The sequence below is a fragment of the Bos indicus x Bos taurus genome, chromosome 4 (genome assembly GCF_003369695.1).
Source record: "Bos indicus x Bos taurus breed Angus x Brahman F1 hybrid chromosome 4, Bos_hybrid_MaternalHap_v2.0, whole genome shotgun sequence".
Taxonomy (NCBI): Eukaryota; Metazoa; Chordata; class Mammalia; order Artiodactyla; family Bovidae; genus Bos; species Bos indicus x Bos taurus.
This window is the reverse complement of record NC_040079.1, coordinates 27318700-27390596: the sequence shown is the minus strand read 5'-3', so window position 1 is coordinate 27390596 and position 71897 is coordinate 27318700. Positions and strand designations below refer to the sequence as shown.

General features: G+C 47.7%; 1 long non-coding RNA gene across 1 annotated transcript; it reads left to right on the top strand.

Annotated features, from left to right (window-relative positions):
* The first annotated feature begins 25625 nt into the window (after positions 1-25625).
* Positions 25626-58122, top strand: LOC113891252. The gene is made up of 3 exons (XR_003510705.1): positions 25626-25905; positions 57034-57176; positions 57292-58122. It is a non-coding gene; the product is annotated as an uncharacterized LOC113891252 (long non-coding RNA).
* The last annotated feature ends 13775 nt before the right edge of the window (positions 58123-71897 follow it).

Below are 71897 nucleotides of genomic sequence, written 5' to 3'. Positions count from 1 at the left end.
CTTGCAGTCTAAGGGCCTCTCAAGAGTCTTCTCCAACACCACAGTTCAAAAGCATCAATTCTTTGGCGCTCAGCCTTCTTCACAGTCCAACTCTCACATCCATACATGACCACAGGAAAAACCATAGCCTTGACTAGACAAACCTTTGTTGGCAAAGTAATGTCTCTGCGTTTGAATATGCTATCTAGTTTGGTCATAACTTTCCTTCCAAGGAGTAAGCGCCTTTTAATTTCATGGCTGCAGTCCTCTTAGGCTGCTAGAATACATTACCATAGACTGAATAGACATTTATTTCTCACAGTTCTGGGCCCATTTGGAAGTCTGAGATCAGGGTGCCAGAATGGTTAGGTAAGGGCTCTCTTCTAGATCACAAAACTTATCATATACTCATATGGTGAAAGAGGCAAGAGACCTCTGAAGTGTCTAAGTCCCTAAGAGTCCTCCTGCCACTGCAGGAGAGATGGGTTCCATCTTTGGGTCAGGAAGATCCCCTGGAGAAGGAAATGGCAACCCATTCCAGTATTCCTGCCTGGGAAACCCCATGGACAGAGGAGCCTGGTAGGCTACGGTCCATGGGGTCGCAAAGAGTCAAACACAACTTAGCAACTAAACAACAGCAATCCCATTCATGAGGGCTCCAACCTCATGACATAAATACCTCCCCAAGACCCAACTTTCAAATACCATCACCTTTGTGGGTTAGAATTTTAATATACGACTTGCAACATTCCGACCACAGCAGCTATTATGAAGAAAAGATAAAATACACATAAAGGCATGTCCATTAGACTGTCAGCTGGCTTCCCATCAATAGCAGTGTCTGCCAGAAGACAATGGACATGAATTCTTTAACGCTGAGTTTACATGCAGCTACATTATCATGCAGGAACAAAGACAAAATAAAGATATTTCCAGACACACAAAGTTAAAGAGAGTTCACCTCCTACAGCTGTTCAGCAAGAAAAGAAATGAACCTAGAAGGAAGACATGGGATGTGATAGACAATGGTGAGCACAGACATCAGTAAAACGTATTAGTCAAGTTAGTGAACTTTAAAAAGAAAATTTGGGGGACTTAAAAAGAGTGAAACAAACTTTATAAAACAATAAAGTCATAGCGAAGAGTGGTGTTCAGTGGTGATTAAAATAAACTAATGGGCTTGTGTTTAGGAGATTAGAAATACCCAATTTTTGACATTGCTAGAATAATTTATAATTTAAAATGCATATTAAAATGTAAAGATAATGATTAAAAGAAAACAAATACAAATTTTATTGTGTTAGTCTGCTCAGGCTGCTGTAACAAAATACCATAAACTAAGTGTCTGAAACAGTAGAAATTTATTTTCTGACAGTTCTGGAAGTTGAGAGCATGGTTGGGTTCTGCTGAGACCTTCCTCCTCTGCTTTCAGACAACTGTTTCCTTGCTGCATCCTCATGTGACCTTTCCTCTGCGTTAAGACAAAGAGAGAAAATAGAAAACATGGAAGTCAAAAAGTAAGCCCACGTTCAAGGGGAGAGGACTTAGCCTTTTGAAGGGTGAAGTGTTGAAGAATGCATGGATGCTCCCTCCACCACATTAGGAGTGTCTTTTTTTCCTTTTAATGCACCCTGCTCAGGAAAAATAAAGATTGATGTCTTTCATCAGTTTTAGAAAATTCTCAGCTATTATCTCTTCTGTTCTCCTCTATTCTCTCTATTTTCTTCTCTTGAACTCTTGTCAGATATAAACCAAATTCTTTCATATCTCTTAATCTTTTCCATAGTTTCTATGTTCTAGTCTGTGCTGAATTATTGGGTAATATCTTCATATTTCTCTTCCAGCTCACTAATTTTCTCTTCAACTAAGCCTTCAACTGGGTCTAATCGGCTATTCACCCCACTCTAACTTTTTAATTTTAAAATCATATTTTTCATTTCTAAAAGTGCTATGTGCTTATCAGTACTTGCAACTCTTCCCAATTTTGATAGTCTTTCAATGCTGGCCTGTTTTCATGACTCGGTCTCTCATTTCCTTATATACTTGCTACATAGTTACAGTATCTAGTGATTCCAATACCCAGTGTCCTTAAGGACCTAACTCAATTGTTGGTTTTTCTCTTGACTTTCACTAATGGGAGTTCTTCCTTGTTCTCTGGAGATCTTCCTTGTTCTCTGGAGATCTTTTACCATGAGTTCACATTGAGAGACACTAATCTGTGGAAATCTTCGGGTCTTAATTGACAATGACTTTCTCTAAGGAAGATTTGCATTTGCTTTTTCTGGATGCCAAGGCATGTACCAACCCAGGGCCGTGGCCACTTTAGTCATCTTCCAAAGGTCGAGCTTATTGCAGGGGGTTTGGGTCCGGCTCCTCCTGATACTAGCTGAAAGTTTAGTCTTAAAAAGTTGATCTTGTTGCACAAGATACGTGGACATTGGCACTCAAGGCCATCCCATCTTCCCGTGTGCTTATAATTTCACACTTTGGTTTCAGCCTATTTGGTCCCCTAAAGGTTTCCTTTGCTTCTTGCAGTCCCAGCTGTGCAATAAGAACCATTTTGAGCAAGATAATTATGACTGTGGCCACAAGCCGCAGCATCTAGGCTGCCTCTTCTAGAAGTCTCAGAAATTTAAAAAAACGAACAACTTTTTATTTATTTTGGCTGTGCCAGGTCTTGGTTGCCGCGTGTGAGATCTTTAGTCGTGGTATGCGAGATCTAGTTCCCTCATCAGGGATCGAACCTGGATCCCCTGCACTGGGACACAGTCTTAGCCAGTGGACCACCAGCGAAGTCCTCCAGAAATTCTTTACCATGAAAATATCCTGAAAAATAAATAGAATTAATAAAAGCACTCAGAAATGCTGAAAGAGGTCAACTTAGAAAAATTCATACTATTTCTATACATATGTAATAACCAATTAGAAAATACAAGAAAAAAGTAATTCACAATGCAATAAACTTTGAGATACCTAGGAATAAATCTAACAAGACATGCAAGACCTTTATGGAGAAAAATGACAAATTATTGTTGAAGGATATAAAAGAAGATTTGAATAAATGGAGATTTTTTTTAATGTTCATGGATAATATTCGTAGGTTGGAAGATACTATCATAAAGATGTCATCTCTTCTGAATTTAATCTATAAATCCAATGAAGTACAAATGAAATTTCCTCTGAATTTTTTTTGTTTTTTGGAACTTGACAAGCCTATTCTAATATTAATGTGGAAGACCTCCCCTGCCTAAAAAAAAAAAAAAAAAAAAAAAACCCAGAAGAAGAAGAAGAGCTAAAACAATTGTGAAGAGGCATAACAAGGGGCAAGGGGTGGTGGGGACTTTTCATAGAAGATATGAAGATTTACTATAAAGTTATAGTAAGACAGTGAGGCATTAGCCCAGAGACAGAAAAGTAACTCCATAGCTTAGAATAGGCTAGAGTCCAGAAAATAAACCCTCTCATGTTTGGAAACTTGATAAATGAGCAAGGTTTCCCACATTAGTGGGAAAAAGAAGAACTATTTAATAAATGATGCTGGGACAAATTATTATCTTTATGGGATAATCAATCTGCACAGATTCCATACAAAAATTTTATGTTGACTTCAATGTGAAAAGCAAAACTTCATTATTCTTAGAAGAAAATATAGTGAAGTATCTTTGATCTTCAGTTAGGAGGGGAAGGATTTCATTTTTTTAAGGAGGGTGTTTTAAACAAGACACAAAACCTCCCATTTACAAAAAATGATAAATTCAGCCTCATTAAAATTTAGAACTTTTGTACAACAAAAGATACTATGAACACAATTAGAGACAAGACAGATTTTTTTTTGCAATGCAAATAACCAACAATGAGTTAGCATCTAGAATATATTTTAAAAGTCCTACAAATCAATTTCTTAAAAAGATAGAATTTAAAAATGGCACATGATGCAAATAGGCATTTCACAGACGTGGAGGCCCAAGAGGTCGCTATGCACTCTGAAAAATGGCTTGATGTCAAAATTAATCAGGAAATTGCACATTAAATGCACATCTTAACCTTGTCAGATATTAAACATTTAATATTACTGCATGTTTACACTTTTAGGTATGTAAACTGATATAATCTCTTTTCAAGAGCAATTTGGCAAAATCTAGCAGAGCTTAGGGGTAAATCCTTAGAGCCAACAATTCTATTCACAGGCATATTCCCTAGGGTAATCATTATGCATATGCATAAAAGACTGTAAACAGGAATGCTCACCCCAGCACTGTTTGTAACAATGAAAAAAAACGGAATCACAAGAGAATGGATAAATCGTGATGTATCCTTATAACCAAGTACAGTGCAGCAGTTAAAGTAAACGAACAAGAGCTACATATATCAATGCAGATGCCCCTAACACAGTGTCTAAATCATGCAAATTGCAGAAGGATGCATGCTGTCTGATGCCTTTTATGAAAATTTCAAAATATGCAAAGTGATTCTCTATATTGTGTATGGTTATGGTTACGCCATAAATCTGTAGGAAAAGTATACAAACATAGATGAAAAGTAAGTACAACAAAATGTTAAAAATGGAAAAAGTGAGTATTTGATGAAGTGGGCACATGGCTGTCTTATTATTCTCTTGTCTCATTTTTTAAAATACTTGGTTTTGTTTTTTTTTTTAAAAAGCACTCCTCCACTGTGTGTGGGATGGACCAGAAGGGTTCAAAACCCATTGGTGGCTCTTGCAGTGAGAGGTGGTGGGTGACTACAGGAGAAGGTGTGGAAAGAAGATGGTTTCAGATTTATCCTTGAGGATATGGGCTCCTGGTTGCTTGTCTTGTTTTGTCTTATCCGGAACAACTCTGTGGCTAAGTAAAAAATTGAAAAGTCTGACAAGTTCAGGAGTTGTCAGTGAAGTGAGGAAATAGCACCCTAGCGCAGTGCTGGCCTGGGTCAGTGGCTCTTTTGTCACACTGGTGGTGCTCCACTGAGGTCAAACATATGTGGAGGGAGGCTTGTGCAAGGTCATTCAGTGTGGCAGCAATCCCAGTGTCCAACCAAAGGATGGATAAGTAGGCTGTGGTAAAGATAATGTCTGGGAATCCTATGATACTTGCCTGAGGTCTTTGCCAAACTGACGCTTAAAATTTTGAGAAGCTTTCTTGCACAGCAAAGGAAAGCATCAACAAAATGAAAAGATAATCACAGAATGGGAGAAAAATATTTGCAAATCATAATTGATAAGGGTTTTATATCCAAAATATATAAAGAACTCCTACAACTCAATAGCCAAAAATTTCCAATGAAAAAATGGCCAGGTAACTGAATATATGTTTTTCCAAAGAAGACATACACATGGCCAACGGATACATGGAAAGATGCTCAACATCAGCAGGGAAATGCAAATCAAAACCACAATAAGATATCACCCCACATCTGTTAGAATGGCTGTCATCAAAAAAGTCAAGAGATAAGTGTTGGAGGATATGGAGAAAAATGCATTGTGCCGTGTTGATGAGAATGTAAATTAACGGAGCCACTATGGAAAACAGTACAGAGCTTCCTCAAAAATTAAAAATAGGACAGCCATATGATCAAGCAAACCCACTTCTGGGTATATATCCAAAAGAAATGAAAACAGAATTTCAAAGAGACATCTGCACTCCCGTGTTCATTGCAGCATTATTCACAATAACCAAGACACAGAGACAGCCTAAATGTCTGAGTATGTGATTTAGTCACTAAGTCGTATCCGACTCTTGTGACCCCATAGACTATAGCCTGCCAGACTCCTCTGTCCAAGGGATTCTCCAGGCAAGAATACTGAAGTGGGTTGCCATTGCCTTCTCCAGGGGGAGTATATATCGGAGTCTTTTCCAGCCATTTGGGACAAGATGAATATACCTTGAGGGCATTTGCCAAGTGAAATGTCAGAAAGAGAAAGACGAACACTGAATGGTATCTCTTATATGTGGAATTAAAAAAAAAAAAAAAGTCAGGGGCTTTCCTAGTGGCCAAGTGGTAAAGAATCCATCTGCCCATTCAGGAGACACGAGTTAGATGCCTGGTTAGGGAAGATCCCACATGCCGCAGAGCAAGTAAGCCCATGCGCCACAACCATCTAGCCTGGGTTCCAGAGCCCAAAAGCCACAACTACTGAAGCCCATGTGCCCTAGAGCCTGTACTCCACAACAGTGAGAAGCCCGAGCACCGCCAACTGAAGAGTAGCCCCTGCTCGCCACAACTAGAGAAAAGCCCGAGCAGCCACAAGGACCCCGCACAGCCAATGAATAAATAAAATTACTTAAGAAAAAAAGTCCAACTCATAGAAACAAAGGATAGAAAAAGTGGTTGCCAGGGGCTGGTAGGTGGGGGAAGTAGGGAGAGGTTGATAACAGGGTGCAAACTTTCAGCTCTAAGATGAACCAAGTCTGCGATATAATGTATAACACAGGACTGTAGTTGATAACACTGTACTGTATACTTGAAATTTGCTGAGAGTAGAAATTAAATGTTCTTGCCAAATAAAAAGGATAAATGTGTGAGGTGATGGATGTGTTCATTAACTAGATGGGGGGAATCCTTTCACAATATACACATATATCAAACCATCATGACATGTACTTTAAATATCTTACAATTTTATTTGTCAATTATACCTCAATAGAGCTGGAAAAAAAGAGGAAAATGATCCATTTTCCTATGGCTTGAAATGCAAATACATGTGTATAGTCATTTGTCATCTGACTCTTCTTATGATAGCTTTGGTCGTACAGGCATTTTTTTTTAATTTCTACATAGCTGAATTTACCAATCTTTTTCTCTTATGGCAGCTAGGTTTTGTTCTGTGCTTTAAAAGACCTTCTTTACTTTGAGATTACAAAAACTCCTTCTATGGTTTAACAAAAAGAAGAAAGAAGTTAGATCAATATGTAGCAACACGGTCATGCTTTTGCTCACTTGCTAAGTAGTGTCTGACTCTTTGCGACCCCATGGACTATACCCCGCTTGGCGCCTCTGTCCATCGGATTTTCCAGGCAAGAATACTGGAGTGGGTTGCCATTTTCTCCTCCAGGGAATCTTCCTGCATCTCCTGCACTGGTAGGCAGATCCTTTATCACTGAGCCACCTGGGAAGCCATCAACATGGTAAATCTCGAATAATAATATTGAGTGAAAAAAGCAAGATGTTGAATGAAATGTGCAATATAACACTGATTTATGTAAATGAAAACTGTTATATATTTTCTCTGGATACAATTATGTACATAAATTGCATTTTTAACAACTGGAAGGAAATTACCAAATTCAAAATAGTGTTTCTCCTGGTGGTGGAAGGGGATTAGGATGTTATGGTGGTGGAGGTCAAGGGAGACATTAGCTTTATTATTTTTTTTAATATAATTTATTTATTTATTTGTGACTGTGCTGAGTCTTCAATGCTGCACACGGGCTTTCTCTAGTTGCAGAGAGCTGGAATTACTCTCTAGTTGCCCTGCGGCATGTGGAATCTTCCCGATTGTTGTTCAGTTGCTCAATCGTGTCTGACTCTTTGCGACCTCATGGGCTGCAGCACACCAGGGAAGGCCCCATGCTTACTCTTGGGTGAATTCGGGTGCTGGCAGCTTGGCAGGATGAAGATAGTGTTGACTGCTGCCAGGAGCCCAAACTTTTGAGTAAGGTCACTTGGGTCCAATTTTTTACTCTGCCTCCAAGTAGTTATTTCAGTCATATCAGTGAAGTTGCCTGAACCTCAGTCTTCTTATCTGTAAAATGGGGATAATGGTGCTTACCTTGCAGAGGTTCTCGTGAACACTGACCTAGTTCTGCAGATCTTGAACTGGTTCCGTTTGATCCTCCAAATACCCCTCCCTACCTCTACCCCTTTCAAGAACCCACGCCCCTTTTCTGGGGCTTGAGGAGTGTGGAAAGTTTGGAGAGGAGGCTGTGTTTCCACACATGGAAAGCCAAGGGTAGATTGGGCGAAGCATTGCCTCTGCTGGCAGTCACCAGCCAGGCTGAGTGCTGGCAAAAAGAGCAGTGAAGGGAAGTCTGAGTGTAGGTGGAGGCACCTCCACCTACAGAGAGTGAATGGGAGGCACTCTAGGACAATGACTTAGCCTCCACCAGGTGCTGGGGTTTCAGATAATCCTCCTTGCAGTGTCGTTGGCCAAGTCTGCCCCCTGAGCTCTTTTCAGGCAAGGGCCCTCCTTTTCTTAGGAAACTGCCCTCCCAGGAAACCCTTTCTCCCTCCTCAATTATTTCATAAAAATACTTGATGGCTCATCAGCATAGAGTATGAGTCCATCCCTCTCTGGGAGGACTGACACCACCTGGCAAAGAACTGGAAGGCAAAAAGAAGATGATGACCTGAATCTGCGGCCACAGGAACTGAGACCTTACCTCGCCTGGCACAACGCAGGTGCTGGTAGACGATACCAAACATGGTTCCCCCTCCCCGACACACTGGATAAGCAAGTGATATTAATAGGTAGTCTCCAGTAGCTAAGACTCCAAGCTCCCCATGCAGGGGGCCCAGATTCAATCCCTGGTCTGGGAACTAGATTCCACATGCCACAACTAAGACCCAGTGCAGCCAAATAAATAAATAAAAATAAATATTAAAAAATAGGCAGCTAACAAATTGGGGAATTGCTGACTTAAAGTTAAGCAAGTCTGTTGTGGGAATTATCTGAGCCTTGAAAGTCTGTTGCTCCTTGTGACTTTCCAGGGAGAAATTTACACAGGAGGCCTGTTCACAGTTCCTTAAACTTCCTGCACTGTGGAGCTCTTGTTCAAGGTCCTGTGAAACCAGATCTGAGAACACTGTTTCAGAAATAGATTGCATAATTGGATTACAGTAATTCTGAATAATTCATTATCAAAAGAATGATAATTCTTTTGCCTTATGAAGCCTTGGCTTTTAGACTATGGCTGCAAGTGTGAGGGTCTCCCGAGCCCAAAGCACCTGAGTGTTCATTGGAAGGATTGTTGAAGCTGAAACTCCAATACTTTGGCCACCTCATTCGAAGAGCTGACTCATTGGAAAAGACCCTGATGCTGAGAAAGATTGAAAGCAGGAAGAGAAGGGGATGACAGAGGATGAGATGGTTGGATGGCATCATCAACTCAATGGACATGAGTTTGGGTAAACTCCGGGAGCTGGTGGTGGACAGGGAGGCCTGGCGTGCTGCAGTCCATGGGGTTGCAAAGAATCTGACACGACTGAGTGGCTGAACTGAACTGAACTGAGGATGGATGTACTTTGGGCTTCCCTGGTGGCTCAGATAGTAGAGAACCTGCCTGCAATGCAGGAGGCCCTGGTTCAATCCTAGGGAAGATCCTCTGGAGAAGGGAATGGCAATCCACTCCAGTATTCCTACCTGGAGAATTCCATGGACAGAGGAGCCTGGTGGGCTACAGTCCATGGGGTTGCAAAGAGCTGGACGTGACTGAATATGCTCACACACACAGGAGAGATGAGTGATGGTCAACCACGGGAGAAGGGAGCAGGGTGCCCATATTTTAGTCACCTGGGAAACTGCAGCCCGTATAACCTTTCTCCCCACTTGTCTTAGGTCTGTGTTCTCCATACATGCTCCCCTGAATTCTAACTTGTGCTCTCAAGTCTTGGTGCTCAATACACATGTGGTATTTCAACCACAATACAACTTCTCACTTGGGCATATTTTTTTTTAAAGCATTTGTTATTTCTAGGGTGAGGTAGATTAAACTTCATCAGATTTGAAAAGGGTGATTGTGCTTAGCTAGTGAGGGGATATATTCAGATACAGATAAAAGATAAAATTGTTTCATGAACCCCATGAGGGGATTTTACTCAAAAGCTTAACTTCTAACTTGTTGATTATGATTGCAAACCGGGATTTTTAAAATTAAACTTTTTTTTTTTTTTGCAGCTTTTATAGCTTTGACTACTTTTTTTTTTAATTTATTTTTTTTGGCATTCTCTTATATTTTTATTTTTAAACTTTACAATATTGTATTAGTTTTGCCAAATATAGAAATGAATCCACCACAGGTATATATGTGTTCCCCATCCTGAACCGTCCTCCCTCCTCCCTCCCCATACCATCCCTCTGGGCCTTTTGAGATAACTGTAGATTGAAAGGCACTTGTAAGAAATGACACAGAGAGATCCAGCGTGCCCTTTATCTTGTGGCACAAAATCACAACCAGGAACACGACATCGATACAGTCTACCGATCTTATTGTGATTTCCCCACTTCACATGTCCTCCTGTGTGTGCACGTATTTCTACACAGTTTCATCACTTGTGTATGTTTGTGTATCCACCCCCACCATCAAGATACGGAGCAGTTCTAACATCCCAAGGATGCCCTTCTTCTACAACTGCAATCAGTGGGGCTTCAAGTGTGAAATGTGAGAGACTAAAGACAGGGTGAGTGCAGGGAAAGGAAAAAAATAGAGGTAAGACCCTGGGTGACAAAATACAAAATACGTATTTGCTCTCTGCCCCGTTTCCTGAAGCAGAGCTCCAAAACCCCTTAAATTTCCTGTGAAAGTTTTTCTTTTTTTTTTGTCTAAGGAGGCAACTCCTGGTGGGTTCTTGGGTGGGGGCTTGTTGTAAGAAAAACCAAGCCAGGATTAGTAGCTTAGATCTGTCAGCCCTGCCTCCCCTACTCCCAGGAGAGAAGTGGGGCAGAGATTGAATTAATAGCTGATCAAACCTGTATGATGAAAACTCCATAAAAATTCCTACAGTGTGGGGTACAGAGAGCTTCCAGGTTGGTGAGCACATCCATATTCTAGGAGGAGGAGGATGCACCCCAAATCTATGGGGACAGAAGCTCTTTTGTTTGAGAACCTTCTACATGTCTTCCTATGGACTCCTTCATCTAGCCATCCCTCTGTATTGCTTGTGATAAACCAGTAAACATTAAGTGTTTCCCTGGAGATCTAAAAGCCATCATAATAAAGTATGGAACTTGAAGAAGGGGCATGAGGACCCTCTATTGATGTAAGATATAGATACACTCCAGGTTAGACATTTACAACTGGCCTCCTGTTTACATTTCACGGGGCACAAAGAAGTGGGCTTCAGGCTGCATCCTTACAACTGTTAGCATTTTCTGAGACAAGAGATAGGTGTGCTCCAGTTAAGGCACTTTACAATCAGCCTCCTGTTTGCCCTCTGAAATGGAAGTAACAACAGAAACAGGGTAAATAGCCAGTGTTTGTCTCCCATAAACACGTCAAGTTAATGGGCACGGCGAGGACAAAGAGGGGCAAAACTCTGTTTGAGTAAAGGATTAAGGAATCTCCATGCTCCCCTCTTTGGGGATGAGGGAGACATTACACATACGCAGAAAGGTGCCATGTGGGTCAAAAGTCAGGGAATAACACCAGGCCATAATGAGTCTTGCCCCTCCCAGAAGCCTTCACTTCAAGATCTATCTTGGCTGATGGGTTTGTATGCACCCAGGGGAGGGTCTCAGGGTAGGTCAAGTGTAGAAAAAAGAAATCAGATAATTGGCTAACGGTAAACAAAGACCCAGAGGAACTGACCTATCTATATAAATGGCTTAACCCCCTCTCTTCTAGCTCCTCCTCACCAAGGGGGACGCCCTCGCCCTTTCTCTCTGGGTGTGCCTCTCCGCCTTGCTTCTATCTTAACTAAACAAACCATCTCTCCGTGTGCTCTCCCACTTGTTGTTATTGCTCTGTCTCTAATAATAAACTGTACCTGCCTTTATTGCTTCTGCCTCCACGATAAATGCATTTTTCACTGACAGCAAAGATCCAGGGGCAAATAACTTCTAGCCGCTAGCCCTTGCTGGTCTGGTGGCTGAGACCCCTGTTTTCAGACACCCCTGGTGTGAAAGCTGTGCCAAGTGCAGGCAGGCAGTGTCAGGAGTGAATGGTAGAGAACTCGGTCAGCGTCCAGAGAGCTGGAGAACTGGTCGTTGTTGGGGGGAGACCAATACATCTGGTGTTAGAAGTGTTCCATGGCAAGAAGAAACAGTGGTTTTCTTCATCCTAGAAGACTCAGGCAGCTGCAATGGGAGAGGGACTTCATGGAAAGAATAGAGGAGCTTAAAGGGAATTTTCAGAAATCTCTGACATGCAGTGAGTGATTCAACTTTCCATTCGCACCCTCCTCCCCCCTCAAAAAAAAAAAAAATCACTGAAGAATCTCCCATTGATTCCTTCAGAGTTGGATATGGTCGGGAAGGGAGTGTTGAGATGCTGGATCAAGTAGGAATCTGATCAGGGTCACATGAAATCTCTTCTGATTCTCACCACCACCTAGACAGGGATGGGCACAAGATACTATCTCCATATTTGAGAGAAGAAGAAAAGCCTGGACTTCCCTGGTAGCCCAGTGGTTAAGAATCTGCAATGCAGGGGATGTGCGTTTGAGCCCTGGTCAGGGAACTAAGATCCCACATGACTCAGCGCAATTGAGCCTGTGTGCTCTGGAGCCCAAGCACCACAACTAGAGAATTCGTGTGTTACCACAAAAGATCTCGCATGACACGATGAAGACCCGATGCAGCCAAATATATAAATTAACTAGTTAATTTTTTAAAAGTTTGAACAGAAGTGACTTCCCAGGGTCACACAGCTTATAAGCTGCAGACTCTGGGAAAGTCTAGGTGTGGAGAGGCCCTACTTCCTGGGTTCCAAATCGCATCTGGTGAGTGTATCAAGACTTAAACTTGCAGATTCCTATGGTCCAGTGGTTAGGACTTGTCACTTTCACCACTAAGGGCTCGGGTTCAATCCCTGGTCAGGAAACTAGTAATAAGATCCCACAAGCCTCCACTTGCCCCAGATCTGCTCCTTCCCTGTGGTCCTCAGGGAATTCCAGTCATCTGTGACCCCTCTCCTTCTCACCCCACATCTCACTCATCAGCACGTCCTGGGCCTCTATCCCCAGCATGCATCTCACCCCAGCATCCTTAACATCTCCACTGCAACCACCCAAGTCAAGCCTTCTTCACCTCCTGATGAAATATTTTGCAAAAGCCTCCATAACAGTTTTTCTGCTTCCATAGCCGTCCAGCTTGAGTGATGTAAATCAAGCTTTGGCCAACAATAGCCTGCAGGCCAAATCTGGTTTGTGAGCTAAAAATGATTTTTACATTATTAAATGGTCAGGGAAAAACCCCAAAGAATAATATTTTGTGACACGTGAAAATATGGAATTCAGATTTTATGCCCCATACGTAAAGTTTTATTGGCATACAGCCACGCTCATTCCTTTATGTACTGACTGGCTCTGCACAGAAATCACATGGTCTACACAGGCCAAAACCTTCACGGAAAAGGTGTTCTGATGTCACCTCTTTCCCAGCCTCCTCTGTGGGCTTCCTCCCCTCCTCGGAGTGAAACTTGAAGTCCCAGAGTCCCCTGCCCACGGCTCTGAGTCCGTTTCTTTCTCTTGTGTCCACCATTTTCACACTCCGGTCACGTTGGCTTCGGGCGGGCCCTCACCCGGGCACCCACCCCTGCCCCCACCAGCACTGCTGCCCATTTACTGCCTTTGCTAAGGTCTTTCCCCCTCAGGCCTCTGAATTGCTGTTTCTCTGTCTGGAATGTTCTTCCACTCTCTGCGTGACTGACTCCTTTTCTCCAGATCTCTGCCCAAGTGTCATCTCTTCCAAGAGGCCTTTCTTGTCTACTGCTTCACCCATTACTCCATTTCATCACGTGTCTATTTCCTTCTTTGCACGTTTGTCTACTTATTTCCTGTCACCCCCACCATGACATAAATTTCATCTGGGCAGAGAACATATTAGATGCTCAATGATTATCTGCAAATGAATGAATGAATGAGTAGCTTTTGTTGGCTCAAGAGCTGTGTGTCCATTTCCCTAGCAGGGTGACAGCCATCTCAGAATTGAGATAATTCCCATAAACTTCTCCCCAGCATTTTGTTCTCCTCTTGGATCCATTGCTGTTGTTAACCATTATGAGTTTATTTTCCTAAAATGTTATCCTTAGGTCTTTCTGCAAGAAACTAAGGAGACACCTGGTACTTAGCCAGTTTAGAGAAGAACTTCGTGCCCTTCTCAGCAGGTAAAGGAAGTCTTTCTTCTACTATCAAGAGATCCAACCCATAAAAAAGATTTATCTGTAAACATCCAAGTCTGGTCACTGGCACACTTATAAAAAGTTTCAATTCACTTCTTTTTCTCTGTAACAGGAAACAACCTCAGCTCAACAACCTTGGTAACAGGAAACAACCTCAGGAATACAACAGATTGCTGGGGGATGTGAATACATGAAAGGTACAGGGACTGAGCAGGATTGCCTAGGTTACAAATAAATAAATAAAATCTCCAAGTCTTAGTGTCTGAAGACAAAATGTTTATTTCCTGCTCGCCTCCATCATGGTTGGCAGGGACCATTGGATGTAGTCACTTAGTAATTCAGGTCGGTGGGTCGCTTTGCTACCAGCCAGGGTTGGTCTCAGGGGCTTAGTCCCCAAACACAAGGGACAGGAAGGGCAGTCTATCCTGTGCCTGAAAGGGGTGGTGGTGATTGATGAACAACTGTAAGGACAACCACAGGCTTCCCAGGTGGCTCAGATGGTAAAGAATCTGCCTGCAATGTGGGAGACTCGGATTTGATCTCTGGGCCAGGAAGATCCCCTGGGGAAGAGAATGGCAACCCACTCCAATATTCTTGCTTGGGAAATCCCGTGGACAAGAGAAACCTGGTGGGCTACACTCCATGTCTCAAAAAAAGTCAGACACGACTGAGCAAATAACACACAATGACAACCACAGAAGGATGAAGAGAACATATTCTCTTTAAAGGCAAAATGAGACCAGGGAAGAGGGCAAGAAAGATAGAAGCTGAGAAAGAAGGGCTTCAGAGGCTCCTAAAGGCATATCAGCGAGACTAACAACTCTGGTCACGCTCCTGTATTCACCTGAGCTGTAAATTTCTGTGTCATCTATTGTCATGGTGTTTGAAAAGCTGATTATGCACTCTTATGGAGCTCTTCAACAACTCTTTGCTCTTAAACATTTATAGCACCCTTCCAAATGAGTGAGTTACAGCAATCCTCTTCAGGTGAAAGTATTCTCCAAGCTCTTGCTTCTGTAAGCAGAGGCATGTAATCCTCAGGGACACACAAAGGCATGAACTCTGGCCAGGCTCAATTACTCACAGAATCACACACACACCTCGAAGTAAGGACTGAATCAATACAAGATGACTCATCTTTCTCTTTAGGGCTGACCCTAAAATGTGATTTTCATTTATAGCCAACCCTTCCCGTGGAGCGGTGTTGTCCAACAGAAACTTCTTCGATGATAGAGATGTTCCACCTGCCAATGCAGGAGACATAAGAGACACAGGTTCGATCCCTGGGTCAGGAAGATCCCCTGGAGGAGGGCATGGCAACCCACTCCAGTATTCTTGCCCAGAGAATTCCACAGACAGAGGAATCTGGTGGACTACAGTCCACAGGGTCGCAAAGAGTCAGACACGACTGAAGCGACTTGGGACGTTCTATGTCTGTGCTGTCCAATGTGGGAGGTAGGCACTGGCCGAATGTGGCTCTTGAGCATTTGAAATGTGGTTAATGTGACTAATGTGTGTGTGCTCAGTTGCTCAGTCATGTCCGACTCTTTGTGACCCCACGGACTATAGCCCACCAGGTCCTCTTTCCATGGAACTTTCCAGGCAAGAATACTGGAGGGGGGGGGGGGTGCTATTTTCCACTCCAGGGTATCTTCCTGACCCAGGGATCAAAACTGTATCTCCTGTATTAGCAGACGGATTCTTTACCATTAGCGCCATGCAGTAGTGCTTTATGGGAAGCACAGTGTGACTAAGGTGCTGAATTTTAAATTGTATTTAGTTTTAGTTTTTTTGAATTTGAAAAGCCACATAGCCACACATGGCTAGTGGCTGCTGTATTGAATAGCATAGCTTTGGAGTAAAAAGGAGAACTGTTGCTTTCTATTCAGCTCCCATCTTGGCTATGCCAAGAAAAAGACAGCTATGCTGTGAAAAACCAATATAAATGCTAGTCATGATGCGTTCGATTCTATTATCTCCTTCTGACTCATACTGTCTTACACACGGTCTCCTATTCAGGGAAGATGTCTAGACTGTTCCTTGTACAAAAGTGGCCTCTAACTGGAAGGGGTGGGTGGTGGTGGACCATTGACCAAAGGCTACCCACAGGCTGCCCAGAGCCCTGGAAGGTGGCCTGTTTGGAGTCTCTGAAGGAGCAGCAGTGATTGACTCAGCCTATCAGGGTGCCTCCCTTGGAATTTTAAAAGGTTTGGCCAATCAGCAGAGAGAAGGGGCGGGAGCAAGCAAACCAGGAGAGACAAAGACACTAAGGTTCAGAGAGCTGGGTTCTCCAACAGCCATTCTGTTCTAACCCCAGTTGCCAGTCATATATATCCTTAAACAAGCAAGCAAAAAATCACCCTTTCCTTTCCTTTAAGGTGGACTGAGTGACTGTTTTTTCTTTACTTAAAAGAAATTCAGTAACTAAAAATTCCTCTAATGAGGAGTTTCTCGACCTGGGTACCATTGACATTTGAGGCCAGAGAATTCTTTGTTCAGGGGTGCTGTCTTGTGTGTTGTAGGATGTTTTAGAGCATCCCTGGCTCAGATTCACTAGATCCCAGGAGCATGGCCCACCCACCCCCACCAGTCATCATTACCAAAAATGTCTCCAGACGTAGCCAAATGTCTCCTGGTGGGTGGGGGCATGGGGCGGGGGCAAGAATCTCCATTCTTCACCCCCTTGAGAATCACCTCTCCAAATGTATCCCAAGTCCACCTCCTCTGGCCTCCTTGAGGACAAAAAGATAAAAACGGCAGTTTATTCCTAGCAACTCCCAGCTCTCCCTCCCTCTCTTCTCCAGGCTAAATAAAGATAGCTTTTTTAGTCTTTTTCCTAGAGTCTGTTTCACAGATATTGATGGCGACATCTAAAGATGAGACTGAGACCATTTGGTCGAGAGGAACTCTGTTCCCTTAGCTCTCCCTATTTATAGAGGCAGTGGGCAGACGCAGCTGTGCAACCCTGGGACAGTGACAGCTCCCTGGTCAAGGAAGGGACACCTCCAAGCTCAGCGCTCAGTCCAGCCCTTTCTGCCCACGAGCTGATTAAGATCTGCTGAGCCAACAAGCTGCTGATTTATGAAAAAAGAGGAAACGCTCTTTTAAGGCCCTCAGCTTTTGTCTCTTCACATTCCTTTGAATATTCCAGCCCTTTGGTGGGAGTCTCTCCCCTTGGTATTCTCATAGACACCTCAAACTCAGTCAAATGAAACTTTTTGTCTTCCTCCAGTGTTTTCTGTTGTGTCCATCTAGTTTCCTGAGTCAGAAGCCTGAGAGTATTCCTCTGAAATCATGTGAAAGGAAGAGAGTGCTAGAGGAATCTGGAGAGGGAGACAGTAGCTAACTCAGGGAGGATTTTTTTGCGCTGTGCTAAGGCTTTTCAGTGTTGATGGCTGCCTCCCCTTTCTCATTAGCCAGTTCCTCATTTACCTCTCACAGTGTGACTTGGTTTTTTGCTTTTGGCCTCGTGTGCAGCATGTGGGATCTTAGCTTCCTGACCAGGAATCGAACCTGCATCCCCTGCAGTGGAAGTGTGGAGTCTTAACCACTGGACCACCAGGGAAATCCCTAGATGCCTCTTGAAAGCTTCCATCATATTCACAAGTCCCATCCACGGGCAGGGGTTTATACAGAGTGTACAGACCAGCAGGGTCAGAAACCTTGGGGCCACCTTAGAATCCTGCCTACCACAGACAATAAGTCTGTACTCTTCTAATCCATTTCAAAAATATTAAAAAAAATTTTTTTTTCTCCAATTGAGTCCATTTTCAACTTCACCATTTAAGAAAATGAGGTAATGGCAGAAATGGTTAGCTCTTTCCCAGTGCCCAAATTCCTCTTCTTTCATAGAAACAAAGCGGGTATCACAGGGGGTATCACTAGCTGGGTACAAGGCTACTTAGAAAATAAAGACCACTCTCCTTAGCTTCCCTTGCAAGTAGGTGTGGCCACAGACCACTTTCCAGATAACGGAATATAAATAGAAGTGATGAGTGGAGCTACAAGAAACCTCCCTCACGGAGCCTCTGGCTCTTGCCTTTTGCCCGTTTTTCATTCCTTTCTCCATGTGAATGCTAGAACCCAAGTGGCTCCACCTCGTACCATGAGAATAAAGACCATGCCCCAGGATGGTAGATGAGTGAGCTGTCAGGAGCCTGGTGCTCCAAGGCCTTTGTGAAACAGAGCTGCCTTCCCAGATTTGAAGTGCACTCCACTGGGCTTTCAAATGGTAGAGAAATAAACTCCCATTTTGTTTAAGCCATTGTTGATTTGAGTTGTCTGGTACTCAGAGTTAAATATAATCCTAACCAACACAGGGGGTTATTTCCTTAGTCCCGCTAGACTTGACAACTTAAATTTATTTTTTCTTCCTTTGATCCCTTTAAACTCTTATGTCCACTAAGGTCCTAACTCCTGTTGATTCTTCCTTTGCGCTTCACCTCACACTCATCCCTTCTTTTCAATGTCTACTGACTGTGGTGATCCCAGACTGTTCTCTAGGCTCCATCTCCCTCCCTCCCATTAAGGCTGCACAAGTCCCAGACTCCTGAGATATCACATTCATCATGTCAGTCCTCAAACTCAAACCCTCAAACCTAGGCTCCTCTTGTGCTTATTAGGATAAGGTCCCAAAGCATCTTGAAACCCTTTCAACATGGACCTCCTATCATTTTTATTTTTTATCATTTTTACTTTCTGGCTGCACCGCATGGCATTCGGGATCTTAGTTCCAGGGAAGTGCAGAATCTTAACACGCTGGACCGCTAGGGAAGTCTCCTCCAACCATTTTAGTTTCTCCTCCCTCTGATTCAGATCTTCCTCAACAACCAGGAGAGTCCCCAGAACAACCCAGTTTGTCTTTGTTTTGTGCTGGAGATCTTCAGCCCTGGCTGTATTAAATCATCTGGAGCCACTGAAAACAACCACCTTCGTGTGTCAGCGTTGCTCAACGCACGGAAGCATTAACGCATGTGAGCCACAAAGCAGCCTCATGAGATGTAGGCCCTGGCACTGTCACCATCCTACTGACGAGGAAACAAGAAACTTAGGAACTTCAGGACATCATTTGTAGTCAGGTGGCCAGTGAGTATAGAGGCAGGACTCCAACAGAGAGGACTGCCCTCTAAACCACTCCTGGGTGGTCCCTAGAACTACAATACAGAGTATTACAGATGAAAAGTACTTTCTGATGGCATGACATATAATTGATGGCCAGTAAATCACAAAGTACAAATGAAAATTTAAAAAAATACAAATGCCAATGGACTCTGGCAGTCCACTGGTGAGGACTCTGCACTTTGACTGCCAAGGGGACAGGTTCAATCCCTGGTCAGAGAACTAGGCTATAGCAAGCTGTGTGGTGCCACCAATAATAATAATAGCAACAATAATACACACAAATTCCAAACTTCCAGCCTAGACTAGTGGAATCTGTTTCTTGGGATTAGGGTCTGAGCACTTTTGTATCATCTTTAGGGTGAGCCCAGGCTTATCACAGCACGATTCCAAGGTGAGCTGGGGTTGAGACCCATTGCTTTACATAGTTGCTCCTGCCTGTCTTCCTCTCATTCCCTCTCAGCACCCCAGGTTCTACTTACCTTTTGAGGTTCAGTCCAAGTGTCACCTCCCTTGGTGGAGCGAGCCAGCTTTCTCCAGCCGGAGTGCTGCTGCTGCTGCTGCCGCTAAGTCACTTCAGTTGTGTCCAACTCTGTGCGACCCCGAAGATGGCAGCTCACCAGGCTCCCCCGTCCCTGGGATTCTCCAGGCAAGAACACTGGAGTGGGTTGCCATTTCCTTCTCCAATGCATGAAAGTGAAAAGTGAAAGTGAAGTCACTCAGTTGTGTCTGACTCTTAGCGACCCCATGGACTGCAGCCTACCAGGCTCCTCCATCCATGGGATTTTCCAGGCAAGAGTACTGGAGTGGGCTACCTTTTTGAAATGTCAGTTGCCAAACGTGTCCACACCAGCTGAGCTGGTACCTATTCTACCTCTCAGTTTGAATCCAGCTCTTGGCTTCATGCCACTGGATCCTTGGCAGGTTTTTCCAAATTTAATCATCTGCTGCTCAGCTTTTTTCCACCTTTGCCCAAAAGAGCAACAAACATAATCACCCCTCTATCAGTAACAAGATCCAAACTTAGGGTCTTGCAAGGTGATAACCTTGGCTCAGTGCTCCCCTCTCAGGGATTGAAGGCTAGGGGGATGTAGGGAGATGGTGATTAAGGGGCAGGACCCCCAGGCATTAGAAGAGAAGAGTGTGGGTGGGGCCTTTCCAGGACTCTCAGGTACAGAGCTGAAGGTTGATAAGATGAGGGGGTGCTGGTGCCTCTAGGGGAGAGGTTGGACTCACAGACTGGCAAATCTTGAGAGCAAAGCTTGGGTAGGATATGGGATAAAATCTGGTGGTCAAGGAACAGAATCTGAGAGGGCAACAATTTGAGCAAAAATGACGTTGGGCCACTTGAGGTTGTGAAGGACTGAATGAATGGATCTTCACCTGCGTTGTTGGGAAGAACTTAGAGGGATATGGCATCCTTGCTTGCTGCAGGAGACTGCCAGGCAAGAGAGGCTAAGAAGGCATCAGATGAGGGGCCTGTTGGGGAAGAGAGGGCCTAGTCAGACAGAGGCCAGATCCCAAGAGAGTAGTGCATTCTGCCCCCTACCCCTCACCCCCAAGTTCAAGGGGCACAGGGCTCTTGTTGGCTGTGTCAGTTTCCACTGAAGCCATGGGTGTGACCAGGTCTCCTTGTCTGTCCTGATAATCTTGATTATCTCCTTCCACCAGTCTATGAAGCAGGTGATAAAAAGAGTCCCAGGGAAGGGGCATCACTTGTCTTGAGTTACATGGGGACTTAATGGCAGTGATGGAATTAGAAGCCAGTTTGAATTCCCAGCCCAGGGGTCTTTACTCTTGACTCTGTTGCTGAGGTAGTCACTTTACCTTCTGTGGGCTCAGGATAAGGCCTCTGGTGGGAGTGGCGGGACTAGATGCCTCTTCTCCTGGCAGATCTGTGTTCCACAGGAGTCCCAGGTCTTCTCTGACCGAACCTGTTCTTGCAGACTAAGTGGGGGCTGAGTGGGACAGAGAGCAGCCTCTGGGGAGACAGTCTGGCAGGCTCCTCCCTACACCATTGGCCCTTCCGGCCCCACTGCTATCAGCTGCACACAGTGAGGTCAGCCACTGTTCTTTGGGCCCTACGGGAGGCCTGGTGTGAACATCAGCTCAGCGATGAAACCTGCTGTCCACGTGATGAGTTTCCCGATTCACTCAGGCTTGGGATGGAGGGAGAAGTCAAGGTCTATTCCAGAACATGACTGTATTGGACAGGCCAGTCAAACTGCCCAACGCATCAAATGAACATTTCCAAGAGACTCCCCATTCCTTCAGCTCTCGAGGGCAGCCCCACCCCCACTGGATCCTACTCCAATCCAGTGGGGTGGCCTGAGTTCAGGGTCCTAGAAGACAAAGGTTGTAGATCTCTGGACATCCCAAGCGCCCAGAAATGACCTGGGGCAGACACTCTGGCTGACCAGGGACCCAGGCTAACCTGAGTCATTCAGGTTCTCTGCTTCTTAATAATTTGAACTAGAGTTGCAGACAGAGGGCCAGGAAGCAGGGATAAGTGAGCTGCTGAGCAGCCTTAGAGGTGGCACTCCAAACTGGGATCTTGGAGCTCCTGCTGCCTCAGGGCTACAAGACAGCCCAGGCAGTCAGAGAGACCCTGGAGCCAAACAGCCCTGCAGGCTCCCCTGTGTTCCCAGGTCCACCAGGAATGAACACACACAGAACATCTCAACCACCTTATTCCCAGGCATCTCTTCACCTGAGGCAACCTGAGTGAGTCTCAGTCACCAGATGGCCCCTGTGATGGCCGTGGAGACACACTCGAGGGGGGTTGCATCTAGGAGGCCAAGCGGGGGTGTCGTGGCCCCTCCCTGCACAGAGGACTCCTCCACTCCCCACCTGGGAGGACCAGAGTGTTCCATGAGAAGATCCCAGATGTGCTGACTAGGATGCAGGATGAGAGTCTGGGGAAGAACTGCAGCCAGGAAAGACCACAAACAGAGCCAGTCACAGGCCTGCAGGTGTGTGTGGAGGGGCTGGCTGCGGCAGGGCGCCTTCCTCACCCACAGTCTCCAGTTCATCGTTGTTCTTTGAGCAGCAAATGCACTGTGGGTCCAGATGAGGTCGGGGTCTGTCCCATCACTGCAAGACCCTGGCTTTCATTTCAAATAGCTGATTGGGTAGATTATGACTCTGACCCAGGTGGGTTTCTTCCTTCCATCATCTCCCCCTCATACTCCCAGGTTGCCAGACAGATTCTGAACTTCCTCCCAGGGTAGAAGAAAAGCAGGACAGGTGCTCTGTCTGGGCCTGCCTCCTCAGGTCTTGGTGGAGTGGGGCATCTCCAGACAAGATTGCTGAGGTTTCTCTCAGCCCAGATCTGCAGAGATACCACCATCAGCATCAGTGTCCACCTCAAGTCAGGGCCTTGGCTAAGAAATGGTGACAGACCTGCAGAGTTGAGTTCAACAAACATCTCCTGAGCATCTACTGTGTGCCTGGGGTGGGCACAGCTGGGCAATGTGAGCCACGTAGAGATGGGCAAGACCTAGTTCTGACTCTGAGAAGTGACAACCAAGCAAGGAGGTGTAGAATTTACACAGAGAATGGTAATTCAGGGCAGAATATGATCAAAGCCATGAGAGTCTTTTCCAACCGACCCAGGGACTAAGAAGAGCTGAATGCATATCCCTGGGGACAGAGAGGCCTGCATGGAAGAGTCAGCATTTGACTTTGGTCTTGGGGACTGGGGGCTTACCTGGTGGCTCAGATGGTAAAGCGTCTGCTTGCAATGTGGGAGACCTGGGTTTGATCCCTGAGTTGGGAAGATCCCCTGGAGAAGGAAATGGAACTCACTCTAGTACTCTTGCCTGGAAAATTCCATGGATGGAGGAGACTGGTAGGCTATAGTCTATGGGGTTACAAAGAGTTGGACATGAATGAGCAACTTCACTTTCTTGGGGACTGGATGGACTTTGATGTGGAAAGAGAAATGGAAATAGACAGACTGGAGCAGGAGATTCCCCAGAGAAGGACTGTCAATCATTGGGTTACCAGTAATTAATGTCAGCTGCTGTGCCAGGCACCATACCAGGAGGTGCTGGGGAATAGTGTGCCACATGGCCCCGCCATGGTCAGTGGGGAACGAAACAGGCAGATGATGACCCTAGCCCGTGGGACAGGAGCTGCGGGTGAGAAGGCATGGGTGAGGGGGTCCCAGACCATGTAGCCTTGGTGCATGGTCTGCTGGAAATTAAGCCTCAAGAAAGGGAATCAGAGCCAGACCCTATTGCCCCACCCCCACCCCACCCCCAGCCACCACCACTCCACTGAACTTGAATCTGAAGGCACTGCATGCATGCTAAGTCGCTTCAGTCATGTCCGGCTCTTTATGACCTTATGGACTGTAGCCCACCAGGCTCCTCTGTCCTTGTGGATTCTCCAGGCAAGACTACTGGAGTGGGTTGCCCTGCCCTCCTCCAGGCAATGGAACTCATGTCTGTTGCATAGACAGGCGGATTCTTTACCACTAGTGCCACCTGGGAAGCCCCTGAAGGCATTAGAAACCTACTTTTTGACTTTGGTCCCCGGGCTGATAACATAGAGGAAAAGACCAAAGAGGCCAGACTTTGGGGGGCTGGGGCACTTCATGGCACTGTTTCCCCACTGACCAGTTTTTCCCCAAAGATGTGATCAGGAAGTGTATATATTGGGGAGCATGGGTTCACTCCCTGATGAGAAAACACTACCCACAGGAGGGTCAGGACCAGGAACAGAGAGCCCGTCATTTCTCCAGCACATTCTCGGGGTCATCTATTGTCATCTTCACAGCAGACTCTGGAGTGAGCTCTACGACCTGCTTTTCCAGATGGGGCCACCACAGCTCGGAGAGGGAAAGGCCTAGGCAGAGGCGGACACAGAGCTCACACGGGGTAAGGCCCCGCCTGTCTTCTCTGAAGCTTGCTCTTTGATCTGGCTCCTGTTTGATAGGCACATCTGGGTTTGTCCACCAAGGTCAGCGCACTTGTTGTCTGTTTACCACCCTTGTGGTCAACGGGAACAAAGCCAAGAGGGGATACCTCGGGTCAGGGCGCTATTGGAGAGCTATTCCTTCCCACCACCCCATCCCGGTGCTGCGAAGAGAGGGCCATGTGAGCCAAGTCACTGCCCCGAGCTCTGCGCACAGCACGAGGAGACACAGCATTTGCGGGACGCGTCTCCAAATCCCAGGCACCGCGCGCCTCCCCCACGCCCTCCTCCCCCGCCCGCCCTGCCCCGCCAAGCCGCAGACAGCAAAGGCGAGAGAAGCCCAGGGTGCAATGAAGCCGAGTGGAAAGACCTCTCTGCGACCTCTGGGAGGAAGGGAAAGTCTGAGCCGTCTCAAAAGACCCTCCCTCCCTGCTACCCCGCGTACACTCAGGTGCCCTTGGGAGCCCGCCAAGCCCGCTCCGTCCAAAGGGCGCAGCCTTTGCGTTCTGAGCTCCCGGGCCCGCGCACAGCCTCCCCGCCTCCGCCCCAGGGCTAAGCGCTTGCTATTTTGGTCGGAGGGGAGCGATCTCACCCTCGCGGAGGTTTAGTCAACACCCCAGTCATGGGAGGACGACGAGCTTAGGAAAGAGCTTCTGAGGCTGGGCGCTCACGTTTCTGTGTGTCTCCGGCCCCGCCGAGAGCGGGAGCGAGGTGACGCTCAGAAAAGTCGTTCGCTTCCCAGCACAAACGACATTGGAATCTGTGACAGCAAACCCGACCAGTTCTTCCGTCTGAGATCAGTTCTCTCCTGATGCCAGAGAGTACCGGTTCGCCAAACTGTGGTTTGGCGGCGAGCTGGATCCCTGCAGTGTTTCTCCTCTGGCGGGGTCCCGGAGCCGCCGTGGGCGTGGGGGGTGGGGATAGCGCAGGGGTGCGCCTGCTGTCCGAGAAAGCAGCTCCTCCCGCTCGGGTCTGTAGACGTGGGTGGGGATGGGCATGAGGTGGGAGGTTGTCCCGCCCGCGGGACGGATGGCTGGGCGGCGGTAGGGAGGTCGTCCTTCAAACCCAGCAGAGCCGGAGGCCGTGACCTGGGCCTATCTTTTGCCCCGGGGATCTGGTCACACACCCCAGCAAGTCCCTGAAAGAGCCTGAATTCAAGGAGCGTCTGCCCGAGGTAGACAGACCCAGGTGTGTTGTGCACTGCGTGTGTGTGTGTGTGTGTGTGCAAGGCGAGAGGGTCTCGGCGTCCCCCGCACTCTCTCTCCGGGATTCTATATTTTGCCATCCTTTGTTCTCAAAATAGGCGGCGAGCCTGCTCAGCGCTGCGCTCGGAACGGGTGGGGGCCGTAGCGAGCTCGCTGGCGCGCGCAGAGTTAGCGGCAGGGTTACAAACAGTCTCTCCCTGCTCCCCCGGCCTGAATTAATGTGTTACTATTTTGGGCGCGCCAGTGTTTCCAGGGGAAACCTAATGACGCAATGACGTCAATGCAGGTCAGCAGCAGACTCTCCGGGAGGGCGGGCGGGCTCCCGGCTTTCAGGCTCCGCGCAGTCTTCGGGCGGCAGGGCGCAGACGAGGTGGCGAAGGCGGCGGGCGCGGGGGCGAGGGAACCCCGGGCGGGACCGAGAACCAGAGGGCGCTCCCTCCTAGCGCCCGGACCCGGGTAACTTCCCGTCGCCCGGCACGGAGTTTCCTTGCTGCCCACGGACAGGAGGCGGCTTGGAGGGCAAGCGGGGTAACCCTCCACGCCCATCCCACCTTTATCCAGGGGGAACCAGAGGAGCCAGCAGGTTCGGACTCACTGAGAGGGCTCTACGCGGGGCCTCCCACGCACAGGTACGCGCAGGTCCTCAGGGTGTCCCCAGCATGGGGGAGGGAGACATTTACACTCATTCCTGTCCACACTCCTCTCGTGTTCTGGCACCGTAACTGGGAGTCTGGGGTCTGAGACCTAGCCCCTCCTCCTGTCTCCCCCACGTTTCTGAGCCTAGAAGCCGCTTCTCTGCTACTCTCCAGCACCTTATTCGGGTCGCAGGCTAGAACTGGGGCTTCTCGGCCGCTGGGCCTCCCTTAGAAGCGCCATCTGAGACCAGGAGACTAGGTGGAGAGGGACGACCAGGCCAGACGTGGGGGTGTGAGACTGGGTTGGGAGCCTCAACAGCCTGGAGGGGGAGCCTGTGCCCCTGTGCAGGGCGCGTGTATGGTACTGCTGGCGTGTACTTGGTGTGTGCGTGTCCTGGGAGCACGTCGTGTGTCCATGAGGTGTGTATGGTTGCTCTCATGGAAGTCTGCTGGGCGAGCGTGTCAGTGGCATAGGTGTGAGAACACCTCAGGAGCTCCTCCTTGACCAGTGTAGGAGTGTGGGGGGCCAGCGAGGGACCAGCCCGGGTCCAGGGTCTTTTCCCCCCAGCTCATCTGCCACGGCTGGCCAGGTCGCACCCTACCCCCAGCCAGGCTGTGGCCCACTTTGGCCCGACCTGGCTGTAGCTTCGTCTGGAATCACACTTCCTAAAAAAAAAAAAAAAAGCTCAACCTGCCTTCTTGCTCGAACTCACTGTGCCCTTCTCTCCTTGGAGCGTGAGTAGAAGGGGGAATTCATTTCCATCCACCCCTCCCCACCCGGACAAGGCTTAGGCTTGCTAACTGCTCCGCTCGGCGGCAGACCTCGTTTTCAGCACCAGAGTCCGGACAGCTCCACGCCCGCACTGGCACCGCCTCTTCCCTCCCAGAACTAGGTGCTGGGCCTGGGAATGAAGACTCCCTGCCTGGGCCTCTCTGGCTTCTAACTTAACTCCTAGATCTTCCCACCCCACTGCCCCCAACACACACACAAGTCTGGCCCTTGGCTCCCTTTCCCAGATCTCTGTCTGGAAGCTTGGAGGGGTAAAACCAGCCGGCGAAATCTCCAGAGCAGACTGCTAGGTGTCTCTGCGTTGAAGTCTAACTTCCTCCAAGGGATAGTGACTCTGAACAGAGGCTGCTAAGGCCCTGTTGCAAGTTCCCCATTCCCACCTCAGTTTATTAAAATTAAGTAAATAAAGCCAGATTCCTTCCCTGCAAAGGCAAACCAGCCTTCAGAAGACATTGTCAGGGTTTAGGATTTTCTGGATTCTCAAAACACAGTTCATGGCCTCTGTTATCCCTTCCTGGGGCTTCCCAGGTGGCACTAGGGGTAAATAACCCACCCGTCAATGCAGGAGACATAAAAGATTTGAGTTCGATCCCTGGGTCGGGAAGATCCCCTGGAGGAGGGCGTGGTAACCCACTCTGGTATTCTTGCCTGGAGAATCTGTGAACAGAGGAGCCTGGAGGGCTACAGTCCACGGGGTTGCAAAGAGTCAGACATGACAGAAGTGACTTAATTTGTTTTTCCTTCCCAGACGTTTTTATAGCCCTGCCCATTCCTGTTTCCCTAAATCTGGGCCTCAGCTAATGGAGGAGCAGTGAGGATGAGTCCTGTCTGCCTCTCTACCTCCCCCGGCAGTCAGTGTTCAGCTGAATGTCATGGCTTTGGAGCTCTAGATGGAGCAATGTCTGCATGAGTTCTCCCCAGAGCTGTGTCCTGGACTTCCCTGGAGGCCCCAAAAGTAATTTTAGTGGTTGCAGAACTCTGTGTAGCTCACACTCGCTGCACTGGCCACATAGAGACCTCCAAGAGAGCCCGCATTCCACACCACTCTACAAGTGGAATCCAGGATACAGCCAATCTACCTGTGGTTCTCTCCACTCCTGGTTTTCTTTGGCTGATGAAAGCACCAGAAGTAGTACTGGAATGTTGTCTCAGACACCTCTTTCCATTTGCTCAGATGTCTCCTTACTGTCATCCCAACTCCTCCAAGAAGAGCAGATTCAGAGATGGATGAGGGAAGCCAAAAAGTCACCTCTGTCCATCCTGCCCCACCCCACCCTATTTCAGAGACCCTTGGCAAGGCTGGGGACCATGAACCTCTTCCTCTGCCTGGAAATGAGAACATTCTTCCTCCCTAGACATCCTCTTCTCTCAGATAGCAGAGATTAGGCTAATCTTGTCAGAGCTGACCCGGGGACAGATCCAGGTGTTGTCTTTGTCCTACTGAGCCTATAGCACTAAAGGAGATCTGGGCTCAGGGAGGAGGGTGCCTCTTTACAGAAGCTCTGGGACTTGGAGTGAAGCGTGCACACTGCCAGCAGGAAATGGCCTTTTCTCTGAAGACGTCATTGTTCTGCTTGCTTCCGAGCTATCAGAGAGAGGAGAGAAAAGAAATCCCAGGCTAGGGACAGGGAAGGAGGGACAGTGACCCCAGTCCAGTGGCTTCCTTCTCACAAGGCAGAAGCCCAAGCCCAGCTCCTATGGCATCCTGAGTTTCCCCAGGTCACAAGGGGAATCAGAAAAGGGCTGTTATTCCAAAAGAATTAATTTTCATGATGAAGCTTTGTGTGGTGGGGGTGGTGGCAGTGTGGGTAACACGTGCAAACCGCAAGGGTATATGGCTTCCACTGAAGGACAGTACCCCCTTCCCTTCACCCCAGGATTTCTGCAGCTCAAACTTGGTCCTCTGGGTCACCATCTGCCTAGCCCCACTCCTGGCTACTTTCCAGGATGCTCTGGCTTCCTAGCTTCCTTCTGCAGAGTTAGGTAACATCTGGCTGTGGCCTCATGGGAATGCTGCCCAACGTCAGGCAGATAGATGTTCGCCCAGTGGACCTGAGCCTGGCATGTCCACTTGTGGGCACAATAGGGACCTGGGAGGAGAGGCAGGGAAGGTGAGTGGTCCCAGCCCACAGGAAGCCTGCATGTGACATTGCACTGGGTGAGGGGGAGAGCCCAGGTCTCTGAGATTGTCCTTGCCTGATCCAAGTCATCACTGGCCAGAGGAGCTTCAGTTCCACTTCCCAACCCTCCACCCTGCCTTCACCCCACCACTCCCGTCAGGTACTCAGCAGGAAGCTGGACTGACTAAGCACCATTCCCTGCATTAGCATGAGGCCTAGATTTGTTTAAGCAACTCTTTGTGCCCAGCCTCATTTTCTCCATCTGCATAATGGGATTAGCTGAAGCAGGGATGATCCCCACAGCTTAGGAGTCCCGACAGTCAGTAGCATCTGAAATCAGAGATAGTCAGCTCCTAGAATACCTGGGTTCCTGAGAGGCTCAGGATGCTGGTAACTTTCCTGCCTCCTGGCCAGGGTCTCAGCCTCTCCCTATGGATGGAAACCCAGGTCCTACCAGAGCAGCAAGAATGCAGGAACTCACTGCTACTAGCGAGGTGCCCATAGGAAGCATGTGTGAGGAACAGCTCTGGGCTGGCCAAAGTCACACAGCTCTAACCCTCCACTCAGGGCTTTAGCTGGAAGCCCCCATCCCCACCCCCCAAAACAAAGAATAGGAGAGCAAAGTGGAAATTGTCCTAGAGTTTAGTCTTGGGGCCAAGAAGCTCAGGGTATTCCCTTCCATAAGGAATCACATAGAGGCATCCTGATCACCTCACTATCCATCAGTGGGACCCTTGGGCTCAGCAGGGACTGAGGCAAGGCACAGGTGAGCTGCAACAAGGTCAGTGTTCTCCTCCCTATGTGGAGCTTCCCAGGAAACACGGATCTCTTGCCCAAGGCTGACGTTTGGATTCTGCAACCCTCAGAAGGAAGACAAGGAGGGTGTCTCCTCAGCCAACAGGAGCAACCTCCGTCCACAGTGCGTCTGTTTCCCTAGAGGCTCCAGGTACAAGGTTGGCACTGACAGTGGGTTCTGAGTGACCTTGAACTAGTCATGTCTCTGCACAGCATGAAAACAGAGATATAGCATCTGCCCCTGCCCCTCACAGGCAGTAGTTAGGCTGATGAGTACAGTGAAGACAAGTGTCAGTGGGGCGGGGAGGGTATGGGTGGAGGACTGTTGACCCTAAGAGCCCAAGACAACCCCAGAAAGCTGTCTCCCCAAATGCTGTCTGGCCAAGTTCTGTTGTCAGAGTCTCGGCTTCTCTCTGTGCATGGAAGCTGAGCACCGCCATTCAGGAATATAAGAAAATACAAATGCACTAAATATGATGAGATGGTTGAACATACAATACCTGACCATGCACAGATGAGACTGGCAGCAGTTCATTAGTCACATACACTCACAGCCTGCAGTGTGGGTGGAGGAGGACACTGCATACCTTGCAGGGCCACGTGACAGCCACACCAGGCTTGCCCTCCGGAGCTGCCCTTGGGAGCAGAGCAAGCCAGCAGGGACTGTGTAGTATAGGTTTTACAGTAATAAGAGGGTGGATGCGTGTGGGCTAAGTCGCTTCAGTTGTGTCTGACTCTTTGCAACCCCAGGGACTGTAGCCCACCAGGCTCCTCTGTCCATGGGATTCTCCAGGCAAGAATACTGGAGTGGGTTGCTATGCCCTCCTCCAGGGAATCTTTCTGACCCAGGGATCAAACCGATGTCTCTTACATCTCCTGCATTGGCAGGGGGCAGGGGGTGGTGTTATTTACCACGAGTGCCACCTGGGAAGCTCAATAAGAGGTTGGGTGCCCCTGATTCTTGTGGGAGTCGTGATTGACTCATTTGACTAATTTCTTATTCAAATGGTGGTCCAGGGAACCCCGCCATCTCCAGGTGCCCAGGAAGGCCCTTTCCCTTTTTAGGACAAGATTCTCAGCTGCTTTGCTCCCAGCTGGGTGGTAACCAGAGAGGACTGAAGGCCCTCTTTGTTTCTTCTCGATCTTACACTGTGGGGCTAGGGAGTGGATTGGCACAACTCATTGGCATTTTTACCCTGGTAGTCGGGATGGGGACAATGTATGGGGCTGAATTGACCACGCTGATGGGGAGGCCTGGCTCTTAGCCCAGCTCCTCACTCACAGTGTGGCTTTGGGCAAACTTGTCCCTCTCTGGTCTCGGACGTGTCTGCAGGAACCAGAAGGGGTTGGTTGAACTTGAAGGCTCTTTCTGTTTTGTTGTACTGTGAACCTCAAAGATTCTAACTGTGAAATACAAGGCTCCATGCTCGCAGGTAGAGACATTTGAAGGCTGGAGGTGGGAGGGCATTTTTGCTCCCTTAGAGTTGGGGTGAGTGATGGGGACTTAGTTCCTTGGGGTGAATAGATTCTGAAATGCTAGGAGTGTAGGTCAAGACCCTCCCCCAGCCCTTAGCCCAGTCAGGGTCTCATGTGTCCCAGGAAATTGGGCTTTTTCCAGAAGAGGCCTATTTCCAGAAGATGTGCTAGATACTAGACGTGCTAGAAGAGTTTGTGTGGTTTGGCTGTTGAGAAAATCAAAACAGAAAGCTGTCTGGTTTTCAGAACATGGAAGCCCCCAGCCCATACTCAATTAAAACAGGTAGGCCTTCCCATCCAGTCTCACAGGAGCACTTGCTGTTCCTTTTACTTCCTCTTTCCCTTCCTGGAGGCTTGCAGGATTTATCTCTGCCTGCAATGCAGGAGACCCAGGTTTGATCCCTGGGTCAGGAAGATCCCCTGGAGAAGGGAATGGCAACCTACTTCAGTATTCTTGCTTGGAGATTTCCATGGACAGAGGAGCCTGACGGGCTATATTCCATGCAGTCACAAAGAGTCAGACACAACTGAGCAATCAACACACAGGCAATTTCAAGATTCCCTGGTACTGAGAACTCAGAGCCTGTTCCTAGCCCTTCTTCACACACTGGGGCTCTGGGTTTCTGCTGCTTCCAGAGACAGAAATGTGCCGGCTTGGTCCAAGGCCTTTGTACGTGTATATATGATGCTGATAAAATTGAAAATGATCATCATAGCAGCTGAGGAAGCTAAGCCCAAGCTCAGGCAGCCAGGGGTGGGGAGTGCTGGTAGGAGGCCAGTCTTGAACCTGCTCTTTTTGTGTTCATTTTACACCCTTCCCACAGCACCAGCATAGATTTGCAGAGACAGCTCATCAGAAAGGAGCCTGTGCAAACCCGCAGGCTCCCTGCTATGGGTCAGGTGGCCGCGCCGCGGTGAGTGCGGAGAACAGCGGGTGTGCCCTGTCTCTTCGCAGGGCCAACCAGCCCACTGTGCAGCATCCAGGCTGCAGGCCAGAATGCCTTGCAGGGGTCGTGTTTGATTCCACCTCTCAGCCTGCCTACGAATGCAGGTCCCTGGGACGTCCCTGGTGGCCTGGGCTGCTCCTGAACCATCTGCTTCCTAACCAGACCTGCCAGAGACTGTGCCCAGCCATGGGCCTCCGAAGCCAAGCCAATAGGTGGGGACACGAGTGGTGACCACATATGAGAGACGTGCAGACAGGCTCCTGTGCAGCCATTTTTCCCCATTTCATTTCCCTTTCCACTCCAGAAGACTTAAAATTAAAAATTGGGGGAGAGAATAATACAGAAGCATGTACACTACCATGTATAAAATAGATAACCAATGGGAATTTGCTGTATTCAAATCAGAGCCCTGTAACAACCAAGATGGGTAGGAAGGGGAGAGAGGTGAGGGAAGTTCAAGAGGGAGGGGACACATGTATACCTGTGACTGACTCATGTTGATGTATGGCAGAGCCAACACAGTACTGTGAAGCAATTTTCCTTCAGTTAAAAATAAATGAGTTTGGGGAAAAAGGAAAAAACAAAAATTGGGGCAAGCAGAGCACATATTTTTAATCTCATTTTAGTGATGAGGCTGAATTAACCACTCCAAAATTATACATCACTGGATAGCCAAGACTGGGGTCTGACTTCACACCTTTTCAGTATCCTGGACTCCTCATCCCTCCAACCTGCAGCTGTTCCTCAGAGCCAGGCCTGAAAACAATGAATTGCAACCCTGACTGCATATTAGAATCACCCAAGGGCTTTAAAAACATTCAGGTCCAAACCCCAGAGATTCTGATTTAATTGATCTGGGTGGGTCCCAGGCTTCAGTAGGTGATTAAAAGCTCCCCAGCTGCTTCTAACAAGTACCCAGGACTGTGAATCATCATAGGCAAACTCAGAGGTGGCTCAGGGTAGGAGTTCCCTGGCTTTTCTGCACATTGGAATCATCTGGGAATCTTTAATAATATTGCTGCCTGGCTCCCTCCCACAGACATTCTGATCTAGTGTGGCATGCACCCTGGGCGTCCGGATTTTTTTTTTTTTTTTAAGCTCTCCAGGTGATTCCAATAGTCAACAAGTTTGGAAACCATTGGCATAGGCTAAGACCCGGCTCCTTGACATGTGGCCTATGGACAGCAGCCTCAGGATCACCTAGGAGCCTGTTAGCAGTGCAGAATCTCAGAATCTCTGGACCTGCTGAATCAGAATCCGCATTTTAACACGATTTCCAGGTAATTTGTATGCACAGTCAAATCTGGCCTATGGAATGACAAAAAGGCAGATGAAGGCATAATTTTTTAATCAACCCATCTGCTCGTTCATTTATTCAGTCATTATACTGATAATCACAGAGCGCTGGCTGTGTGCTAGCACTGTGCCGAGCACTGCTTATTCAAAGATGAATAAGGCTAGGGATGCGATGAGAACGGAGCTGTCACAACCCGAGGGCAATGCCAGTGCCCATGGGAGCGGAAAGGATGTACTGTATGAGAGAGAACAAGGACTAGTGCCTTTCACTCTCTGGAGAGCAAAGGGCTCATCTTATAAGACAGGTGTGTTCAGGGGCTACGGAGACTCGGGATGGCTGCTGTGGAGGTGGGTGCACGGGATAGAAAAGGGGTTCCATGCCCCCCAAGGAGCCTCAGCTTGAGCTGTGGACAATGAGGTGCCTGTGGAGGCTGTAGGTAAGACAGAGGAGAGTGTCCTGACTCAGATGGGTCTTCTAAAGAGAGCTGTGAAAAATCAAGTGGAAGGACTGGAGTGGAAGAAATCTGGTGGCTGTGGAGACCAAATGGAACATAGAAAGAGGTCCAGTGATGAGGAGGTGGCTGAAAGGATGGAGAAGAGGGCCAGGTTTGGGAGAGGCTTCTGAGGGAAGATCAGCAGGACTTAGGGGCAGGCTGCATGTGGGCTAGCAGAGAAGGCAATGGCACCCCACTCCAGTACTCTTGCCTGGAAAATCCCATGGACGGAGGAGCCTGGTAGGCTGCAGTCCATGGGGTCGCTAGGAGTCGGACACAACTGAGCAGCTTCACTTTCACTTTTCACTTTCACGCATTGGAGAAGGAGATGGCAACCCACTCCAGTGTTCTTGCCTGGAGAATCCCAGGGACGGGGGAGCCTGGTGGGCTGCCATCTATGGGGTCACACAGAGTCGGACATGACTGAAGTGACTTAGCAGCAGCAGCATGCGGGCTGGAAGGGAGAGAAGTAAGCGTGGCTTCTATGTGAGCAGTTTAGGCATCCAGGTGAAGGTGGCACCATCAGCTGAGGTGAAGAAACAGGAAGCTGGGCGACTTTGAGCAGGCTGAGAGGCCACTGTGTGTTTGGGACTGGAGCTAAGGAGACAGGCTGAGGCTGGCTGGGGATCTGGGAGTCAACAGCGTTCAAGGGTCATTGAAGTCATAGGAATGAGTGAGATAATTTAAAGACAGAGGAAGTGGGGAGAGAGAGAATACTGGGGCCTGACAGTTTAAGGAGAGATTGGAGGAGGAGGAGAAAAGGAGGGGGGGGCAGGAAGGAGGTGGAAAAGTGGGAAGGAGCCAGTAAAGACAGGCTGGCAAGAATGAATCAGAAAAGGAAAAAGAACACCAAGACAGAGGATGCCTGAAAATAACAAAACATTTTTGTGGAGTAAAATGCTGCAGAGAATTCTGGAGATGAAGACTGAAAGCTGGAGTTGGGAATTAGATCATTATTGACTCGGTGCTCTCAGTGGCGCACGGGTAGAGGGACCAGGTCGTAGTGGGTCTAGGGGGTTGAGAAAGGGGACACAGAAAGTGTAGATTCGTCTCCATCGTTGGTGGGAAGAGGGAGGGGGGATAGAGCAGTAGTTTAAAAAAGATGTAGGACAAAGGGGTTTCTGTATCCTGTTTAGGTTGGAGAAGATGAGCCATTCCTTTTTTTTTTTTTATTGGGGTATACTTGCTCTACTGTGCAGTTTTGGTTTCTGCTGTACAATAAAGTGAATCAGCCATATGTATACATGTGTCTCCTCCCTCTTGAGCCTCCCTGCCCGCCATCCCACCCCTCTAGATGATCACAGAGCACCAAGCTGAGCTCCCTGCGTTATGCAGAAGCTTCCCTCTACCTAGCTGTTTACATGGTTTCATATATCTGTCAATCCCAATCTTCCAGTTCATGCTACTTCCCCTTCTCCAGCCCCACCTCCACACATCTGTTCACCGCATCTGCATCTCTATTCCCGCCCTTGGTAATAGGTTTGTCTGTACCATTTCTCTAGACTCCACATATATGCATCAATATACACGATTTGTTTGAGCCCACTTCTGAGTTAAGAGGAAAGAATTAAAAGTGGTTAAAAATAGCGGGGAGAGAAAATAACTATCTTCTACCAGGGAGGGGGAGATGCAGTTCAGAAACTGCATGAAACACATACCCCTATATTATAATTGTGTCATTTTAATTTTTGCATGTCAATTAGAGAAATGTATTGATTTTTTATTGAATGAAAGATTCTTTAAATTCGGTAGTACTTTATAATTTTCAAAAATTTCACATACATGATTTCATGTAATCCCATGCGTGCCTGCGTGGTAAGTCGCTTCTGTCGGGTCTGACTCTTTGCGACCCTATGGGCTGTAGCCCACCAGCCTCCTCTGTCCATGGGGATTCTCCAGGCAAGAATACTGGAGTGGGTTGCTGTGCCCTCCTCCAGGGGATCTTCCCGACCCAGGGTCGAACCCATGTCTCTTTGTCTTCTGCATTGGCAGGCGGGTTCTTTACCACTACCGCCACCTGGGAAGCCCATGTAATCCTATAATAACCCTTTTTATCCTTCACCCCTATCTTGCTCCTCCCCTTCTCCCTCTTCCCACTGGTCACCACTTATTTGTTCTCTCTGAGTCTGCTTCTTTTTTGTTAATATTCACTAGTTTGTTATATTTTTTAGATTCTACATATTAGTGATCGTATAGTATTTGTCTTTGACTTACTGCACTTAGCACAATGCCCTCAGAGTCCATCCACATTGCTGCAAATGGCAAAATTTCAATTTTTTAATAGCTGAGTAGTATTCCATTCTGTGTCTGCGTGTGTGTGTGTAGCATATTGTCTTTATCCATTCATCTGTTGATGGAAAGTTAGGTTGTTTCCTTACCTTGGCAATTGTAAATAATGCTGCTACGAACATTGGCGTGTATGTATCTTTTCAAATTAGTGTTTTTGTTCTTCTCAGATATATACTCAGGAGTGAAATTCCTGAGTTATATGGTTGTTCTATTTCTAGTTGTTTAAGAACCCTGCATACTGTTTTCCACAGTGGCTATACCAATTTACATTGTACTCATTTTCTAAAAATATCTTTTAAGTAACTTTACTCTTTAAAATACTCTTTACTCTTTTACTCTTTAAAATACTATACTACTATTTTGGTATAGTATAATAAAGAGGATATTATCAACTATTTACTATAAAAGAAGGTGTTTTAACTCTAGCAGAATTAGGAAAGAATCTAGTCTAATATCTCAACCAGTGAGAGATCTCTCTCTCTACAGTAACTCTAATAGCTGGTTGCCTAGCTCTGCTTGGCTATTTCCAGAGCAAGGAATTCATCTTCTCTCCAGTGATCTGTTCCATCAGCTGAGAAATGAAGAGGCTTGCATGTAAGGAGCTGAACCTGTCATTGAATAACTCTCCATACCTCACTAGTCCAACTTATGTCCTCTGAGGCCACAAAGAAAGTATCAGTCCTCCGGCATGAGATCTCTTTGATATTTGCATGTGGCCAGAAACCCCATGCATATCCCCTTCTGGCCCCTTCACTCTCTTCTCTTCTCCAGACAAAATGTCTGCAGGCCCCCATCATTCTGTGTATGACACTTTGCTCTCCTGGCCGTCACACACTGTATTAAGCATGAGGGCTTCAGAGAGACCAGTAGGTTGCATTCTGCTCGGGAGATACTTTACAGACTGCCGACTTACGCCATTCACTGTGTTCAGCTCTAGGGACCCAAAGATGATTGAGAAACAGCTATGGTTCCCGGAAGCTCAGCCACATGAAGTGGCATGTGGAACAGAGTCTATCTCCCTTCTTTCTCAAAATACCTCTAGACTTATAGGAAGGGGATATTCTTTTCTTAAAAAATACAGAGATTTCCCTGGTGATCCAGAGGTTAAGACTCCATGCTTTCAATGCAGGGGTCATGGGTTCAATCCCTGGTCAGGGAACTAAGATCCCATATGCTACATGTCATGGCCAAAAAAATAAATAAACAAAATAAAGTAATTAAAAAATACAATGATGAGGAGAGGCCATCAGCAGATGAGAGGTTTCCACAAAATTCTAGAAGACTAAGAGCAGCTGGAGGTCTGAAACAGTCATATAGAAGAGTGGAGAAAGCATCAGCTTAGAGAACTCAGAGAAGGGACAGTAGATGAGAAGGGGCTGATGTACTCCTGAGAACCCCTGAGAACTGGTCCCCACAGGGCCGGGCATGGCAGAAGGCAAGAATGAGATCTGATGCCAGAGTAGGGAGATTATTTGAACGTCTGCTTATGTAACTGTCAACCCATACCACTAGATTACCAGGTCTCCAGCCCTCACTCACGTGATTGGAGGTTTCTTCTAGGAAAACTGAGTGGCCCCAGAAACAGGCATGTGAAGATCCCCAGAGAACAACCAGCTCCTGCTGAGAACCCAAGAGCCAAACTCAGCTACTGAGGAAACCCCCAACACACACAGAACTCCCAAATGACATTTCAGTGTCTTATTTTTCAATATGTGAATCGACACAGCCAAAGATAACTCACCCCCCAAGGACAGTCTCCACCATAATGAGACTGAGGGAAACACGGAGAAAGAAGACCCCTGAGGAAATGGAAATAACCGAAGAACAGAAAAGAATTCAAACAAAACGAGCACAGCCTCTAATTAATGTCCACAGAGACAGTACCAAAAGGGAAAACTCAGAGGACAAGAAAGTGCTCTTGGAAATGAAAACATTTTAAGAATGGCTGCCAAAATAAAATATTCAGTTAAATTAAAGATAAAATTACGGAAATTTCCTCGAAAGCAGAAGATGAAGATTCAGTAGCATTCAAAGATGAAGTTGAGGAAATAACCCAGAAAGCAGAATAGCAGGATAGATGAAAAAGAAAATAGAAATGAAAAGAGAATCCATTTGGTAGGTTCACATGGGACTAATAGGAGTTCCAGAAAGAGAGAACAAAGAACTCTGAGGGGAAGAAACTATCAAATCAATAACACAAGAAAATTACCAACCCTGAAGTTTAGAGGTCTTTATAAAGAAAAAATCAGCAGTGTATGTCAACCTAAAATTTCAGTGTATCAGGAACAAAGAAAATAACTCAAAAATGTTCAGAGAGAAAATATAAAAGCCCATGAACATTACAGAGGCAAGAGAATTCTTTTTTTTTTTTCTTCAAGAGACTCCAAAATACAGAGGAACCAGAACTTCAAAATTCAGAGGGAAGGTAATTTCAACCCAGAATTCAACACATGACAAATTATTATCTTCTAGCACAGAATAAAGACATTTTAAAGATTATAAGGGCCCAGACAGTAAAGAATCTACTGGCAATGCAGAAGACCTGGGTTTGACCCCTGGGTTGGGAAGATCCCATGGAGAAGGGAATGGCTACCCACTCCAGTATTCTTGCCTGGAGAATTCCATGGACAGAGGAGCCTGGTGGGCTATAGTCTATGGGGTCACAAAGAGTTGGACATGACTGAGTGATGAACACTTTCACTTTCAACACATCAGTTAAGCAAGTTGTTAATAATGTACTCCTCAAAATAAAGGTGGAAGCAAAGAAAGGTGGACAGAAAATTTCAGAAGCAGTGGCTACAATCTGGAAAGCAATTGGGAGATGTCTCTGGCTGATAGCTGAGCCCAGGGAGCTGCTATGCTGTCCAGTTGGGAGCCCAATGAGAGAGGGCTCATGGCAGGGGGTTTCTCAAAATTAAAGTAACCAAGGCACCAGAGCTTCTGAATAAAGCATAAGCCTTATATAAAGCATGGAGAACTGTTTGAAGGAGATCATGGGAAGAAATAAAATAGAGCCAATTAGCAAGTCCTGGAAAAGCAAAAAAACCTACACACGCAAAGCTTAAACCTTGTATGCTAATTGATTCTGCTGTGGCCATGTTTGCATAGTCACCAAAATGTAAACACTAATTAACCAAAGATGGTGATAGACCAGGAGAGGTAAGGTGTGGGCAGCGAAATACAAGTGTACCCTCATCTGTTATATAAGAAGTACATCTGCGGGTAAGCATCTATTCATATGCTCATGAGCCATTTTTATTTCCTCTTCTGCTTTGTGTTTTGATTATTTTTCTGTTTATTTCAACCAAATTTTCATCTAGCTTAATGATAAAACCATAGAAGTAGTCCCATTTGGGTAAGGAGCAGTTAGATGAAGTGTTAACTATAAGAGAAAGAAGTGAAGCACCAAATTAGAAAACAGAAAGTAAAATTGTATCCTTCATGTAAAATGATGTGATTACATAACTTGAAAACCCAAGAGAATCAATGGAAAAAAATTGCAAATAGTAAGAATTCTATAGGATTGCTGATGCAAAATTAATATGGCAAATTAACAGCATTCTTCAATAAAACAATCAGAAGTTTTAAAATATAACAGAGAGGAAAACCAATTGTAATAGCAATAAAGGGCAAGATCCATTATGAAGAATTTTGAGACGTTCAGTAATGCAATAGAACTCATCAAATGAAGATGAAAAACTTCTTGGGCTGGAAAATGTTGATCTTAAGTATAATGATGTTAATTCTTCTTAAATTATGCAATATCTAGATAATACCTACATAATTATTTCTTGAAACCAGACAAGCTTATTCTCAAGTTGATATGGAAAAATAAACATGCTTGAAGAACCAGGAAATTCTCATAAAGTGGAGTTGTGAGAAGACAGCAGTTCTACTCTGTGTGAAAACATAATTAAAATAGAGAGGTACTGGAGAATACTTGGTCAGACCAATATGACAGAATAAAGAGCTCAGAAATAGGCACAAATTTATATGGGGCTTTAGAATATCATAAAATGGCATTTCATATCAGAGAGGAAAGACAGATTACTCAGTAAATAGGTCTGGCACAGCTGGAGACATATCTGGGGAAAAAGTTGACTCCAACTCACTCTTTACTTCAAAATAATGGAACAAGTATATAAAAGTTAAAACTGAAGCTATAAAGGTACTAGAAGAAAATATGGAGTATCAGTTCAGTTGCTCAGTTGTGTCCAACTCTTTGTGACCCCATGGACTGCAGCATGCCAGGCCTCCCTGTCTATCACCAACTCCCGGAGTTTATAATATTAATATATAAATATATGGTCTTACAGTAGGGGAGAACTGTGTGCTTATGAAGCTTTATTCAACAGAAGACTAGTTAAATCAACTACTTAAAAATATATCCCTGCATTGGAAAAAAGCACAAGATTAAACAACAAATGATAAATTGCTAAAAGATATTTGCAGACATATGGCAGACAAATGCCTACTTTTTTCTATAGAAAGAACCACTACAAATCAATATAAAAAATGAAAAAAATCCCACTGAAAAATGGGTACGGGATGTGAATAAATACCAGAGATAAAGAAAAATTCATTGCTCTGGTACAGATAAAAAGATACTCAATCTCATAATGAGGGAACTGCAAGTGATTACAATGAGGTGTCATTTTTCATCCTTCAAAACTCAACAAGGATGGAAAACAGAATAGTGTATTGGCAAGGATGGGGAGCATTCATGCATTATTGGTGGGAGACTAAATTGGTACAAACCAATATCTACTGTCAAGTAGAAAAGGCAAGCATAGAACAGTGTGTAGAGCATGTGACCTGTCATTTACATTTAAAAAAGTAAACACATATACTTTATACAAATATAAAGGGGCTTTGAAAGAAACCACAAGATACAAGTCTCCTTTCTTCCTCCTTTCCCTTTTTTTTTTTTTTCAGATTAATTAATGTATTTATTTTTGGCTGGGCTAAGTCTTGTTGCTCTGCGCAGGCTTTCTCTACTTGTGGCGAGTGGAGGCTTCTCTCTAGTTATGGTGTCTGGGCTTCTCATTGTGGGGTCTTCTCTTGTTGCAGAGCACCAGGTCTAGAGCTAAGGCTCAGTAGTTGTGGGGCATGGGCTTTATTGCTCCGCAGCATGTGCAATCTTCCCAGACCACGCTTCAAACCTGTGTCTCCTGCATTGGCAGGCCGATTCTTAACCATTGGACCACCGGGAAAGTCCTCTCCCTCCGTTCTTCTTTCCTTCCTTTTTTTCTTTCCTCCCTTTAAAAAGAAATAGAAATAATTTTATGTATTTCTAATTATAAAAGTATTCATTGCTTCTCATAAACAAGAATCTGAAAAATACAGAGAGTTTTGTTAAAAAGAAAAGCAAAACCATCTTCAGCCTTATCAGAAAAAATCACAGTTAACATTTTGTTGTATATTCTTTCAGATATTTTTCCTGATGTATATTTTTGAAATATTATCCCACCTTGCACATTATTTTCAATCTGATATTTCTCACTCAACAGCATCTTCCTCTTCCTATTGGAATGGTCAAAATTTGTATTGCTTTCTAAGAGAAATATATGTATTACGGACAGTTATCTTTGTGTGTCATAGTGCAAATATTTTCCTAGTTCGGATTTCTAATTTGTATGACGTTTAAAACTTTTTTTTTTTTTTGAACTCTCAGAGTGGTAAGTGGGTTTTTCATTCCCCAACCAGGGATTGAACTCATACCCCCTGCATTGGAAGTGTGAGTTCGTGCTCAGTCACTCAGTCATGTCTGACTCTTTGGGACCCTATGGACTGTAGCCCACCAGGCTCCTCTGCCCATAGCATTTCCCAGGCAAGAATACTGGAGTGGGTTGACATTTCCTCCTTCAGGGGGTATTCCCCGACCTAGGGATCAAAACTGCATCTCCTGCATCTCCTTGCATTGGCAGGCAGATTCTTTGCCACTGAGTCACCTGGGAAGCCCCACAGAGGCTTAACCACTGGACCATCAGAAAAGTCCCCAAACTTTTTATTTGGGGGGATTTTCAAACGTAGGCAGCATAGTGTAATAAGCCTTGGCATATCCATCACCCAGCTTCAGCCATTATCAAAATACGGCCAATTTTGTTTCATCTGTATCCCTTCCACTTCCTTCCTATTATTTTGAAGCAAATCTCAGACATCCCATCATTTTATGTGTAAACATTTTGGCAATGTAGTGATTTTGACATATGGAAAATTTCAATGTTTCAGTAAATCAAATCAAATCAGAAGACAATAGTCTTTGTGAAATCCCAGCATGATTTCTTGAACAGCATATCATTTCCCCCACTGACTTGAAATGCCAGTTGGGTTTTCTGTTCTCTTCCTTTGATCTGTCTGCTTAATCTGACACCAATACTTTACTGCTGCAGTTACTATAGGTTTAAAATATATTTGTTCATATTTGATATGACAAGCATCAGGGGATGCTCTAATTTAGTCTTTTTTTTTTCTCCCCCAAATTTTCTTATGTATTTCTTCACATTTATTCATCCAGATCAATGTCAGATTTATTTTATCAACTTCAACTCAAAAACTCAATTGAGATTTTGATTGCAGTTATGGAAAATATATGGCGAATTTGAAGAAGATTGACATTTATACAATATCAAGTCTTCTTGTCTTAAAACCAAATATGGCCCTCTATTTATTCGAATTGTTCAGTAAAGTGTGAAAGCTCTTCTTTATGAGGTCCTGCACTTTTCCTGTTAAGATTCTTTCCCTATATTTTGTATTTCAGTTGCTATTATGAATGCAACTCCTTTCCCATTGTAACTTCCATAACATCTTACAGAAAACCCAAAAGAACTTTTTGGCCAACCCAATATATTCTAACTGATTGTTATCATTATATAGGAAATCTAATAGTTTTTCTGTATTTCTTTTGTAACTACCTGCCTTTAATCAACTTATTAATTACGATAATCTTCACTTGATCCTTGGATTTTCTATGGAGTTCATCAGGTTCTTGATTCGCCCTTTCCAATAATTATATCACTTTTCCTTTTTCTTTTATAATGACATTGACTAGAACTTACTCCCATGCAATCTTTCATGATAGCTCAAATCAAGGACGTCTTTGTGCAGTTATAGGGTAGTATTTTATCGCTAAGCATGACACTTGCTCCTGATTTAGATTTGTTCTTTATTCTTCTTTGGAATTATCACTCTATTCCCAGTGTACTAAGGGTTGTTTTTTTTTTAATATATATTATATTTTATCAAATGCTTTTTGGGCATCTATCAAATGGTCATATGATTTTTCTCCTTTAATCTCTGTTCCTGAGATAAATTGCACTGATAGATTTTTAAGACTGACAATCTTTGAACTCCTGGAATAAACTTCTCTTTGTCATTTATAATACTATATTTATTACTCTTCTGCTGGACTCTATTTGTGATAGTTTATTATTCCCATTAATGTTGGTATATGACACTAAAAATTACTCTTTCAAAAAACTTAGCTGAGGAATAGAGAGGCAAACATAGAGAAAGGACATGTGGATACAGGCTGGGAATGGGAGAGGGGGGCTTAGAGTAGCACTTGCACATATACACAACCACGTGCAAAATAGAAGCTAGTGGGAAGCTGTGGTGTAGCACAGAGAGCTCAGCTCGGTGCTCTGTGACGACCTAGAGGGGTGGGATGGCAGGGGGTGAGGGGGTGGGAGGCTCAAGAGGGAAGAGATTATGTATGCATATAGCTGTTCACTTTATTGTACAGCAGAAACTGACACAACATTGTAAAGCAATTATTTTTGTCGTTGTTGCCGTTCAGTTGCCCAGTCGTGTCCGACTCTTTGCAACCTCATGGACTGCAGCACACCAGGCCTCCCTGTCCCTCACCATCTCCCAAAATTTGCCCAAGTTCATGTCCATTGCATCAGTGATGCCATCCAGTCATCTCAACTTCTGACACCCTCTTCTCCTTCTGCCTTCAATCTTACCCAACATCAGGGACTTTTCCAAACAATTACACAATTAAAAAAAAATGCTTAGCTGAGAAGGGCATGGGACCAGATACCAGGGGCTGGGTGGCTGCGAGCAGGAGAAGGGGTCACGGAAGAGAGGCCACAGCAGTTGAGGCCAGTCACAGTTGGAGGCCTCGGTTGTCATGGAGCCAAGGAGGCGTGGTTTTCCTCCCAGGTTGGTGGGTGAGGGCTGGAGGCACACTGGGACGCTAAGAGAGCAGCTGAGAGAAATGGGGCAAATCAAGATTGTCATGCATGCCAGGGCCTCACTGAGGTCGGAGACCTGGACTCTGGGGGGCTTCAATTTGCAAGGTGATGCAATGATTTTTTCTAGGACACTATGGGAGTGGAAAGGCACTCTGGGGCCAGTGGGGCATCAGTGGAGGGAAGATGGTTTCTGATGGGTTGTTGAGTGTAGAAGGCATCCAGCAGGGCCATGGAGGTAGCGGGTCCCACACATTGACAATGGGGATCATAAGACCTGGAAGGACACACACGACATGCAGACCTCTCCTCGAGATGGCTAGCACAGGTTGTCTTTTTCAAAATTTCCACCTCAAGGCAAAATTTTCCATTTATGTCCTGTCACAAAACAAGCAGAATGCACCATGGCTTAAGCCAGATGAGTTATGTAACTGATTTCATGCCCTGCCACGTTTCTGACAGTTACAAAAAGTCTATACTGTTGGGACACTGTGTTGGGACCATGGGAAGAATGTTCAACTGCGGGGCAAAAGCTGAGCAGGGGAGGGGTTCGGGTGGCCTGGCCGGCCCAGCCCTGCTGCTCTGATCCCCTGGGAGAAAGCGGTCTGGGAGGGACAGGGCAGCTAGGAGCTGGCCAAGGGTGTGAGTGCCTGAGGGGAGCTAGAGGTAAGACCTGGAGAGCAGGCAGCACAAGGCCCCCGAGGCTGGCCGGGTGAATGGGCCTCCTGCTTGGATCTTGAGGTCACGCTCAGATGATGCTGGGGCTTGGGAGACAGTGAGCGAAACAGACTGTCCAGGGAGTTGGGAGGTGAAAGCATGGCTGGAAGGCAGGCCCTGAAGAAGAGAAGCAGGAATGTTTGGAAAGTTGCAGTGGGGAGTGAGGCAGCCATGGAGCCTGGGGAGCCCAGAGAGGGGTATGACCCACTGAGGACCATCCCTCATCCCCACCCCACCCACCCAGCTAATAAGCAGTAGGGCTGAGATATACACCCAGGTCTGTGACTCCCTGAGGGACAGCAGGCATCCTTCTGGAGTGACCTGTAGACACTGCTGTCCCCATGCCACAAGACCCGGTCAGAGCTTGCCCTCCCTCCTGAAGGTGGCCACTGGGTGGCTAGGTTAAAAGTCTTCAACCCTGAATGTGCCCATGCAGCCAGGGCGCACAATGATGGAGTGCCCTTCTAGGACCCAGGGGCTCTGTCTCCATATGGGAGTGGCTCAACCATCTCCCCTGCCTGGCGGGTTCTTTGAGGGTTGCCCCCTCCCAGATGAAAGAGGATGTAGTGAGTGTGGGATTTGGCTCTGGATGGAAATACTTCTGGTTCTGGGTCCTTGGGCAAGTGGCCATCTAAGCTTCAGACTTCTTGGGCTTCCCTGGTGACTCAGACGGTAAAGAATCTGCCTACAATGCAGAAGACGCAGGTTCGATCCCTGGTCGGGAAAATCCCCTGGAGGAGGAAATGGCAACCCACTCCAGTATTCTTGCTGGCATAGTCCCATGGACAGAGGAGCTTGGTGGAGGAGCCTGGTGGGCTGCAGTCCATGGGGCCTCAAAGAGTCAGACACAACTGAGCAACTAACACTTTCACTTTTTGCCTGAGAAGAGTGGGTGCAGGACTTAACCTAGAACACATACTTCCCTTGTCAGTTGCTGTTATGATGAAAGAAGAGAATCCACATGTTACCGGTTGAATACCCTAGGTTCTCCCAGGAACTGACTCTTTGAGGGTGAGTAGCAGACGGGAGGTTTATTAGGGAGCACTCTCAGGACCCCACCGGGGAGGGGAGGAACCCCTCAGAACCCAGTCAGTTAACCCGTGTGGTTTGCCTTGGGAAGGAGAGGGGCCTGGGCAAGGTGACCCTCCTCAATCAAGGAGAATTCCAGAAGAGGGATGTGAGCTCTTAGGATGGCGGCACTCCTCACAGCTGGGAGAATAAGTCCATCAGCTATGAAGCCAGTCCCGGGCTCAGCCCCTGTGTGGATCAATTGATCTGAGGGAACCATGAACCCCCTAATATCGTGAAAAAGTGGGCATCCCTTCTAAGGCGAATCTTTTTATCAGCTCCCCAAAGGGGTCTCTAAACCCGGTTTTTAAGGAATGATTATCTTAGGGTCACGTTCTAAATGGAGAAGAGGATTTCCTTGACCATCCCACTCTGCACTCTGCCCTCCCCGCCTGGTCATGTCTGGGAAGTGCCTTCTGGAATCCCTTTCCCTCAGTACTCTCCTCTAATCCAGTAACCACCACGCCAGTCCAAGTGCTAGCCTACAGAGGGAGTGGACTTTGGTGTTGAACATTCAGATTTAAACACTTCCCCTGCCACTCACCCTGTGTGTGGCCTTGAGCTAGTTTCTTGACCTCTGTGAGTCTTAGTTTCCTCCCCTGGGACGTAGGAATAATTGTACTTATGTAATGGTTACACTCTAGAGATGGACTCTAGAATGTAGAGCTGGTTTAGGGAAGTGCTCAGCTGCACAGTGCATAGAACAGGGTAGGTGATTCGTAACAAAAATCATTTTCCAGGGTTCAATCACACTTTCTTGTCTATCACACTTTTTTGTCTGCCTCTCCTAGCATAACTGATGGATGCCTCAAAACCAGGGGGGTTCAAATAGTAGCTGGATGTCACAGTCCCCACTTTGGGGCTGGAGCTCCGGCAGGCACTCTTGCTCCCGAGAAAATGCCCGATCAGCAGGAGCCCCAAGTTATATTTGAGGAGCCCTTGAGCATTCACAAAGGGCATTCCCACCCTGCTCTCACAGCCGTTCTGGGCAGTGGACAGAGCAGCAATGATGTCTGAGTTTCCCAGGGGTGGAAGGCCTTCCTCAAGGCAAACCCAACTCCCCAAGGTCACAGAGCTAGCAAACAGCCAAGCTCGCTTCCTCCCTGGATTGGTTACGAGGAAGGTGTTGGCGCCAGACTCACTGCCTGGGTTCCGATCCCGGTGGACTCCGCCCCTTGCTGGCTGTGGCACCCTGGGGATTTTCTTCACCTGTAACAGTAGAGAAAACAATAGCTCTTCTCTCACAGGAAGACGTGGGGACAAACGTCGTGTCTGGAGCAGCGCCTACTCTTGTCTAAGTGTGAGCTGCTTGTGGAAAGGTCACAGTTTGCACCACACTTTCTGGGATTGAGGGGCTTCCGTCATAGCTCAGTGGGTAAAGAATCCACCTGCAATGCAGGAGACCCCAGTTTGATTCCTGGGTGGGAAAAATTCACTGGAGAAGGGATAGGCTACCCACTCCAGTATTCCTGGGCTTCCCTAGTGGCTCAGACGGTAAAGCGTCTGTCTGCAATGCGGGAGACCCTGGTTTGATCCCTGGGTTGGGAAGTTCCCCTAGAGCAGGGAAGGGCTTACCCACTCCAGTTTTCTGGCCTGGAGAATTCCGTGGACTGTATAGTCCATGGGGTCTCAATGAGTAGGACATGACTGATCGACTTTCACTGCTGGGATCAGAGCTCCATCACCCTCCTTTCTCACCACTCACCGTCTTCTCTGGTTCTCCTCAACACGTGTTGGTATTTTCAAGGGACTCCGCCTGAGGCCTCGGCCCCACACCTGCTCGACTCTTTCAAAAACCTTTCTTTTTCTTCTGTCATCAATCATTTCCATTAAGCCACCTGCCTCTTTCCCATGACTATAAACAGCAACAGCTCCCCTTGCCTCCTCAGCTGCTGCCCTCTTTTGCTTCCTTCCCCTTGAACTGTAAACTTCTAAAAAATATGTAAAGTACCTCGGGCTGTTGCCTTCCCCACGCACTTCTCAAGTACTGACCCTGGGCTCTGCTGCTGCTGCTGCTAAGTCGCTTCAGTCGTGTCCGACTCTGTGCGACCCCAGAGACGGCAGCCCACCAGGCTCCCCCCGTCCCTGGGATTCTCCAAGCAAGAACATGAGTGGGTTGCCATTTCCTTTCTCTGACCGTGGGCTCTGCTGGGTTTATTTCCCGGAAGCGGCTCTCTGAGGTCAGTGGCTGCTGAGAGGGTGGCCTGGCCCTGCTGAGGCTCTTGCTTTCCTCCCCTTCCCTTCCTCCCTCCCCTCGCACTCACTCAGCCCAGGTCATTTTTCCAGACTGACTCTCAGATCACCAGCCTTCTCCAGCTCTCTGGGGCCTGCCCAGCCCCCTCTTCCTCCTCAGCCTCAAGTCAGGGCATTGCTTTTAGATCTGTAGTTTCTTAGATCTGTGGGTGGATGTTTTTTCACCAAATGAGGGGGATTTTCAGCTTTTATTCCTGAAAAATATTCCTTTCTGCTCAATTCTCTCTCTCTCTCTCCTTTTTCCTTCTGACTCTTTTTATGTTAAATTACCTGATATCGTCCCATGGCTCAGTGAGTCTTTTGACTTTTTAAAAATCCATTTTTAAGTTCCTTTCTAAAATCATGTTTCTCTGTGGTCTTCAGATGGGATAATTTCTATTGATCTATTTTCAAGTTCAATGACCCTTTCTTCTGCCGACTCCAATCTGATGTTATAAGTTTATCCAGTGAATTTTTTATTTTAGATCTTGTAGCTTTGAGTTCTGAAATTTCCATTTGGATCTCTTTTATAGTTTCTATTTTCTGCTGAAATGTCTACATCTGTTCACTCATTATGAATATCTTTTCTTTTTAAACGCCTAAACATGTTTATGGTAGTTATTTACAATTTTCTATCTAATTCCAACATCTCTGTTATTTGGGGACCTGCTTATATTGGGTCTATTTTTCTTAATTATGGGTCTCATTTTCCTGTTTCTTCTCATGTCCAAAATGTTTTCTTACTGTATCATTGGCCATTATGGATGAGGCATTGCGGGGCATCTAGTTCACATTTCCTTCCTTTAATGGGTGTTGATTTGGTTCTGGTAGCTCTTGATCCTTGCAGGCTAGTGTTTTTTGCTTTTTTCTTCACTATGTTTTTTTCCTTGCTTTAAGATGTGGCACTGACTCTAACTCACGGCTGTTAGCCCTAAGGTGTTGCCTTTCCAGGATTACTCCTGAACATTCCAAGCATTTACTGAGGTCTCGCTACTTTTGTCTGGACTGGAACTTGGTCTCTGAGCCCTGCATGACCTGCTGTAACTCTGCACAACAGCCACCCTCTGATGGGCTTTATGGAGTCCAGTCCTGTGCAGAGTAGCCCTTGGCCGAGCACCCAGAGGAGACCTTGTAGCTGCCACAGTCTCCTTCAGCACAACTCCCCTTTCTTCACTATTGTGTTCATTTGCTAGGGCTGTCGGAACACAGTACCACCCACTGAGTGATTTAACTAGCCTGTATTCCTCACAGTTATGGAGGCTGGAAGTTCAAGGTCAAGGTGTCACTCTGTGTATCTAGATCTCCCTATAAGAACACCAGTCAGATTAGATTAGGGCCACCTTAAGAGACTCATTTTAACTTATATCTTTAAAAGCCCTGTCCTGGGACTTCCCTAGTGGTCTAGTGGCTAAGACTCTGTGCTCCCAATGCAGGGGGCCCAGGCTCGACTCCTGGTCAGGGAACTAGATCCCGCAAGTCACAACTAAGACCTGGTCACAGCCAAATACGTAAATAAAATATTTATTTTATTTTAGATCTTGTAGTTTTGAGTTCTGAAATTTCCATTTGGATCTCTTTTATAGTTTCTGCTGAAATGTCTACATCTGTTCACTCATTATGAATATCTTTTCTTTTTAAATGCCTAAACATATTTATGGCAGTTGTTTACAATTTTCTATCTCTTAATTCTAACATCGCTGTTATTTGGGGACCTGTTTAAAAAGAAAAGATATTCATAATGAGTGAACAGATGTAGACATTTCAGCAGAAAATAGAAACTATAAAAGAGATCCAAATGGAAATTTCAGAACACAAAGCTACAAGATCTAAAATAAAATAAATATTTTATTTACGTATTTGGCTGTGACCAGGTCTTAGTTGTGACTTGCGGGATCTAGTTCCCTGACCAGGAGTCGAGCCTGGGCCCCCTGCATTGGGAGCACAGAGTGGTAAAATCCAGGTGGTTCAGTGGTAAAGAATCTGCCTGCCAACACAGGAGACATAGGAGAGGTGGGTTCGACCCCGGGGTTGGGCAGATCCCCTGGAGTAGGAAATGGCAACCCCCTCCAGAATTCTTGCCTGGAGAATCCCATGGACAGAGATTTGCAGGCTATAGTCCGTGGGGTTGCAAAGAGTCAGCAGGACTGAGAGACTAAGCACACACGCACGTATATTTTGGTGTGTAAATGTAAAAGCCCTGTCACCAAATACAGTCACATTCTGAGGCATGGGGGTTAGAGCTCCAGTGTGTGACTTTGGGGTGGGGCTCCAACTCAGCCCATAACAGCTATCCTGCCCCTCAGAGTCTTGCCTCTTCAGCAGCGCTGCACTCTGACCTCTGTCGTGTGGAAAGTGCCACAGCTCCCCACAACCTGGACATGCCCTTGGCCACTATGAGCCCCAGACCCTTTCCGAGGGCCCCTCCAGGCAGGTCCAGCGCACAAGGCCCTGAACCACTCCTCCTTGGGTGTAATATGCTCACCTGCTGGGCCATTTACTGTGCTTCTTGAAGTGAAGTGAAAGTCGCTCAGTCATATCCAACTCTTTGTGACCCCACGGACTGTAGCCTGCCAGGCTCCTCCATCCATGGAATTCTCCAGGCAAGAATAATGGAGTGGGTAGCCATTCCCTTCTCCAGGGGATCTTCCCAACCCAGGGATTGAACCCAGGTCTCCTGCACTGCAGGCATATTCTTTGCCAACTGAGTCACCAGGGGAGCCCACCATAGTTCTTGCTCCCCCTGATCCAGAGCGGGATGCTTCCAGACCTGGTCTCCACTTTGAACAAGAAAGAGGGTTTTCTCTGCACATGTGATTATCTGACCTTTGGGAAAAGTTCTTTCTCTTAGAGGTCAGATCCTGGAGATCCTCCAGGGAATTATGGCAGCTTTCAGCTTTTAAGGCCCTCTTTTCAGAATCCAACTCTGCAGATCCAGCGAGTTCAGTTGGTGGAGTGGGGGTGGGAGGTTGGGTTTTTATTAGCATCAGAAAGAAACAAATCAAGAAAGTCTAAGATTATTAATAGAATGAAATTCTATAAACTGCAGTACCTCAATTCACTCCCCATTCAGAATATACAATAGTTATTTTTGTCTAAATTATTTCCTGAACAATAATAAGATTCAGATGTTAAACAACTGTTACTCTATTTAGTTTCATTTTATGGTTAATGAAACTATGAGGACAATATGAACTTACAATGGATCTGGAAAATATTATTACTGAGCAGATAAAAAGAATGGTCTATAAATTAATGAGTAACACTTGAATAAGGAATGTTTCTATTTTAACATGAAAAAAGGAAAATGTAAATATGAGATGGAGAAAATTACAAGGGACTGCGTGTCACCAAGCAGGTGACAAATCGCAAAACATGAAGCTAAAATGCCAAAAGATACAGAAAGGGTGATTCAGCTAGTGATGAAATCACAATGTAAAAACGCCTAATTTTAGCCAGAGTTCTATTACACAGCAATGGATTGGATGCATGTATGAAGAGCCTGCCCCCTGTAGCTCTGTGGGGAGGGAAGGTCAGCGGGGGTAACAGCAGTTGTAATAGGAAAACATGGCCAGTCCCCCTCGCACCTGTCCCTCCCTTCTTAACTTCCTTTTTTAATTCTTCCCTTCCTTCATCCCATCAACACTAACAGTGGCTGCTGGGTATACATCAGCTAACAAGACAGACAAGATTTCTGTCCTTATGGATTTATAGTCCAGAGGAATAGGCAGACATTAAACAAACAAACAAATCATTCTAATAACTATATATTTGCAAAAGGAGATTAAGTGCTGGGAAGATGCTGAGTGGACTTCATCTGGGTGCTCAGGGAAGGTCTCTCCGTGGGAGTGCCCATGAAGCAGGGAGTTATCCAATTGGAGAGGGCGAGATGATGTTCCTGGCAGAGGGGACAGCAAGGGCAAGGGCCCCAAGGCAAGCTCAGCGTGTTCTAGGAGCTGGAAGAATGCCAGTGTGCCTGGAGCGTAAGGAGAGAAGGAAAGACATGAGGAAAGAGGGGAGCTGGGCAGGGCAGGTGATCACGCGTGATTTAATGATAGAGATGATAACATCTAGAGATTTCTTTAAGGAGAGGAAGGACATGAGCAGATTTGTACTAAAAAATTAATAATAATAATAATTGCAGAGGGAGGTATGGACGTGGCGTGAGCAGGTAGGAGGCTGCTGTGGCCAACAAGGTCACCAGTGCAGAGGGTCTTCTGTAGGGCAGGGGCAGCACAGAAAGGGTGGGAGTGGGTGGATTGGAAATCCATGCAGGGGTTTGAACACGAGCCATCCAAGAAAGTGGGGTGAGGAAGTGGAGGTGCCCATGGTGGCCTCCGTTTTGTGCAGAACAGCCAAGAGGTAGGAGCACCCTCTCCTTTGTGTGTCTGAAACTCTCTTGTTTTACAATTAAGGGGCGTTAGCGCTGGCCTTTGAGAGGAAGCATGGGAAGTCCCTAAGGTCATTCTGTCAGTTGGCAGAGTGAGCTGGAACTGGAACCCAGGGATCTACCTGTGCCCAGCGCCCACCACTCAGCAGTACTGGGCACATCTCCACTGAGTTCCCTGCTCCGAGCTTGGGGTCGGGGTATTCCATAGTCTCAGGAGACCCCAGCCCATCCACTCCCCACCACCACCCCCATGCAGCCCTGCCTCTCTCCCAGGCTGGACATCACCCCAGGCCCCGCAGCCTGTGGCGTGACCCCACCCCCCACACTCCCGCTGCGGGCCTGCCCTGCAGACCCCCCTCCACCCAGCCCAGGCAGCAGGGACAGTGCCAGGCAGGCCTCCACACGCCAGCCTGGAGCACAGCGGCCGTGTCCACGTGCCCGCCTCCCTCCCTCCTGCTCTGTTTCTCCTCTCTGGGCAGCCTCCAGCTTCTATTTCTGCCTCCCTCTGTCCCTCCTGCCCTTCACTTATCACGGTCATTATCAAGTTCTACACCTGGAGAGCTGAAAGTGACCCTCCACACGGTGGGTCCTCAACTTCTGCTTATTAAATCGGACTGCAGGTCACTTCCCCCCGTTTGCCCCTGGGTCCTCACCGCTCTGACCCCTCTCCCCGCTCCCAGATGACCTGTACATTGTCTGCTCCTGACTCTTTCATCCTCGTAAATTTGCTGCATCCATGATGCCTTCCACCTCTCTGGGTCAGGTCCCTCCTATTGCCTCTCCTCGGAACTGTTGCAAAGCCTCTAACCTCTCCCCCCAGCCAACAGCCTCTCCCTCTTCCAATCAATTTCATAAATTTTTCCTGTTCCAAAACCTTCAGAATTCTTTCCCATTTAGGTTGTTACATAATACTGAGCAGAGTTCTCTGTGCTATACAGTAGGTCCTTGTTGGTTACCTTTTTTTTTTTTTTTGGTTCCACTATGCAGCCTGTGGGGTCTTAGCTCCCTGACCGGGGATTCCACCCATAACTCCTGAAATGGAAACATGGTGTCTGAACCACTGGCCCCTCAGGGAAGTCCCTGGTTATCCATTTTAAATATAGCATATATAGAACTGAATCACTTTACTGTACAACTGAAACCCACACAACATTGTTAATCAACATACCCCAGTATAAGAATATATATAATATATATAAGTGGGCTTCCCAGGTGGTGCTAGTGGTGAAAAGCCTGCCTGCCAATGTAGGAGACGTCAGAGACGTGAGTTTGATTCCTGGGTAGGGAAGATCCCCTGGAGGAGGGCGTGGCAACCCACTTCAGTATTCTTGCCTAGAGAATGCCATGGACGGAGGGAGCCTGGCAGGCCACAGTCTATAGGATCACACAGAGTCAGACACGACTTAAGTGACTTAGCACTTATACACACGCACACATACAAACAACCTTCAGAAGCTGCCCATTGCCTGCTGGAGGAAATACCTGACATCGAGGCTGAGCTTTAGCCGTTTGACCTTTTATTTGTCAAATGGCCATTTGACCTTTTCTGACTCCTCCCCATCCTTCACAAACCACCCAACCCCCACCCCAATCTGTTTCCACCTGGAGCCTTTGCTTCAGCCAGTCTCTCTCCACCTCTGAGTCCCAGAAGTTCAAACCCCTCCTGCTCCCCGGGACAGCTCCCAAGAGGCTCCTGGGTGAAGCCTCCCCAGTCTCCTCATGCTCCCCCATCCCTCCTGGAGGAGTGTCCCCTTCCTGGCCCCAGGGGCACTGGCACCTCCTCAGACACCCATCACTGCCTACCTAGCCCATCATTCCCTGTGCTGGCACCTGCGCAAAGGGGTCCCAGGGGAGATCAGCTCCCCGGGGAGGCTGAGAAGCTCGCTGGGAGATGAGTTTCGTCTGAGGGGCTCAGGACACCCAGGGAGCCATGTCTACATTTTCCCTTCTAAGCTGGGAGTTCCTGGTGGGTCGGGACTGTGGCGGGCTCCCCTCTGCCTCCCCAGCATCCTGTGCAGTTGTGGCATCCGGCAGGCACTCACAGACATCTGCCAAGTGAACAACCAGGGGTCTAGCGAGTGACCCTGAGACACACGCGGGACCAGGATTAGGGAACCCAGGAAAGTGCCAGGAAGAGGTGGAACTGATGGACTGAGCCAGGAGTTCAGTGAAGAAAGAGAGGAGAGGATGGAGAAATAGTGGGTGGAGGGGGCAGAGGGTAGGCGGAGAGACAGCCTCCTTGGGAGGAGCAGAGGGGCTGGGGTTGGGCTCAGACAGGGGACTGTGTCTGGATCTGGTGAGGTTGGTCCTGCCTGGACAGATGGTGTGCCAGGCAGAAGAGCTGGGGAAACAGAGGGAGCCCTGGCCTCGCCCCACACCTATGGACGGTCCCTCTCCCCTCCCACATGACAGTGGCCTTGATAGGAGTGATCTTGGGGACAAAAGTGACTGTGGGGGATTCAGGAGAGAGTGGGAAGGGGGTGATCAGAGTACCGAATAGTTTTGCTTGCAAGATGGGCAGTAGCTGGAGAGAGATATCTGGCCAGTGGAGGCCTTTTATTCAGGTGGGAATGACCCAGGAGGGGGCCACTGGCCAGTCAGTGTCCATGAGGTGGCCAGGGGGGGAGGGGTTCCAGACAGAGGGGAAGAGTGCGCCTTAGGGAGGAGCAGGATGGCTCATCAGAGATCAGAAGGGAAACACAGGTGTGCACAGCTGGGGAGACGTGGTAGCAGAAACAAGGTGTTTCTGTCTGAGCCACACACTGGGTTACTACGCCCACTTTAGTGGTGAGGAAGCCGAGGTACAGACAGGTCAAGTACCCACTATTAGGCAGTGGAATTAGAACTTGGCCTGAGATTGGAAGCCAGCAGACACTCCCCAAGGAGTAGGAGAACAACAGAGTCAGGGCAAGGCTGTCAGCAACCTTCTAGGTCCTGTCTGTCCTGGAAGCCAAGGGCAAAGAGAGCTGCATGGGCTTTAGGGTCAGACAGACACCAGTTCCGGCTGGGTCTCAGCCACTCACGGGCTGTGATTAGACAGGTCAGCTTCCTCCCCCGTGGGGGTGGGTAGAGAGTACCCCCTCCACGGGGTCTCTGTGAGATGTGAGCAGCGTGTGATGACTTGCAGCTCCTGTGTGATGACAGTGGAACGCCCTGGAGGGCCAACATCAGAGCAAGGAGGAGCCTTGGAGAGGAGGACCAAGCACCCTGTGGGGGGCGATGGGACCCGTGCACGCAGGAGGGGGCCGGCTGACTCCCTGAAGGCTCTCGGTTGCCCTGCCTCGCGGTCCAGTACCGAGGCCCGAGTGTCTCAGTTCAGACCCTGTAGTGTGATCCTCCTACGCCGTCAAGGTCCGGCCCGGGCGGGCTGCGGCACAGGCTGGAGCGGGGGAAGTAGGGCCGGAAGAAACCGTGGGGTCCCCAGGGAACCCTGGAGCTGTGGGGAGAACGGGGTGGAGGGCACCTGGGAGCAGTCCGAGCTCAGACAGGCTGCGGTGATTCTCAACTCCTGTGAACATTCTGAAGCAGCCCCAGGTCCCTCAGGATGCAAATGAATTACCACCAGGTATGGAGTCCGGAAGGCGGTGCGGGGCCACGCATCGAGGAGGGGGAGGCTGGGCAGGGCCAGTGTCTCTGGGCGGCCCCTGCTAACAAGCCTGTGTTGAGACCCGGGGAGGCATGAGCACCCAATCTCTCTGGCAGGTTCCAGATGCGTCCTCGACTCATTCAGGAAAATCACGAAACAAACCACCCTGTCCTGAGCTCTGCCATAGACCACATGCCGAAGCTGTCTATTCGGTAGACCTGTGATGCTGAGCGGACTATGTCTCCCTCCACCCCTCAGCACTTGTGGCCTCTGGGGGCGGAGTGGGGCGGGGGTGGTGGGGTGGTGGAGTCCTCCAGGCAAGACAGGTGAGACCCAGGCCGGGCGGCTCCTGGCACTTGTGGGAGGCTTTGCTGACTGCCCTCATTAGGGAAGCAAGAGGGCGCTGAGCTGTGGGTGCTTGGCTGCCACCTCCGTGAAGCAGTTCATTTGATACGTGCAAGGGAGGTTTCATAGGCTAAGCCATCTGGCACTTGATCCCTGACTTCACCATAACCATCTCATCTGCTGAGACAGAGGGCGTTGTCAGAACACACCAGAGGCCCAGCCCTGCAAGTTCAGAGTTGTCTGGCCTCAGAGGTCTCATCTGACAACTGTCATCCAAGCCCCTCTTCTGGGGGCTCTGGGCATTTATAACTCTGGGGGGTTCCCGACAGGATCTGGGTGCACAGATCCCCCCACCCAGGCTATCTAACTGAACCCCAAATCACAGCAGGAGACTAAAAGCCTCCAAGGTCAAGAAGAATACAGGGAGGCGTGGACCATGAAAAGGAGACATGCAGGCTCAAACAGCCCTCGCTCGAGGATGCATTACCGTTCTCCCAGGCCTGCCAGCCTCCCCACCAAATGGACCAGGTAAGAATTAGGTTGTGACACTGAGTTGGGGGAGGAAGGGGTTACTCAGAGTCTTGCTGCCCGCTTGCTTCCTGGCACTCTCAGCTCTCTCCTCTCACCTCTTCCCTCTCCCCAGGTCCTGGCTGCATCTCCTATCAGAAGGCCACCTGCAAGCCGAGCCCCCGAGGGCAGCGCCTTCCCCTCCTGCCCACTGGCCCTAGCAGGGCTTCCGGCCCCTTTGGATCTTTTTGCGGTCTGGGCTTGCTGTTCCTCTCTACAGTAGTCAGGAAGCCCTTACCCCAAAAAGTATCTGCGGGAGGCCTTGTCTACAGAGGCATGCCCCAGAGGGCTCCCGGTGGGTCACATACCAAACCCATGGACATGGAGTGAAGCCATCAACCTGGCCGTCCCGTAGAGCTGCTGTGTGACCTTAGGGCAAGTGCTGAGCCTCTCTGTGCCTCAGTGCTCCACCACTGGACTGTCAGTCATTTGACCTTCAGTCAATTACCGGTGCGCGAAGTCTGCGGGAGATTCCACGAGGTAAGAAGAAATAGGAGTGGCTCAGTTAATGTGATGGAGGTTGTGTGATGACTTGGCCCCAGTCTTCTGTCCTGTCTGGAGACCACCTCCCTCTAAACTTCTTTTGGGGAATCACCTCTCCTACGCTGTGGGCACTCCTGGTGGGACTGTCACTTGAGGCATCTCACATTTCCCTGCCCACTGTCCCAAGACAGGCCTGGGAATTGAAATCCCATGGGGAGGGATATGAGATGGGGAACAAAACATCGATGCTGACTGAGTGGCAGCTCTGCTGATGGGAAGACTATGAGCTTGTGCTGCTGAAGTCCCCTGAACTGCCTGGCACCTGCCCTTCCCCAGCCTGGACCCTCAACCCCCCACCTTCATTTCATGAACCACTCCCAAATCCCTCCAATAAAATGCTTCGTTGCTTTAGTTAAGCAGTCAATAGAGTTGCTTGCCTCAAGATCCAGAGACCCCTAGAGACAGGAGGTAGGATTGCTTACCTTGGAGAGAAGGTGGGGCAGGCCCTGGAGGAGCTGAGTGACCATCCTGGAGGGAGGGGCCTCCCATGGTGTCAGCCCCCAGGGCACAGGGGACAGGGCAGAAGACAGAGATCACATACACAGCTTGGGTTAGGGTCCCAGGAAGCGTTCCCAGCAGGTGAAACAATGTTGGGATTCAGGACAGAGGAGGACCATGTAATATGGAGAAATGTGACATACAGATAAACAGGGCCCTCAGGACTTCCCTGGGGGTCCAGTGGCTGGGACTCCCAGCTCCCAGTGCAGGGGGCCCAGGTTCCATCCCTGGTGGGGGAACTGGATCCCACATGCTGCAACTAAAGATCCCGAGTGCTACAATTAAGGCCTGGTGCAGACAAATAAATAATTTAGAAAAAAGATAAATAGGGTCCTCATTTTCTCACTGGGGGACAGGATGGGTTATGACAACCACAGGTGGCTGTGGATTGCTGTCCCTCCTACCGGCTGCGGGTTTCTGGGGACGCCTTCTGTGGCTGCAATGAGCACAGGCCTCAGTGTCACGCTCCATCACTCAGAGAGGTCCCGAGTGCCTCGGCACTCTCTATCCAGGAAAGGCTCGCTCCCCTGCCCCTCTGTTCCTGAAATCCTCCCTCTGGGGGCCCTGGCTGGCTGCTGTGCCCGGGGCAGCCCACAGCGAGGGGCACGTGTCAGGCCCATAACCCTTAGAGGCCACACAAGAACCACAGCCTACAAAGAAACAAAGTAGCTGGAAGTTTCCCTCCCCACACAGAAGCCACTAGAGGCAAGTCGGAGAGACGTCCGGTGAGCTGGTGTATGACCCACACTGAGTTTAAAGGTGCAGAAGGAACCTGAATGAGGCTCGGTGTTCACTGGGTCAGGGAGAGGGCTTAAGGAAGGCAGGCTTGGGTCCCGGAGCAATTAACTGTAGGTGTGTGAGGTCACCCACCCAAACACAGTCAGACATGAGTGGGAAATGACAGGATGGTGACAAAGCCTGCAGGGCTAACTAGTGCCTGTGACTGCCAGAGCTCCTGCCCCCAGTGCCATCCTCATCTCCCAACCCCACCCAGCTGCAGAGGAGGCCATGCCCTGCCACCTGCCCGCGGGCATGCAGGTGGGGAATGCGTATGCAGCTCAAGGGTGTCATCGTGTGGTCATTTGAGGTAGTGCACCCCACAGCCTCCCAAGAGCTCCATCCATGGATCACTCCCCCAGCTCCAAGACCGACTCTGTTCTAGGAGGGCAAGGCCTATGGACCTTGCCCACAGAATTGGAGTTCTTTGAGGTGCTGTCCTGAGGGGCTCAGAGCCTGCAAGGGGTGGTGGAGAGGAAAAGGAGATGGAGTATGAGAGGGAGGTGGGGGAAAAGGTTGCTGAGTGGAAGAAGCCCCTCAGGGAGGGTGTCTGCCCCCCAGGCTGCTCTCCTGTGTCTAAGCCACCTTTCAAAGTGGGTTTCTGGGTCCACATCACAGGCGTTTGACTGTCCTTGGCGCTTCACTTGAGCCCCTCAGGCTGCAACTCAGATCCCTGCGCCCTAGGGAATCTGCTCCCAGGGAAGAGAGTGGAACCAGGGAGAGGGAGGATTCAGAGAAGACTCCTGCTTCTGGTGTGAATGAAAGAATCTCACCTTCAGAACGGATCGGATCTGGATTTACATCTCGGGTCCTCGCCATACGAGCTGTGTCACCTTCACCCTCCCCGTGGGTACCTGTGGCCTCATCAGTGACACTGCTATGATGCGCACCTCACAGGAGCGTGGAGAGGAGTCAGTGCCGGTACAGTGAGTGGTCAAAACCGTGGAGAGGAAGGTCCCTGGCTCTGAGTCTAGGGGTGTCGGCTCTGGGGAGTATCTGCCCGGCTCCCCGAGCGTTGCTGTGTCTTTCTGCTTTTGTGTGTTTGTGTTCATCTGACAGCAAGCTGTTTGATTGAAACCAACCACGTGTGCATGCCCCCCACCTAAGGCACCCCAACAGACAGGAGGCATGCCAAGGGCTGGAGGGCTGTGGCCAGCACTGAAGCAAGTCCACAGGCCCCAGGAGCTGAGAGGGAATGGGGGCAATGGGGCGGGGCACGGCTGCCAGAGTGGGAGGAGCCAAGGCTGAGTCTTAGGGAGAGGGAGGAGGGGGAGAGGAGACTGTACAGAAGGGGCAAAAGAAAGTCAAGAAAGGAGGGGAAGAAAAGGGGAGAGTTCATGGCAGCATGGAAAGTCTTTCCAGGTGGCCAGGGTCCCCCTCTTTGGGGGCTGACACTGATGGAGTGTCCCTGAGCCGGTCCTTCTCTGGGCCTCTGCTTCTGCCTCCAAAAACCCAGAGGAAGTTGGATTCCCTCTCTCAGCTACCATTGCTCCCCTCCAGGGCCCACCAGGTCTCCTGGAGCATGGGAGCCGTGAGGGCGCTGGAGGAACTTGTGGGCTCACCAGCCAAGGGGTCAGGGGGTGGAGGGGGGTGGGACTGAGATAGAACATCAAGCTCTGGGAGGAAAGAGAAAAATTACCAGCAATGAAACCTATAGGTTTCCCCAAACTATAGTTTGAATAGAAATGTCAACCTCACCTGGAGTTATTACACCCTGTAATCCTAATGACATCTAATCCTATATACCAACTTGATAATATCATGAGCATGTACGGCAATACCTCAGCGTGTTAATCCTGCTTTCCTCCGGGAAATAGCTTTCTCCTCCCAGCAGCATCCTGCCGCTGCCTTTGTTCTCCCCAGAGGCAGCCTCATCCCTGCTGAGCCTGGGGAGGGACAGTGGGAGGACCAAAGCGCTCCCAGAAAACAGCTGTTGTTTCACCTGGAGGGGAGTGGACAGTTGTCATTTGGTTTGTGCCTAATCTGGCTGGAACCCGAGTCCCTGGGAGTTACTGAGCCCCCACCTTCAGCCTCTCTGTTCCAGACTCTCTTTTCCCCACCCTTCCTCTGTATCCTTTTCTTCCCTTACTCCTCCTTCCCATTTCCCTCCCTTCTTTTTTTCCTGGCATCTATGGCATGTTTTGCCAAGGACACCCTCAGACACGGTTCTGTCCTTCGAGAGCCCCCAGGGACTAGCCCATCTCCTCCTGTGGGGCTGTGTCCCCCGGCTGTGGGGTCTGGGAGGGGGAGCAGATTGTTGCTTGAGGCGGGAGAAGCATGGTTAGTGGTCTGTGGACGGGGGGCTTTCAGGAGAGGGGGCAGAACATCTGGGCCAGTGTACCCCTTATGTTGGATCCTGGGCTTGGCCTATCTGCAGGGCAGCCCATGATGGTCCCCGGATGTGAAACTGCCTTTGCTGTCAGAGCAGGAAATTTCCTGGGCTCTTTTAATTTTTTTGGCCACACAGCATGTGGGATCTTAGTTCCCTGACCAGGGATCAAACCCCTACCTCCTGCATTGAAAGCATAGTCTTAACCACTGGGCAACCAGGTCCCTGGGCTCCTTTTAAGGAAGTAGGATTTTTAAGGCCAAAGTTGCAGAGTTATTCACACAATCCAGGAACCCCATCCCAAACTCCACACCCCTGTGCTCAACCTTTTAGAACCATGATTCCAGAAGCCTGGTCTCCCTGGACTCGTAGCTTCAGTGCAACCTGGGATCTTATTAGAAATGCAGATTCTCAGGTCCCATGACAAAAATGTGCTGAGATGGTTTGCATCACCTTGGGAGAAAGAAAAGTGCCCGTCCCCTCCCTAATCCCACATTTAATGACAGTCAAGTTGGGAGTCTGAAATCAGCTGTGATAGGAATACTTACACCATGAGAACTGGCAAGCTCTGCAAATCAGTGCCTGTTATTCCTTCAGAGAGCAGCTTCCAGCACACCACTGGGCCCATCCAGACCTCCTGAATCAGAGACTCTAGAGGTGGGGCCCAGCGGTCTAGGTTCGAATAAGCTTTCCAGGTGACTCTGATACACATCCAAGTTGAAGAAGCCCTCAGTGGGTCAGCGCTGGTGGAATCATGAATCTTGAGATTGGGATAGAAAAGGGAGATGTTGGGACTTCTCTTGGGGTCCAGTGGCTAAGACTCTGCACTTCAAAAGAAGGGGGCCTGGGTATGATCCCTGGTCTGGGAACTAGATCCCACATGCTGCAACTAAAGAGTTTCAATGCTGCAACAAAGATCAAAGATCTCATCAAGTGCTGAAACTAAGATTGTGCAAACAAATAAGAATATTAAAAAAAGAAACAAAGGAAGAAAGAAAAGGGAGATGTTGGGGGTGGCCAAGGAAGAGCATTCCCAAAGTAGAAAACTTTGGGAAAGGTAAAGAAAGGAGAAAGTAAACCAGACCTTGAGCCTTCCCTCCAGGCAGAAGGGCAGCAGGCTTTTGGCAGGAAGCCCTGCTGTGCAGTTGGGTGCGGCCTGCCTGGAGCAGTCTGCCCCCTCCAGGTATCTGGATGAGGGAACCACGCATGAGATCAGGAGGGCCCAGAATAACTGGCTGGAAAAGTGCCCCTCTTGATATTTCCCCAACAACAAAAGCACATTTACGAGCATTTTGTTAGAGATACAAGGAAAGGAAGTCTTGGAAAATTTTTTTTCAGATACAAGATAAAAACGGAAAATCACAGTACCATACTCATTACGGCTCATGTCAATGGGTGCAAAATGCCATGGGAATTTTCTTTGTCCAACTTACCAAACATACAGAAAAATATAAGGGGATAATACAACAAAATCCTTGCACCTACTCCCAGAAATAGCAAAGCTGAACATTTTTCCACAGCCATATCAGATCAGTAAAAAAAAAAAGAAAAAACTTTTGTTTGGCAAAAGGTTTGGCAAAGTTCCCTTCGCACCGCTTTTTCTCCCTCTAAAAAATAGCAACTGTCCTGAGACCGATGGATTTTCTTTTCATATATGTGTTCATACTTTACTACATATGAATTACTCATATATCACAACCTGTAATGCTTTGAGTGCTTCTTAATTTACATAAGTGGTGTCACACTGAATGTATCATTCTGGAACCTGCTTTCTTTGTTGTTTAACCTAACATTACGTTTCCAAGATCCACGCTTGTTGATGGGTGGAGACCTAGTTCATTCATTTTGATTGATGAATAGCATTACACTGTACAAATAGACCACAATTCATCAACTCACCTACTGATAGATATTTAGGTTGCTTCCAATTTTTCACTACCACAAAGGATTCTGGGTGAACATCCTTGAACTTGTTTCTCTAGGACACATCCCTGGAAGTGGTGCTGCCACTCTAGGGAGGGTGCATTCCCAGTGACACTCACGTTGCTCAACTGCTCACTAGCTTGGCTGAACTGGTTGACGCTTCCACAGGTGTGGATACGATGTATCTTGAAAGACTCTTTATTCAGTATGCTCTTGGATTGTGTTCTTTTCTGAACAAAAAACCCCTTCTAATGTTCTCTAGTTCATTCCTGACCTTTCTTCTTCTAACTTTACTCTCCTTTGAAGTCTTAAATTCTTCAGTCATCAGTTCTCCTACCAGTAGTTTTCCAGGATCTGAACCTAGTGGCCCACAAGGCGTGACCAGTATGAGTATTGCAAGGTGGAGTGTATGGCTGTGTTTGCAGCTTTGTACCAAAGCAAGCAAGAAGGACCGGAAAGGGCAAGACTTCCCACAACATCTTTTCAATAATCCATCAAAACTGAGGGGTGGGGGGTACCCGCCGTGATGGAGAATCCTCTCTTCCTCCATCCTTTCCTCTTGCTTGGCATGGGTAGGGGGCAGGATTGTCCCAGGATGTCACCCTGTATGCATCTGCCCAGCTCTCCTTGTTGTTTAGTCTCAGAGTTGTGTCCGACTCTTTGCAACTCCTTGGACCATAGCCCACCAGGCTCCTCTGTCCATAGGATTTCCCAGGCAAGAATACTGGAGTGGGTTGCCATTTCCTCCTTCAGGGGATCTTCCCCACCCAGGGATAGAACTCTCATTTCCTGCTTGGCAGGCAGATTCTTTACCACTGAACCGCCTGGGAGCTCCCAGCTCTCCTACCCCCACCCAACTCCAAATACTTCTTTAAGCCACACAACCCACGGGAGAGGGGAAGAAGTGTGCTTTTCTGGGGAGGGGCAGCTCCATTTGGGGGAAAGGGTTGATTTCTTGGCCCTGAGCCTAAGAGTTCTTTGTTCATGCCAAGGGCTGCCTCTTGCATCTGGGCCTGTGGGATTAGGAGAGCTGCCAAAATCCTAGACTGGGAGTAACAGTGGACAGCCTAGATCTTGGTCGCTGACCCTGGGGCCGTTCGGAACTGCTCTGGAGTTCCTTTCCTCCCAGGAAAGACTCCCTGAAGCAGGGAGTCTTCAAGGCATCAGAAGTAGACTTGAGAAACGGACAACACAAAATCACCTGCCTCAAACTAAAGGCCTTTCAAGAGGCAAGAACCCAAAGTGGATAAAAAAATATAATTCACAGTTAAGTGGGAATAGGGAAGGCACGGATTCAAAGACTATTTCTGGATGAGACATTTCCTCCCCAACACTTTAGGTGCAGCACAGGAATTGTTTGTTGTAGGGGGAGTTTGTCCTTTCTCAAAAAGATGAAGCCTGAAACCCTTGGCTTCCTTGTTCCAGAGATTCCAGGATTTTGGCCTTAAGCAGCCCACTCTCCTGGGCAACAGGTAGCTTTCTTCATGCTGGAGGACAGGAGGCCTACCCCTATTGGCAAGGGATTTCCACTGGAGTCCTCACCTTTGAGCCCCGCCCACCGACCAATGAGGAATCACAGAGGTGATGTGACTACGTCCTGTTTCCCAGCCCAGTGGAGGAGGATGGGACCCGCTGGGGAAAAGAGCCAACGTAAGTGACGGATGCCACGACCATGTTGGTAAAGAAGTGGAAGGCAGATGAGTCAGCAGCAAGTTTAAGCAATGAAACAATTGCACCACGGGGTGTTTCTTAAATTCTTGTCTACTTTTAGAAAGTATGCAATTCCATTTGGTTGAGCCTCTCAGTTCTGAAATAGCTACAGAAAATGTTAAAAATGTTGTGGGTGAAGATGTGCACACATCTACCTCTTCTAAAACAGTAGTTAATAATTGCACTGTGTGTCTCTCAGCAAATCTTTAACCCGATTGTTCCTTAGTTTCCTCATCTGCAACAGATGAAAATTATCTCTGGAAATTCCTTTCAGTCTAATTCCATGATTTGATATTATGCTCACATTCTTAATACTCAGGCTGGGTCCACACAATGCCAAGGCCACTAGCCAATTTAGTTAGCGTGGACAAAATGTTCTCTCCCATCAATTCCTTGGCACCATGTAGATAAAACAACCAGTTAATTGACACAATTTTTCATTTCACAACAGGTTGGTCTGGGATCATCTTGACCAGTAATTCATCCACGCTGGTATCCTGACACGCTGCATATCTTGAGCAGTTATGAGGTGTGTCATAGGCAATTCGCTATTAATAATTAACTATTGGGATTTTCAGACAATTGATGCACTTTTTAAACAATTAGAACAGATCCAACATATCCCTGTGATGATGCTTCTGTCACTCACTTGTGTTCTGATATGCCTCCCAGTCTAAAAGAAGAAAGGGTGGAGTTACAGCTGCCAGCCGGGGATCGCGTGTAGCCCTGAGCTGATGGGGATGCCCATGGGAGGGTGTCACGTGTCATGCATGTGAGTGTTGCCCATCACCTGCAACCGGGCGTTTGACTTTGACTGATGGAGACCCTTGTTACATAGTGAGACATCAAGTCACTGGAGACTCAGGCCCTGGAGCAATCTGATCCAGATGTGAACTGCTGCCAGCATCCTATGATTCAGCTGTAAGTCAATAAAGTGTTGAAGAAAGCACAAAATGAAGGGCCTGTTCATTATGCCAGTCTCTTATTCCAAAACAGCAGTGTTTCATCATAATCTGTTCACAGCTGGGGGAGGGGAAGGGGTGTGAAGTAGTGATTATTGAGCACGTAGGTGCCAAGTTCTGTGTCACACACTCATGGCAGGTGTGAATGCTGCTTGCCGTGTACTTTCCATTCTCTGCTGTCCAATGGGATGGCACTTCCTCCCCCTTATGGTTTGGAATCTTCACTTAAAATTCTGACCAGTGAGTTGTGGGTAGAAGCAAAGTGTGTCAATTCAATGTCAGGGCATTTATCTGCTAGTTTTAGACCTTCCAGAATGCCCTCTCCCTCTACCATGGGGACTGGCAATAGTCCAGTGGCTGTTACATCTTCAGCAAGAGTCCTGGGGGACTATGGGGCAGGGCCCCAAGCCAACTGTGATGCATGTGAATAAGGCATCACATGTGAAGATAAAGCAAAACTCGGTTGTCAGAAATCACTAAGATTTGGGGGTCACTCATTACTGCAGCACAACCTAATTTTGTGCTGGCTGGAGCAATGTTTTATACAGCATAGTACCGGAGAGGGAAAATGTGAGCTTTAGAGTCAAAAAGACCAAGACTGGAATCTTAACTTACTGACCTTGAACAAATTCATAACTTCTCTGAGTTTCTTTATCTATAAAATAGTAGTTATGATTCTTATCATGATCTTGCCATTAGGTTTGGAAACAGTATTCATAAAATACCTAGGATTGGCATGTAGTAGACGGTTGACTATAATTATTTTAATTTCATTTATTTCTCAAAATAAGCCTGTGAGTAAAGAGAGATCATGGGAATATAAGAGAAAGGACAATTCATTATTGATGTTTCAAATGACTTTATATTCTATGGACAGCATGGACCAGGGACCCCAAGGGTAAGTGGACGTGTGGAATCATCTGTGCCTATCCCCTCTCACCCCCCACCCTCCATCCCCCCAAACCTAAGCTCAGAGAGGCTCTAGAAAAGAGAGGAGGCCCCCAGGATACCATTTACAATTCAGTCTTTCCATTGCCAGAGGAAAGATGAATCCCACTTACAGAAGTGATTATCGATACCATCAGCATATAAAGTAAGAATATAGCAGCGGAGTGGGCTAGTATCCTTGTTAGTTTCACAGAAGCTTGTTATCTTTCCAGGCAAGGGCCAGCTGAGATCTATCCCCAAGGCCCGATGAGCTAAACACTTCTGTTAAATCATCTTATTAGTAGTATCATGCCCACTTCAACTGGCTCACCCAGGATAAGAAAACGTTTGTGGAGAGTAGAGAGGAAGGGAGAGGGGACCACACATGGGACAGGGGGAACTGGGGAGCCCTTTGCCTCCTCCTGCGCTCCACCGTGCCTGGCCTGGTAGAGCAGCAGGGGCACAGCCAGGGAAGGAGGTGGGGGACCCATCCCTTCCTCCCCACCTCAGTCACTCTGGAAACCATCACATTCCAGGGCTAATGCTTGCTGCAACTCCCAGTTACATGTAACTCCACCAAAGTGGAGCATGTTAAACCTCCAAGCCTTGTTTTCTCCACTGTCTGCTCCCAGCTTTCCTCTGAAATGCTACATTGTGGCCATGAACTTGGAATTGCAAATATTCAGTGACCTGCCCCATAGAACACGTCGATTCTGCCTCTCTCTGGGATAGAAGCTCCTTAGACACACTCACACACATGGAATGCAGACACCCACTCTCAGGGCCCAGGGAGAACTTGACCACCGCTTAGACTACCTGGTCAGCAGTAGGTCAGGCAGGAAACACTGGTTGAGGCCCCCGCAGCCTTGGTTGAGTGAAAAATAAAGAAATGTCCAGTTCCAGACAAAGCCCCACAGGCCGGGGCAGCTCTTTGTTGCCGTGAGTGGGCTTCTCTCAGGTGGTTCCTCTGGCTGCGCAGCACAGGCTCTAGAGCTTGGGTTCAGTAGCTGTGGGACCTGGGCTTAGTTTCTCTGAGGCATGTGGGATCTCCCGGATTAGGGATCGGACCCATGCCTCCTGCATTGGCAGGCAAATTGTTAATCACTGCACCACCAAGGAAGTCCTCTTGGTGAACTTTTGACTTCTCCCAGGCAGATCAAGGCCCCATGAAAATTCCCATGGCCAGTGAGGTGACTGACCCCCAGCAGTCTTCTAAGTTGGGGTGGTTTAGCAGAAGCATGTGTTAGATGTACATGGATCTGTGCTCAGGGGATTACAGCATAATGAGAATGGAAATAAGATTGTGGGATTGGGTCCCACTCCAGGGGATCTTCCTGACCCAGGGATGGAACCTGAGTCTCTTGCTTCTCCTGAATTGGCAGGTGGGTTCTTTACTGCTGTGCCACCTAGGAAGCTCCAAGGTATGCGTGGCTTCTTGCAAAGTCATTCCTTTCAGTGGAAAAAATGTTCTAAAGATGGGACCAGAGAAATCAGTTTTGTGTATGGAAAGATCAGAGCCCTCTGGATCCCTAGACAGCTATGAGAACTCAAAAAAAAAAAAAAAACAACAACAACAACAAAACAAAGGAATATTGATAGAAACTTAGACCAGATAAGGGGCTGTAGCTTCAGTCCCCATGTCAAGATGGTAAATGTAAAAACTTTAGATGAGGTGAAAACTACGTGTAAATGTTGGGTTTTATAGAGCTGCAAGGAGTCTGTAGTAACATGCTGTTTATATATATGTGTGTGTGTGTATATATATATATATATATATACACAGTCTTTTTTGAATTCTCAGTGGGGCAGTGGTCTCTCAGGGGTGTGGCTTCCAAAGAGCAGTCTCCAGCCCCCAGGTCTTGCAGAGAGGGGCGGATACCTGGGGTTGACCTGACTGTGTCCCATGCTGTGGGGGATGCTATAGAAAGGACACAGAATTTTGAATCATCTACATAGGAGACAGAATTGTAGCCTTCAAAATCGTATGTTAAAGCCCTAGGCCCTAATGTGACTGTATATGGCAACAGGACCTTTCAGGAGGTGATTAAAGTTAAATAAGGTCATAAGGGTGGGGCCCTAAGCCAACAGAGCGGGTAGAAGAGACATCAGGATGTGTGCACACAGAGAAAAGGCCACGCGAGGACACAGCCTGAAGGCGGCTGCCTCAGTTCTTGCCTGATATCTATCTTGCCAGCACCTTGATCTTAGTCTTCCAGCCTCCAGAATTGTGAGAAGATAAATTTCTGTATTTAAGCCACTCAGTCTCTGGTATTGTTTTGGCAGGTCTTGCCAACTGTTGTGATCTACAGTGCAGATTGCTTGTTTTCTGTTGTCTGTTTATTGATCAATTTTGCAGAATAAGACACCTTTCCACAATTCTTCAGACCCTCTTAGTCCTGCTCGAGATTCTGAGTGGTCCCACTCACCCAAGTGTGAAGCCAAAGGGTAGAATCCTGTAGTCTGAGTCAGAACCATGGCAGGTGAGGAGACTGAGATTGAACATGGGGAGAACTTGCTTGTTAACCCCTGGTTGTGGGAGAGTGAGCAGATCCTCATCCCTTCTGTGCCTCAGTGTCCTCATCTGTAAAACGGGAGCAAAAATACTATCCTCCCTCAAAGATTATGATGAGGATAAAATGAGATAACACAATGATTAACACGTGGCGTGATGCTCAGCGAGGAATTCCTCTCAAAGCACAGGTAGCCTGGGTGCAGCCTGGGTGGGAGACATGTCTGCTCGCCCTGACTCCGGTGGGCAGAGGAGTCCTGAGAGAGCATGGTCTTGGCTCTCCAGGAGACCAGCACTGTCCAGGAGGAAGTCATCTTAATTAGGACAGCTGCTCTTGACATCAGCACCTGTCCCCAGTGGAAATTTCTCTCTCCGGACTGTTTCCAAATAGGAGACCGTCCTCCTCTGGAGAACCTTGTGCATCTTAATTAATAAGATAATGAAGAAAAGCCTTCACCAAAACCTGGTTCCCAGCAAACACTCAATAAATGTTAATGATTTCTATCTACATGCGACCCACAGGCAATTCCACACCACCCCTGCATGGAGCTGTGGCCTTAAGATTAAGGCATAATGTGGACCCTTTTGATCAGACCGGCATTGGGTAACTTTAGTAACCAAGTTGGCTCAGCTTTTCTAAGGCAAAAACCTCTGTTAGTGTCAAAGGTTTCCCCAGGCCTTTCTCAAACATCCCTGGAAGGCTGAACTTCCCACGACCCCCATTAGGACACAGCAAAGCCCAACAATGTTCCTTCCTGATGCTCTGGGCCTTGTCACCCTGCCTGCTGAGGGGCAACTCACCCCTGTGACTTTACCGAACTTCTGTCCTATCAACTCCCCACACTCGCGCCCTCCCCCATGAGCGAGAGCTCTTTTGACCTGGGAGAGAGTAGAAACCAACACCAATCCTGGGCAGAGAATTAGATTTGCAGGAGGATTGGGAGCCACAGGAAACAGCTCAACTTACAGGTGGTCTGAACCCAGGGGAGTTCACCTCACTGAGTCGGACTTGATGGGCTGCGACAGTCTGGCCAGGGTGCTTTGTATCTGACTCCCAAGGGGCTCTCCCTAAAGTGACTGCCAGCTCCTCCAGTGCTTTTCTGTTTTTGCATCCCCTGGGATCGTGCTGAGCACACAGGGACGCTCAGATAGAAATCTTTTTCTGTCTTTGTGTCCCCTTTTCATTAAAAGGGCTTTAAAAATCATGTTCTGAGATGGACTGCTTTGTACCTACGAGAAAGCCAGCTTTGCAGAATCTGGTGACATTAGGGGTCAGCTTACAATCTCACTTTATCAGGACCTGGTTGCTAAGGGATCTTTTGATGGAGATTAGTGATAACAAACTCAGCAAAAAGCTGATTCTTGAGGAAGGGATTCAGGTGAGGAAAATTCTCCTGCTGATTCAGCAAAAGGCAGTCACAAGTTTTGAACATTCTGGAAACATCACACTTTTGTATAATTTACTTTCTTTCCGCAAGGAAGCAGGGATGAGACAAAGAAACCTACAAGAAACCGAATCCTTCTTCTGAGAAGTTGTAAGAGGTCAGGAGGGGGTTCTTTAAAAGATGAGAGATCAGGGCTGGAGAAAAGCTATAGACCAGGACTCAAAAAATCTAACCAGATTTGGCAAACACCTAAGACAGAAGATTCAGAGTCAATGAATGCTACTCAAGCCCAAGGAAGACCAAGATTAAATTAAATAAAGGGGCTTGAGGCTTTAGGGCACAGCTCTCCCAAGACTGCTTGCCTGAGGTTCCAGCCACCTTCGCTCTGTGGCTGCTCTCCTATGGTGGAGATTCCTTCTGGGCTGGAAAGTGGGGACATAGAGAGTCAGGAGACACCTGTTAACCAGCCAAGCTCATGACCCTCCCTAGTCAAATGGGAATAACACCGTCTGCCTTTCCTGTGCTCTGGCCTATGGCAGGATGAGCAGAAAGCAGTGTAGGGAGAGTGCCTGGTGAGTGCTATGCAACTATGAGGTGCTGTCACTCAAGATTCATTCATGTTACAGACTCACTTTCTGCTCAGAACGGTGCTGGCTGGTGGGAAGCCAGGGATGAAAGACGCATTCTGTCTTCAAGAGGTTCCCCGTCTAGTGAGACAGAGTAAACATCGCTCAGTCATGTCCGACTCTTTGCAACCCCATGGACAATTCTCTAGGCCAGAATACTGGAGTGGGTAGCCTTTCTCTTCTCCAGGGGATCTTCCCAACCCAGGGATCGAACACAGGTTCTTTTACCAGGCAGGCAGATTCTTTTACCAGGGTGTGAATCACAAGGTGTGAAGAGTGCTTAATAGATGCATGTCCAAAGTGAGATGGGAGCACAAAAGAAGGACTCCCTCTTGATCCCAGAGAGGCAGGGAAGGCTTCCTGCAGAAGGTGACATCACTGAAGGATGAGTCGTGTTTAGCCAGATCAAGAAAGATGAGGAGGGTGTTCCAGACTGAGGGACCTGCAGGTGTGAGGGGTTAGGGGCATGGGAGAGTTTACATGTTTGGAGCCA